Source organism: Lissotriton helveticus, chromosome 8 (genome assembly GCF_964261635.1).
Source record: "Lissotriton helveticus chromosome 8, aLisHel1.1, whole genome shotgun sequence".
Lineage (NCBI taxonomy): Eukaryota > Metazoa > Chordata > Amphibia > Caudata > Salamandridae > Lissotriton > Lissotriton helveticus.
The window spans coordinates 1,645,256,357-1,645,328,445 of NC_136069.1; the positions used below are offsets into that span (position 1 = coordinate 1,645,256,357).

Consider the following 72,089-nt stretch of genomic DNA (forward strand, 5'->3'; position numbering starts at 1 on the left):
CCTCCGATATCTACCTCCTTCGGGTATGGAAGACTGTAGATGTCCCGTCTCACTATGCCATTTTGAAATTAGCCTCGGGGCTCTGGTGAGCCGACTCCGCAGGTAAATACTCGTCGCTGCTTTGCCGCCTCGCGTCCCCCAGGGTCCTGTCTATTCCTGGGGTATTGTGGGCGATAAGCATGGAAAATAATGCTCTCTATGTGCTGGCAATCATCATGTGGCAATCGTCGGGGTCCGCAACTGAAGTGGCTCACGTCCGCTCAGCCATCTTACTTGACCACGCCCCTCCTTTCTCTGCCTTTTACACAATAAGCGCTAGCTTTCGCTCCTTTGTCTCCTACAAGTAGCTTTCCGCCACTTGCCCCTCTCCATTCTTTTTCTCATTCCCTACCACAGCTTTCTTTGACAAGGTTTGTTTCTTTATTTATTAGCTATACTGATTTCCCATGCTTTATGTGCAAACATAAACATGGCCTTGTGCCTATGACAGCATTGGTATTGTGCAAGTATGTGCGTTTCTAAGTTGCTATATTTGGAAAATATACTTTTTGTTCTTGTGCCAGAATACCCCTCACTGCTCTTTTGTTACTTAATTCGCATCCCCTCACACCACCTGTGTGTTACAGTCGACAGCCCCCGCCCACCAGCTTCCTCATTACTGTGTCTGATCCTTGGATGCTTTTCTGCATGGTTTTAATAACATGAAGATTTTGGTGCACACCACACCAAAATCTGTACCTACGGGTAGCACTGTACTCGTTCCCGTTAAATTCGGGAAAGTAAATTTTGGCAAGATAAAGGAGCCAGTAATTACCAGGTGCGGTAAAAACTTAACTCATAAGTACGACCACTATGCAAACGGGTTTACGCAGGGGTCGGACAGCACCGCTCGCGTCCGTTCTGCTCGTAATCAGAGCTATATTGTCTAGTCCCGAGCTTTATTTTATTAATGACTTTTTTATATTTCTGTCAGTCCAATTGCCTCCCCTGAAGCAGCCCTAGACTACAACAACCAGAATGTATTGGCATCATAAATAAAGACAGGAAGAGTATTTATCCTACATGGAGTCCTTCAGTAAACTGTTAGGTGTGAGAGGTGATGTCTCTTACATTTATATGGAACGTTGGTTGACCAAAACTCTTTAATGTACTCTCTCATTCCTGGACCAGTGTATTCACTTTGGCCATACGCAGTACATTAATCCTCCCTCAAATCTCTCCAAACAACCAATCACCTTCCAGATGAGGTCAGACTGGGCGTTTCTTTTTGCTAAAAAGTGAGCATAAGATTATGTAGCGGGCTTGGCGAGGCTTCTTACGCACTATTGGCCTGAAGTTTGCAAAGACAAATCATATGTGGATATACACAGAATAGGGCCATCTTTATTTACAAGGTAAATTTGAAATTATTTGCTGAAAGTTGGTGGAGTTGTTGAGGATTTTGTTGTGGTAGTCCGTCATGGTGTTCTTGTAGGTGGTGTGGATTTCGGGTGTCTTGGTGTTTCTCCAGTTCTTCTCCAGGCATCTGCAGGTGTGTCTTGCTTCTTGGAGATCAGTGGTGAACCAGGGGGCTTTCCTGGGGCAGTTTGTTGGACTTGCATAGCGGGGCAAGCTTGTATGCGCAGTTGGAAATCCAAGTGTGGAGTTCTCTGGCTGCGACGCTGGCATCAGTTGTGTTGGAGGCCGGGGTGATGGTTAAGGTCTGGTGGCAGTGGAGGCAGGAGTACTGGCCATGGGTCATGTTTGGCGAGGCCTGTTGTCAGTCCCTGAGTTTTCCGTGGTTGAGTGCGTGGAGGGTGGCTGAGCTGTAGTAGTGGCTTGCTCAAGATCCAGGGTTTCTGGCGCTGGTCGCGGTCGGATCACGGACGGACCAAGACGGGCTTGGCTTAGGTGCACCTTCTGCTCAGTGCCTGCCATTTAGTAGGGGAGGGTGGAGGAACGATCAGCTGGGAGGAGGCAATGGGCAAGGACATGGGTGCGGGGCCACAGGGGCAGTAACAGCGGGAAGTGCAGGCTCCAAAAGCAAGAAAAAAAAATCAAAAGTTGAAAACAAGGGATAACTAACTGATGTAATCATGCTATGTATCCTCGGGGTGGTAGGGTGGGTAGGACTTCTACAAACACAGAGCAGGGCATAGGCGGATTTGCATGCCCACTTAGTTTGCAGGATAAATGTCTGAATGTCCCCCTTGCCCGTGCATATATATATTTGTTAGCATGATGTATCTATATATTCAGTTTACTTATATTATAAGTATATCGATTATTTAGCTGTATTTTGGTGAAATACACTTATTTGCGTGTTTCCGTGTTAGTTAGCAATTAGAACCGAGCCAATGCCATTTTGTGGCCTTAGCTCGACTTCAGGCCAGGAACACGTGACTCTTTGTCCAGTAAGCAAAATACCTGTCTCTGAGAGTAGAGAGGCAGCTGAGGATGGGTTGCTTCTTCTCTGCGTTAGAACCTTCAAGGTTGCAAGTGGGTGCGAGCCCGATAAGCACATTCCTGGAGGTGCCTTGCGAGCCCTCCCGAGCGTTAGGCAGAAGGGAGTCAACTTCTCTGACCTTGCTATAATGAACAGAGCTATTCTGAAACTGCTTTGTGTGCCATATATGGTCTTTCCTATGAGCCACCTGTACCAACTTGTATTTTTCCTTTCTAGGGTAATGACTTGAGAAATGTAACAGTATATATGTCAGCTCTTGATTATGTGCTGCAGTCTTTTCTGCGAGCCTCGAGGGGTGAGGTCGGGAGAGGCTCCACTCCTGGAGTGATTTGTTTAATAAACGATTGAACTTTCTTCACTGCCAACTGACTGATTATTGGTAATTGGTATTGGGGGGCTATTGGTAAGCATAGCTCCATAGGTTATTTAGTTTTTCGGTACATCAGTTGGCGACTCTGGTGGGACTTCGTGTTGGGGTCGTCCCCCGTAAACGGGAAAGGAAAGGCACAATAAGAGGGAGATCTATGGTTGAGGGTGTGGACTGACCGGAGTTTCGGAGTTACTCCGCTCTCGCGATCAGAGAGCCTCAGCTGCTAGTGGCCCCACGCCGGAGTCCTGCGGGCGTAACCGAGGAGCTGACCTTGTTGGTCGTCAGGAGATGGCAGTGGAGAATTCGCAATCAAACCTGAGTGCACCAGGTGAGTGGTCTGTCTTGTTCTGTGTTGGATACACCTCACTGGGGGGGTGTTCTTGGTCTTCTTTGATTTTTGGCTGTTTGCATTTGGTGGTTGGAAGGCCATGGAGAACTTGTTTGGAGGTCCGACGGGGCAGTATTGAGACTGAACGGGTGGACGCTCCTCTTTGGACTTGTTTGGTGAATAATAGAGATATAGACCAGACGCCTTGGTGTGACTTGTGATAGTGCACATCCGGCCGGACTGCTCTCGGAAATGCCGGCAGTTGCGACTGGGTAGCCCTCGGACAAATCTGGAGCGACGCTAAGATAGCGGGCTGAGCCAGAATAGGTCGGTCTGTGGCTGAAAACCTGTGTGGCTATCTCTAAGTAGTAGATGGATGCGACTATCTGATTTTGATTTGTTTTGTCAAAAGGGATTGGAAATAATCAAGTTCTCCACGAGCAGGAGTTGACGGGCTCTGCTCTTTCTTTGGAAAGACATGTCATTTTTTAAATAATTGTGTTGTTTCTTGTTGTTCGTGAATTATGTTTTGTTCATGAATTATTTTTTTTTATGTGTTTTATGTGAAGAAATGAAGAAGTCTGTATGAACATGGCCAGGTTTAAGAGAATGTTGTAGCGGATGTTTTCTTTTCCAAAGTAGCGAGAAGAAAGTGAAGATATAAGAACAATGCCGTGCTTTAGTAAATTATGTTTTGGATGCATTTGTCGGAAAGGCACACGATTAGATGAAAGTCAGCCGGCTCCTCCTGAGGGAAGCCCTAGACATGATATGTATTGTAAGCATGGAATTACCCCGCTTCTGTTCAACACATTGTGGCACAGGTATACTAAAGACAATGTGGAATTACAATGGCCATTAACCGGGTCATTTGATGAGAAAAATATTCAGTATTTACAAGACCGTCTGTTTTCTAAACGTAGCAGATAGGCAATGTTTGATACTTTAAACATGTGGCAGAAAGAGGCGAAGCGCAGACGCATTAGAGCAGAAAAATTGTGCAAAATTAAAGCAGGACAAACTATCACCCAGAAAGCTATCTCCTATGATAAAAATCAGACCGAACAAAATATCGATTGTATGAATCGACAATTTAGGTTGCAGACAGATAAGAGCTATGTCACTCGAAACTAAGCTGAAGATGAAATAGAAGAGTTATTGGACGTTCGACCCCCTCCTCCGAATGCCCCTCAGCGAGTGTATCCTGCTGTTCCTCTAGATTTGGCTTCTGCTCCCCCAGCCCAAGTCCCTGCTATAGCCGCTTCCCCTGCTCTTTTAGGGACTCCTAATGTCCCTTCTACCTCCGTAAAGGAAATGGCTACATTGATTCCTGATACACAGCCATCCATAGTGGGTTCTCGTGTGACCCTTTCAGCCCCGAGCCCTGTATGGACTTCTCAATCTGCTGGCGCAACGCCTGTATCAGCGGAACTGACTCCTTCCAGGGGTCTTGGGGATTTAATCGTTCGAAGGTTATTTACTAGGTCCTCAGCAGGACATGATGAGAAAGAATTAATAGCAGAACAGGCGGTCAAATGGATGCGAAATAATCTGTGCACGGTGACTGATACTAGAGTACCATGAGGGATTTTGAGCCTGTTATGCAGCAACATGCATTGTACCAAATGTCTTGTTACCTCATTAGCGTGTGGGAACAGTGTTTTCGAGATGGGTTCCTCAAATATTATATGATATTTCAGATCGAGTTCATAAATTTGAGCTGAGCCACGAAGAAGTATACAGGAATGTAGAAATTTTAGTAAAATATCGAGGTAGGGTATTTTTAAAATGCCCCAATTGGGACTCCCAGCATCCGATGAGAGAGGTACATCCTATCTATCACCCTGAAATACCAGAGATACGAGACGATCAGAATGTAGTAACTAGGGATAGAGTGGAGGCTCGATTTCAGGAACAGTGGGTATACACTCTTTGGAAAAGGAGTGAAGTCCTCTCCCTGAAGTCGCAACTTCCTGATCCCCGAAAGAATCCTACGGCTTACTATAAAGAATTAACTGAAGCGGCTGCTTCAGCGGTAATGACTCTAGCTGATATAGAGTTGTTTTTCGGGCTTTTAGTTCCAGTAGATGTATGGCGTCAAGTACATGACACTGATCATGTCGCAGAACTGGGGGGAACTTGGGACCAATTCAAAGACTCGGATAAACCAGGGGACAAGCCAAAGAATGAGATCACAACACTTCCAGCTAAAATCATTACTTATATGCATTCGTTGATTCCGCCTCGAAAGGTTGATTGGGATAAGTTAACGGCGTGTAAACAGAAGAAGGATGAAAGCGTTTCAGATTTCTTTACTAGGTTTGAAGGTACATTTATAGATTTTAGTGGACAGGACCTCTCTACAGAGGGTGGGATTCGATTATTTGTAAATCGCTTTGTAAACAATTTGTTACCAGAAGTCTCTGCACGGTTACAAGCTGCTGAAAGTACTTGGACAACTTCTACCCCTTCCGTGATTCTGAGTAAGGCTCAGTATTATGAACATAGGGAAAATGAGAGTAAGGATAAAATAGAAAAGAAAGCAAAAGACCTTAAAACTTGAGTATTGCTACCACAAGTAATTAGAGGACGAGGTGGAGGAAGAGGCACCCGAGGGCCCACCCCGAGGAGGGTGGGGACTGGAAGAGGCGGAGGTCGGGTTCCTACTTTAGGAATAAATCAGTCCGCATATTGTAAACAGGAAGGGCATTGGCGAGCTCTGTGTCCATTATTGTTGGTGCAAAACAGGGCCGTGAGAGGAAGGGGACATGGTCGTGGTCGTGGTCATGGTGGTACTGATCGGAGTGACATGTACAGGAAAGAGGTGCCACATGGAAACCCAGAAAGAAATTGTTTTGATAATTCTCAAGGTAGGCAGTACTATAATGAGGATTGTGAATTTCGAGAACCAGACGGGTATTCATACACATAGGACAGCCAAGGACAGAGAGGGGGGCAAGTGTCTGTACCCATCGATCAGCAAGGACCCTATGTAAAGGGGCAATTGATGGGGACTTCTGAACATTTTCTAATTGACCAGGGCGCAATGAATAGTTCTATTGCTCGCTCATTGGTCACAGGGGCTGATCTGTCCGGGCAAAATAACGTTTCAGTGGGATTTTCAGGAGTTCCGGTGGTAAGCCCCATTTCCAAACCGATTCCGTTTACTTTAGGGCCAATCACAATTGATTCCCCGTTTCTATTGACTTCGCATTGTGGAGAAAACTTATTGGGATTGGATATGTTGAAAAGGTTAAATGCAAAAATCTATTGTTCTCTTGATGGTGTTTATTTGACTATACATTCACCCAGTAAAAATGTTAAGCAGTACTTCCCTAAAAATGAACCCCTTCCGCCCGAATTGGCAGCTGTCCCTTCCTCATGATGGGCTACTGGAGATGCGGATGTCGGTTTGTTAGACATCCCTCCCATTCACATAACTTTAAAACCAGGTGTGAAATTACCACGGATACCGCCTCTGGCGAACGTGCATTGCTTTCCATTATACAGGATCTGATTGACAAAGGTATAGTAGAAGAAACTGCAGCTAATATTTGTAATAGCCCTATTCTTCCGATTCTAAAAAAGGCCTCTATTAATGGAGAATCAGATAATATCGATAAATATCGTTTTGTAATTGATTTGCAAGAAGTTAATAAAATTGTAATACCTCAATATCCAGTGGTGTCAGACATTACTACTATTCTCACTATGATTCCCCTGACGGCAAAGTATTTTTCAGTTATTGATTTAAAGAATGCTTTCTTCAGCATTCCGATCCATCCTGACAGCTGTCAGATTTTTGGCTTCTCGTTATCTGGCCGTAGTTTTAGATTCTCCTCAAGGCTATACTGAAAGTCCAAGTATATATAGCCAGGCTCTTAAAGCTATCTTAGATGATTTGACTTTGCCCTCTGGAAATGTCCTCCTTCGATATGTGGATGATTTGCTGGTAGCCTCGGATACTGAAGAGGGTTGTAGGGACGCCACTGTGAAATTGTTGCATCATTTGGCGCCCAAAGGTAATAGGGTGTCCCTCTCGAAATTTCAATATTGTCGACAGGATGTGACCTATCTTGGTCATCTACTGTCGAATGAGGGGAGGCGCTTAACTCCTCAGCGTGTTACTACTATTTCTAACATGTCTGTACCTCGTACTCAGTGTGATGTTCGTGCTTTTCTTGGCATTACTTCCTACTGTCGCCAGTGGATTCCTAACTTTTCTCTTCTTGCTAAACCTTTGTTGTATTTAACCACTAAAGATGTGCATGAACCTCTTCCGTGGACTGATGAATGTCAACAATCCTTTGATTCCTTAAAATCTGCGCTTTGTTCTGCACCCGTCTTGGGTACTCCTGTTTACCGAAAACCTTTTGTGCTCTATGTACACGAGGTGGACGGTTGCTCGCTTTCAGTGTTGACACAAGGATTTGGTGGTAAGCAGAGACCTTGTGCTTATTTTTCTGCAGTATTGGATAATGTCGCTAGAGCGCTTCCTAGCTGCCTGAGGGCCACTGCCGCTGTGGCGGTGGCCATCCGACAGTCGGAAGGGCTAGTTCTAAATTCTGACCCTACAGTAATGCTGTGGATGCATTATTAAATAAAACAAAAGACACAGCACCTCACAAGTGCGCGCCTAACTGGATATGAATTGACCTTGTTTGCTCCACATATTACGATTAAACGATGTGCCACTCTGAACACTGCCACGTTACTACCCCTCCCTTCGGACGAAGATAAAAATGATGTACATGATTGTATATTTCGGACCGAAGAAGAGACGATGGGAAGGGTTGACCTCAGAGACATTCCTCTATCTGACCCCCAAGGGGAATTGTATGTGGATGGCTCCTGTTTTAAGCTAGCAGATGGTACAACCACAGCTGCGTATGCGATCACAACTTTAAAAACAGTAGTTGAGACTTCCCGAGTGCCCTATCAATCAGCCCAGGCTGCCGAACTAGTGGCATTATTACGAGCTTGTGAACTGAGTGAAGGACTGAGAGTCAATATTTATACAGACAGCCTTTGGCGTAGCCTATAGCTTTAGGCGGCTGTGGAAATAAAGGGGTCGCCTCACCTCACATGGTCAGAAAATACAACATGGCCCCCTAATTTTGCGATTGCTGACAGCTTTGACATTACCAAAAATGGTGGCAATAATAGAATGCAGTGCACACAAAGCAGTAGTAGATGAAGTGGGTGAAGGACATGCTTTTTCTGATCAGGTTGCTAAGGAAACAGCTCAGTCCAAATTGACTTCTATATTTGTATCTACTTCTGCCAGATAGGTGGAAGAATCCAAATTGTTCAATAACACCATATAAAGTGTTCAAGAAATACAAAAAGAAGCCACCCCTGTTGAATTGGCCCACTGGGAAAAGGAGGTGGGAATGTTGGATGAGAATGACTGCTGGGTTGATTTGACAGATAAACAAGGATGGTTATTACCATATGCATTAGTCCAGGCTGTTGTAACCATGGCCCTGCCCATATTGGAGCAAAAGGCATTTGTGCACTTTTAGATCCTGTCTGGAATAATCCGAACATTCAGAAAATAGCTGTTCATTTGGTTCGATATTGCATGGTCTGTTTGCAACACAATCCTGGAGGGAGGGAAACTGTTCTTAGTGGAAACTTTGCACCTCCGACTCTGCCCTTTGAAGTGATCCAAATGGATTATATCCATATGGAGTGTGTCAATAACCAGAAGTATGTCTTGGTGGTGGTATGTGCTTTCAGTAAATGGGTTGAGGCCTACCTGACCAAAGAGAATACTGCTTTAGCAACAGCAAAAGCCCTTCTTAAAGAGTTTTTCCCCCGTTTTGGTTTGCCTCGATTGATCTGGACAGATAACGGTGGACACTTTAATACAGATCTTGTCAAATATGTTTGTAATGAACTACAGGTCAGACAGAAGTTTCATGCGGCTCGACATCCTCAATCTGAAGGGTTAGTGGAAAAATATAATGGAATACTGAAATTGAAAATGGCAAAAATCCAGGAGAGCACCAGACTAAAGTGGCCCGATACGCTGCCTTTAGCTATAATGTCATTAAGAGTTACCCCTCATTCACGTTCTGGTCTGTCACCTTATGAGGTTGTATTTGGGCGACCTGCAAATGTTTGGGGAGTGCCAAGGCCTAGATCTTTCAGAGATGTTGAATATCTTATGTTGATAGATTATCTATATGCTTTGACTAAAGATCTTCGTTCCATTCATCAGCAGGTAGCAGCAGTGTTGCAGCCCCTGCCAGAGGGTCCCGGACATCGTTTAGAACCTGTTCAATGGGTACTTGTCAAGAATTACCAGCGAGACACCAGCTTGGCTCCGAGGTGGTCTAAACCTCACCAAGTCCTCCTGGCCACACGGACGGCGGTGAAAGTGGATGGGAAGCGACACTGGATCCACGCCTCCCATATTAAACGCCTGCCTCTCCCGCTTCCTTATGATCGACAGCATCCAGATGGAATTTTGACACAGGAAGGTGAAAGAGGTACACATTTTGTTCCTTTTTCGGACGCCCTGGAGGTTGTGCAAGGGCTAGAAAGAGGAGTGATGGGATCGAATGTTTGCTGATCAGGAAACACCTGGCCATGTTCGTTACAACCTGCGGCCGAGAAAACAGCACGGTACCCCAGATGGTGATGGTAGGAGATAAGGAAAGACTTGAGTATTAGGGTTTGCTAGAATACTTTTCTGTGGTACTAAGCGAGACACTGGACTGAACGCGTTGAGAGCTGGAACTTTGGTATTGATCTGTTCAGAAAGAAAGACTAGTGAACAAAAAGGGCCCAGGTTGTATGTTTGCTTTCTGAGGATTTCAACGTGATCAGATTGATTTCTTTGAGATGAACGATAGGAGCCTGCCTGTGAGGCTCTATTCGGACACAGGGAAGAAGAACCCTCTGGCAGGTCGGACTGCATTGCCCCAGTTTAGTTTGGACTTTTAGTTAGAAATGTATCCCTTTGGTCGTATGATACCAGAAGAAGAAAGCCCCTTGGCGCCTCGATATTTGCCTTTTTATGTACCCATATTTTCAACTTGGACCATGCGTGTGAAATTAGCTTTTGTAATAGTTATTGCAGTTATATTAGTAATATTGATGAGTGTATTCATATATTTGGAGTATCAACATCCGATGCATACAATGTTGAAAACCACTGTGGTACCTCCAGAGCACATGTTTTTCACTTTAGCTCCCCATAAAGAATGACATCGCCAGACCTACACTAAAAACGTATTTGTTGAAATGATTCACCAGACACATAGCACCACTAATGTTACAGATTGCTGGGTTTGTGGCCTTTTGCCGTCCGTTATGCACAAGCATGACTTATTCCTCTCTTTGCCCCTATCGTATTTAGGTAGTTGCGAAGCATGGTTTCAGATTCTATCGGCCATGTATATGCACTACACTGAAAACCCTAAGCAGTACACAGAGAAAGACTACAATATGATTTAGCCTATATTGGGACACTCCAAGGATTTGATCCTGAAGGAAACACTGGTGAAGGATCATTAGACCCAAATGCCTGCATGGATCTATATACTACACGTGAAAATATCACATGGTTGAAAATAGAACTTTTAGACTTTGTAGTATTTAATCATACGCAATATTTTCAGCAGTTTATTGCAAGTGACCGAATTATGCCAATATCTATCTTGAACAGTCCATCTGCTTTTTGTGTTCAGGGGATGGGGCATGTTCAGGTTGGAGAAAGTACATGCAATTATATTTACAGAAGGAACATTTTTAGTAACCCCCGTTACTGACCCCTCCAAATGTATATTTTGTATGCGGGGAGAATGCCTATACTTGGTTATCACGTGGATGGGCAGGCCGATGTTATTTGTCTTTCTTGCATCCTCCAGTATACATAGCCCCTTCCAATTATCATAAGAATCACCAATTATATAATCCCAGCTTGCCTCTCATTAGGACTAGAAGACAGATTGAGATGTCTGAGGTTGATCAAACCGATACCTCTCTGCAGCAGTTTTATGACATTGCTAAAGGTATGTTTCCAATATGGGGCCCAATTTTTACAAGCAGAGAGGTAAGGCTATTGTCACGGGTAGTTGAGCGAGTTATCAATATCACGACAGATATTTTGACAAACTTAACAGTAGAGCTTCAGGCCACGAGACTTGTCTCACTTCAAAATCATATGGTTCTAGATGTTATCTTGGCTGATCGAGGAGGAGCATGCCGCGTGATCGGCAGCTCCTGTTGTGTGTATATTCCAGATTCTGCCCCTACTGTTCATTTGGTGATTCAGAAGTTACACCGGTTAGCCTCTGAAATCCATGCTGAAAATGGGTCCTGGTCCTTTTCTAACTGGTTCTGGGGATTACTGTCCACATGGGGATGGAAATTATTAATGATCTTGGCTGGAGCAGCGGGTGTTATATTTATCTGCTGTTTCTGCATGCATTGTGGCCCAGCATGTTGTTTCTACTGCGCCACTAAACTTTCTTACGCACTAGTCCCCTCTCCCACGGTTACTAAAAATCAGATGATTCAACAGGAGATTCATGAGCTAATGGCGATTGATGAGAACATTTTTAAACATTAGTTTTCAGTTGGTTAGCTACATCACGCTAAAAGGGTGGATTTGAAGGATAAATGTCCTAATGTCCCCCTTGCTATGGGCCCGTGCATATATATATTTGTTAGCATGATGTATCTTTATATTCAGTTTACTCATATTATAAGTATATCGATTAGTTAGCTGTATTTTGGTGAAATACACTTATTTGCGTGTTTCGTGTTAGTTAGCAATTAGAACCGAGTCGACACCATTTTGTGGCCTTAGCTCGACTTCAGGCCAAGAACACGTGACTCTTTGTCCAGTAAGCAAAATCCCTGTCTCTGAGAGTAGAGAGGCAGCTGAGGATGGGTTGATTCTTCTCTGCATTAGAACCCTCAAGGTTGCAAGTGGGTGCGACCCCGATAAGCACATTCCTGGAGGCGACATGCAAGCCCTCCCGAGCGTTAGGCAGAAGGGAGTCAACTTCTCTGACCTTGCTATAATGAACATAGCTATTCTGAAACTGCTTTCTGTGCCATATATGGTCTTTCCTATGAGCCACCAGTACCAACTTCTATTTTCCATAGGTTATTTAGTTTTTCGGTACATCAAGTTTGGTCGGCCCACTCAGGACACCTAGAGCAGTAATGCGCGCTTTCCTGTTCGCAGTGCATGCTGCATTACAGCCTGCATGAAGAACATGGCCACCCCTCCGGCCCCTGGCAGCATGACTTGTCCCGTTGCCGATTACCAATCCCACCGCTTCATCGCAGCGTTGTGATTTACTCAGGGGAGGGAACCTGCTTGCCTACTTCCTTTTCCTGGAAGCAGACACAGGAGAGCAGGAGCTACAAAGAGATGGGACACAGCTTCAAGGTAAGACTTCCTTCAAGAAATTCCTAACAACACATGCTCACACACACATCCTTCTTAGGCACACCATCTCCCCACGCGCAGCAGACACGCCTGATGTAATAGGCGCTGTAACGGCGAGTGTGTGTCTTGTTTACCGCAATTTTTAAACTGTGTTTCTGCTGACTAAGATTTGTGTATTTTAAACTGTGTTGCCCTGAGAAGTACACTGTACCTTTAAAGCGGTCTTCGCCTCAGTCCACCACGGCTGGTGCCGGTTGTGTGGAGGGCGTTTTCGACCTTCCTGCCCGACCCCTGTGGGCGTAGCACTCCCTTCAGAGGCGGGACTGGTGCCTTTTTAGGCACACCATCTCCCCACGCGCAGCGGACACGCGCGGCGGACCGCCGGCTGGTCGCCGAAGGCGAGCCCGTCTGCGCCCGTCCGCGCTGGTCCGTCGCCAGTGGCGAGAATCCCTGGTCTGATAGTCATCGTGAATGGCCCCATATGCCAGTGAGTAGCTGCTTGCGCTTCAACATCAGACGACATGTGCAGCTCATCACTGACACCCAGGCTCACAATATCTGCGGTGTGATCACTGTGGCTTTGAGGCCTCGGAAGCTGTTTTTACCCTTCCGGCTACGGCCTCAGTAGGGGGAAAACAGTTACTTTACAGATATTGAGCCTCAACTGCAGGTCCTTAGCGACCCATCACAAGGATGTTTTTGAGCTCCTCACTGACCGCTCTCCTGATTTGCTAGCTCTAACGGAAACGTAGTTAACTAGTGACTCATTGGCTATTCCGGCTCTGGCTCTCCCCTCTGGGTAGTCTATTCTAACTAAAAACAGACCCAAAGGGAGGGGTGGGGGATTGGCGGTGATTTTTAAAACCATTTATTCCTGCACTCTCTCCCCCTCAAATATAACCAACTGTGAAAGCACTCTGTTTAAGCTAAGGGTCTCTGACATCTATACACTGACCGGGCTTTTGATATACCGCCCTCCTGGCTCTGTGAGTGCTTTCCAGGAGTCACTGGTTTCAACTGCTTCTGCACTCATCCTGCAGTCAGCTAACTTCACTGTACTCGGAGACCTCAACCTCCATCTTGAGTCCCGTGAGTCCCCGGCTACACTGAAGTTTCTTGGCCATCTGGAAGCCTGCCAGCTATGTCAGCTGGTTGAAGGGCCTTCACATCTGGCAGGTCATCTGCTAGACCCGGTGTTCTCGAATATCCAGGGAATTACTGTTACTCCCCCCTGTCCCCTCAGTTGGACAGATCATTTTTTGGTACAAATTGACATTAAGATTCCAGGTAGCCCTAGGATGAAGCCATCTCCTCCTCTCTGGAGGCGCCCTTGGCATAAACTTGACTGTGCCTTATTTGAGGCCAGGCAAAAAAATTCCCGCCCAAATTGATCTGGTAATATGGAGGAGGCGGATCTAGCCTATAGAGAATGGATTAATGAGTCTCTAGATCATTTCATACCTAAGAAAATAAAAAGGCCGAACGCAAGCAATCCCATCCCTGGTACTGTGAGGCACTCACAGCCCAAAAAAACAATGTAAAGTACTTGAGCGCCTTCTAGGCCAGAAAGTTTCCGACCTATCTCCTTGCTTCCGTACTTGGCTAAAGTGGCGGAGAGACATGTGAATTCCATCTTGCTAGGTGTTTTGGAGACTAATGGGATTTTGGAGGAATCTCAGAATGGATTCCGTGCTAAACATAGCACCGAATCGGCCTTACTGGACGTTACGGAACAGCTAAGGGAGACACAGGACATGGGTAACACCGCGGCCGTGGTTCTGCTGGACTTGAGTGCGGCGTTTGACACGGTCTCCCATGGGATCCTTCTTAGGAGACTGTGGGAGATCGGTGTCGGGGACAGAGCCTTGGATTGGTTTGTGTCATTTCTATCAGACCGCTCCTTCCAGGTTCATGCCCCACCGTACTCATCCAGCAGTTTCCCCTTAGGTTGCGGTGTCCCCCAGGGCGCTGCTCTCAGCCCCAAATTCCAGGAAGACATCTTGGCCATTTCCAGTTGGCTTACAGAGAATTGCCTCCAGTTGAACTCATCTAAAACTGAGGTTCTCCTTATTGGAAATGACACTCAGAAGTGGGATGAGCAGTGGTGGCCCCCCTACACTGGGCCCGCCGCCTACTCCTAAGAAAGAAGTTAAAAATCTAGGTGTGATTGTAGATGATTCACTTACCCTTGAATCCCATGCCAAAAGAGTGGCTGGCACTTGCTATGGCCGCCTCCGGTCTCTTAAACCCATCCTGGGTTTTTTTTTAACCTCCCATGCGTCAGACAATTGTCCAAGCTATGGTTTTGTCCCATTTGGACTATTGCAATGCTCTCATGCTTGGTTCCAATCTGACAGTCACCAATAGACTGCAAAGGGCTCAGAATACCGCTGCCCACACTCTATTCGGACTGCGAAAACGTTGCCATACTGTAGTGTAGTTCCTATTATCCCAATAGGCTCTGCGCATTGGAATAATACCTTCAATAGTATAGGCCTAGACCAGACGTTAACTAGGTCTTCTATTGTCGATATTAGACTTAAAGTTTTGGGTTTGCCAGCTAGCTCAGAGTTTACTAGAAACTTTCTCGAATAGGCAAGGAGGAGTTGAACCTCCCTGGATAGACAAGAAGGGATTTAGTTTCTGACAACCATAGAACATGACAACTTTGCTCTCCCCTAATCAAGAGTGTATCTCTAGAGTCGTGTGAAAACAAAAGACGACTTATTTTATTCAGTCAGTACGTGCATTCTTAGTCTCACCAGATTGTAGAGAAAAGGAAGAGACGGGCGTGTTCAATAAAAGATGTTATTTATTGATCAGTCTCTTTTCTCATACAAGAGAAATGAATCGATATTATTGCAATACTTATGGTTAAGTAAAGTGCATACAATAAAAGCAGAAGTATAAAATAATACTGTAAAAACATTGATATGGTTTCTAAGCCATATGATGGTTTAAAATGGATAAAATAGATACATACACATATACATTTGACTAATCGTACTCAACTGGTGTTTCTAACTACGCCTACCCCAGTGTACCTGACCTAAGCCTAATACGTGGGCGGGGATAGAAAGTAGCAGTTTAAGTTAAGTTTGTTTTGCCAAGTGACTGACTCAAGAATTCTCTGCGAGGGGTTATTCAGTTCTGTACCTGGAATTTAGGATGAATGAGGGATGGTATCTCTCGTCTCTGGTCTCGATATTCCAAGCTGCCTGCGAGGGCTGCTCGGAAGCGCCGGAGCTGGATTTCTCGGCAGGAGAAAGCAGCGTCTCGTTTTCAGCGCGTCAGGAAGGCGGGCCAGCGGGGTCTGCTCTGCTCTGGGCTTCGGCAAGTCTGGCTGCTCCGATCTCGTCACCACCGCGTGTGTTTGCATAGGGCAATATCGGTAATATTTATACCTTTAAGGTGCCGAGATTGACGTAAGGATGGACATAAATACGTCAATAAGGATGTCATACGACCTGGTCGTTAGCACATTCTTTTGCTGAAGTTCTCTGTGAAATCAAAACAATGGCCGCAGGGTTTTTCCCAGGTTGTCATAGGTTTGATTTGTTTTGAGAACTCCGTATGCCTTATCAGGGGCTGGAGGAATATCGCTTGTCTAATTAGATGGCAAGCGTTATGACCTAATCAGATAACACGTTCCTGTGCCGTAGTGTGGCTTAATCAGATAACGGTTTCTGCATCATGGGGGTTTTCTGCCTCATGGGATGGCTGCTAGTTAACTTGTTTACCAGAATAGGGTCAGGAATAGGGGGATCGATACAGAACCTATAGGAATACATCACACCCACTCCACGCTAACTATGGACATATTTACGAATCTAGGCATAGTAAAACATACTGTAGAGTATTATGTATACCTTACCACCCCAAAATACATAAAGTGCATTTTAAAATTATCAAATATACGGAAAAAACAGTCACATGTATTATATGCACTCAAGCTGTAGAATAATGCTGAAGTAATCACGCATATCTATACATTTATCACTAATTTGTATATGAGAATTTACACATGAAATGGCTCTTAATACAGAAGAAAGGTTCGAGACCATTCCATCACATAATAAAATAAGTATGAACATACCAGCAGGCAGCTAATGTCTATAAGGGATCTAAGGGATCTAAAAATAGAAATTTTTAGTTCTCTAAGAATAGTTCTTACTTTAAGCAGAAGAAGTGTCCCGAAAAATATGCAAAAAATATTTTGGGGCTGCTGAAAAAAACATTTCTGTCCGTGAACTGGAGGGAAAATTGTTCATGGTATTTTGTTATTCTAGTTGAAGGCCAAATTCAGGGAACGCCGTGTGCGAGCTTGCTCAAAAGTCTCTATTTCTGCTCTGGTGAGAACATCATATCATTTAGACTGTCGAAAAAGCTGTCAACAGCTTCCTGGGAGAGTTCCACTAACTCGGAAAAAGGTGTAACCATGCATTCGTGCGCATGATTGTCTCCATTGACGATTTGATTAATATCGCTGACAGAAGGTCGTACCTGATCGATGCTGCTTTCATCTTGAACTTCACTACCCCTCAATCGTAGCGGTGAAGTTTCCACGAATGCCGTCATCAGGATTGGTAGCCGTTGAGGGCAGCACAAAGCATGAGCCTTTATTGGACCCAACAATGTTTCTGCATCCATTGGCGCATCCGATTGTAGCGTCAGACAGGTGTCTAACACGCATTCTTCTCCGCATAGCAAGCACCTTAATACAGGTAAAACACATTGATGCCACATTGGTCGAAATGAAAGAAACCAAGTCATGTTCAGGTCACTAAGCCGGGAAAGTCCCAGGATTTTTGATATCCGGTCCCGGTATCCAATGGCTCGGATTGTTTCTTCCCTTGTCGCAGGCGTTTTGTCTGTGACACGGTTTGCCATAACGAAATATAAGGACTAGGAATAGGATTCCTGCAATTAGTCCTAAAATGAGGGGAAATCCGCCAAAAATCGAATGGACGAAATCTGGAAAAATACCCAGTATGGCTTTGAATGGTGTTAATGCCATCGAAAATACTGTCTTAAATACTTTTGAGACTCCACTGGTATCAGAAATATTTAAGATTTCATTCAGGATTTCTGCGAAATGTATGGGGGAATTAGTTGATAATAAGGAGTGAATCTCTGCAGTCGTCCTTGCGACTAGGAGATCATACGTTTCTTTTGATGACGTGAGCCTTGTCGGCGTCTGAAGAAGCACTGTTTTCATTCTGCTTAAAGTATCTATTCGAATAGAAGTAATTTTCAAGTTGGGCCATGCCCTTGCCTCCCTGTCTGGAAAGGAGCTGGGGAACAATGAGTGTCCACAGGACATGACCTTCGCAGTCGTAGTTACGAGATAAGGAGTCCCGGGCATAAGACTACAGCATCTGCGGTCCACAATTAGAATGTAACTCCCATTATAGAGTCTTTGAAAGAATGGTTCTATCTCTGTTGCAGGTGTGCCTAGCTGGTGACATGAAAGGTTATTTGAGTTCCCTTCACAGGCTCCATGCAAACTAATTCCATTACACAGAAGTGTACCGCTTAGTGACATCGCACAATTATTGCCACTAAGAAACACTTTCTGTCCTTTATTACTGACACATGCATGTGAATAGGGCAAGTTCCATGTTGTCTTAATGTACCCTTTTCCCAATTTTTCGTACATGCCAGCCTGTATATATTTTTGGCAGTATTGAAACCTGAAGGTTGATATTGGAATATTAATTATCCCATGTATTATCCATTCACTGACAGGTCGTTCTGACATTGTCACTGGTAATCTCTCAAGTTTCTCAATGCTCAGGATTGTATAATCAGCACCCTTCTGCGCCATACTGATTTGTTTATCAGTAAGGTTAAAGATATTGAATAGTGACGTTGTGTTGATTAAACGCCAAGGCACATAGCCCGAACGCAGATTTTGTAACGTCCAGCCAAGCTGTACAATAGAACGCAATTGAGACTGACCGTGTTGTAACAACAGTAAGTCTTGCGATATTATGTCGATTGCTGAAGACACAATGCTGTCCAAAGAAAAAATTCTGGAGGACAGAGTCATTAACCCATTGTCCACTACAGAAAGTGATTTTTCCAAATTAATACGGTCAATTTCCCGTATTCTTTCTGCTGTCTCAATTTGAGTCACCTTCCAGGCCTCGTTGTATGCTGCATATACAGAGGCTGCTATGAAGCGTTTTTGACGCTGTTTGCGTGGTCCCATAATGAAATCACGCAAGTCAGCACCATCAGTAAGTAAAGTTAGGTGTTGCTTAATTTCTGCCAGTGTGGAAGTTTGTAGCCATTGAAGGCATAATTTGCCCACACTGTAGGTGGTTATTATCCCTGGGTGTTGTCTTTGGGAATATCTAGGGTCTGGCCTGGTCAATTTGAACCCCTGTGTTTTGTTCAGGAATCTGTCTTGACAGTTATTAGTATCTGTAGGCCAGATCAACCACTGTTTCCAATCAGGATGTGTTCTGTTTTGGTTTAATACATAATTTACGTCTATCTCTTCATCTGTAGAGCTATTGCTGTTCATTGTTGGTTTTGGAATAGACGGTTTATTTAAGTCTTTGATTTTGGCTAGGCCAAGACAGGTAGTTTGTTGAACAGTGTCATTTAAAAATATAATTTGTTCTGGGATCATGCAGGCTCTAAACAAAGATTCTATACCTTGTACTTGCCATTCTTTTGTACCCCAAACACTTTTTACTTCAACATTTTTGTCCCAATAATCAAAACCAAAAGTATTCATTTGTTCAAAAAATGAGTCTGAATATATCAATTTCGTGTTTGTAAGCATGGTCTTTGTCCCTGTCTTATTTGACAATTTGAAATAAAATGTTTCAGCATTACTTGTGTTAAAACCTGAGAAATATGAATATTTGTCATAAAAGGTTCTTGAGCTTTCTTTTGGAGGGGTTGCACAATGTTCCCATTGATTATAATTTAAAACATTTCTAGGTTGTGCAGATTTATGTAGAAAATGGTTACCATAGTGGTTGTAACAGTACATACTATCATAATTTGTCGAACCCTGCAAATAATCATGTTTGGTAAATTTAGCAGACATCACTAGGTCAGACATCATATTATTTATACTTTCAAAGTCCCAATCATCAGCAAATGAGCTTGGTTTTACAAAGTCACTCAATGAGATCTTGATTTGGTGAGGATACTTCAGGATTTCGACCGGACCATAAATTTCGTAGTCAGTGTCGTCCCATGCTACCCCACCCGGTATAGGATTGGCTGTGAAGTTGACTGAAGAAAGTTCTCTTTTCTCGACGTGTGAAGATGTGTGTGGTTTGAGGATCAAGTTGATTTTCTGACTTGCTGTGTCCATTTTTGCATATTTTCCCTCAATGAAGCGTCCCAAAGTTAGGACCATGATGAGCCAAAGTATGAGGATAAATGCACCAAAGCCCACCCAAAATTCAATCCATGGAGAAATTAGATATGTTTCTTTCAGTTGTTTCAAAAGTTTTTTAGCTTTATCTTTAAAGGTTTGTGTTGATGGCTGTGTCTTTGATTCACTGAGGTCTTCAGAGGAATCATCAAAGTTTATGAAGTAGCCGGATGCAGTTCTGTCAATTGTTCCAATTGCTTCAGGATTATTGTTTCTTGCATATTCGTTTGTTACTTCATTGTAGGTTGGTGTGTCTCTACTAAATGTTTTTATTTGGGTTGTTAGAGGTCTGAGTTCCAATGCATTGTTGCATAGTCCTTGTTGTTGTTCTGTAGGCGTTTCGAATGTGATTAGCCTCTTAGTTTGGACCTCTGTATTTGTAGCAAACCTTGGTGTTCTGCTACTTATCGGGAGTCCACTTGGCCTACTATTTGTTATCGGCCAGATGATTGTGGTTTTACCAGGTCGATGGATACAACTCGGTTCTCCTTTTTACCAGCAAGCGGCGGTAGTACGACTGATCTTGTCCCGTTGATAGACAAGACAGGAACTGCTTTTCTGTAAGAAGGCCCAAATTCCTTCTTTACCGCGATCTTTTCCCTGACTAGATCCCCGACTTTTGGAATCCAGACAGGTCTTGCTGGGACAGGTGGTGGTTCTTCAGTGGTCGTTGGCTACTGTTTCAACTTTATGTTGCTCAGGTCTTTTCTTGTTTCGTTTAAGTCCTGCAAAATAGCCAAACGATCTTTGATATCAAAGCTTTTTTCCTTCACCACTGAAGTCTGCCTGTCGAGATCTAAGACTAACATCCTAGTTCCAAACAATAATTTGTACGGACTGAATCCCTTCAGAGAATTTCTTGGCAGGTTATTTAGACTACGTTGGACACTTATTAGATGTTTGACCCACCCCCTTCCCGAACCTAATATCCTTTCCGTTATAGATAGCTTTATGCCTTGGCTTTTTCTTTACACCATCCCGTATCCCTCAGGAAGGAAGTGAGAAGAATCCCGCTATGCTATGCTCATTTGGCCGAGCTTTCCCACAAGCTTGAGGGCTAAAGTGAGAACATTGGTCAAACGTAGCATGCTCCTAGCGTATATGCCATTTAGACTCGCAAATCTTTGTATAACAGTCCAGACGTCAGCCGAGTGCTGGGGATCTACATTATAAGTGGAAACTAGCCTGTATATGTTAATCGGACGCTTTGCGTTTTACTGTCGATTCTTTCTGGAGTGAAACGCCAAGGTAGTATACCGTTTCTCTCGCCACTGCGATCTCTGTTGCAGTCCGGGCATTTTTTTACAAAAATGTCATGCTGCAGGCTCATGCCTGGCCACCAGTACACTGATTGTAGTTCTTCCAGAGAATCTTTTAGTTTGAGGTGTCTGAGACCCTCACCTATGTGTGCGTCTACAATTAACAAAGTTCTCCTGTCCATGTTTGGAATTACTCTATCCCCCACTCCAGGGATTCGAGGAAAAGGAACGGAGTTTGCATCGATTATGTATGTATAATTGAGTGGATAGTTGATCGGTAGCGCTGAGCAGTCGCCTTTTGATGACGTTTTCACCGCCAGCACTGTTTCACCGTCAATGTATTTCATTGTACGCTTTTTCCTAGCTACGGAAGCCGATTCAGTTGCTACCGCTGTGGCTGTCTCAGCCAATGAATTCCCTGCAACGTGAACGCCATCACGTTGATGACTCAGTGTATGTATCACGTGAGTCTTTGGTAGTTCTTTTTGTAAAAGAACTATTTGTTCCCAAAGCAGTTTTTGCTTTATTGTTGCACCTGTGTCATCTTTGTAATCGTTTAGAATCCATTTCTGCAAATCGTTGTTATATGATTTGACGCAGTAATATGAATCGGACACTATAAGTGTCGGGAATTCTCGATCCGCATTATCTAGCGCCATTTTCAATGCTATTATTTCAGTCTGTTGTTCTGAATTAGTTTCTACTGAGTGTGTTTTTGTTAATAGAGGTCTTAGTTTACCTCCGCGCCACACTTCTTTTGTAATCTCACATGTGGGGTTGTATGCTTGTTCTCCCCAAACGGAGGGTTGAGCATGTCCGTCTGTATAGATTACACAAGCGTACTGTCGTAATGGCAGAATGTCGGCTGGCAGAGGGAATATTCTTTCATATTCTAGATTTTTTAATTCCTTTAGTTCTGGATCAAAGTAGTAGTATACTTTGTCCGTTGTAATTTAATTCACCCATTGTATCCACTTTGGATTCAATGCTGTGGTTGGTAAATTACACGGGGTTGTTAATGCCTCAAAGGCTGATTCTGCTGTTCTGACTGTGATTAACCCTGGGCGAAGAACTACGCTCCGTTCGCGGAGCTTGCGGAGTTTCGGCAGCTCCGCGTTCCGCGGAGAACGCGTAGCTGTCGATAACTCCGCGATCCGGTGCGTAGCGTAGTTCTCGCGCGCTGAATAACATTATCGCGTGCGCGGCAATGGCTTACCTTCGTTCTGCGTTCGTTTTTTCCTGGTCGCTTGTGCCACCATGTTTGGAAACACTCTCGCACAGTCCCGTGCGACTGTGCGAACGCGATAACGTCATTTTGATGCGAGATAGCGTCATAAGGACGCGCGAGGATGCTTTTTGGTAAGATCGAGTTGCCGAACACGCAGAAACTGCATTCTTGCACAGAATAACTCGCGAGCATGTTAAAACCATAATAAATTACCATTTTGGTTAGGAAAAAAAAGGCAAAAAACCTTAAAGTTGTACCTTTGGCTTTATTTTTAGGGGGGAAGGACCCCTCTTTTTGTTTCTACTCTTGTTTTGCAGAGTAAGGAGGAAGGGCTCTTGAGTTTACAACTTCCTGTTCCTGTCCACCAGGCTCCTCCCAGTGCTTTGTCCATGTGGTGCTCACTTTCCTTTGGATTTTGAGCTGGAAGGATCACTTTCTGTCTGTGTTGGCTGCATTACTGATTTACCTTGGATTTAATGAGGACTTTTTGAATTGGAATTCTCTTTTTCAAGTAAGTTTGTGTAATGTATGAGTGATGTAGACTTGTGCTTGTTTGATTTGATTTTTTTTTAACAACAGTATTCAATCCTGGAATTAAATTATTGATGGAGGCCTGTACTTTCATGAGGTCCCAAATTGTAAATTTTTTCTAACATTGTATTTTGTGGAATTTAAAATGTTTCTAATTTTTAAGCCAATATGTGACCCTAGTAGCTAGTACCCCATGTAGTTAGTGTGTAGGCATGCATGAGTTCATTTTATTAACTTTCTGTGGTTGGCCTGGCCATGTGTTGGCGGCCATTTAATGTTTCCAGCCACTTTGCTCTTGCCATAGGCCTCCAACCTTGTGGCCTACTCTGGCAGTAGGCCATAGGTACTACTCATAGGGTCATGAAAGTTAATCAACTGTTTTTGTGGTGTACCCTTAATGTGAAAAACATGGATGGCTTGGATTGATATAGAAAATCTTATTTTTATGTGTGGGGTATTTCTGGTTTTGGGTGTGTTTAAACTTTAAATACTCTGTCAATTTCTGCCATTAGGTAACCCTAGGAATACAGCTTGGGTAGTTTTGGTAACTTCGCACCATGTGAGCACGTGAACTTATATTTTTTGTCGTGTTCGCGCACTCAATGTACTTGCTCGGGAACGCGAACACGACTTTTTATTCCGTTCGCGCTGCCGAACATGCCGATTTAGCATTCTCGCGGACAATATGTCCCGAGTTGCATAAAAGTTTCTCAAAAATGTTGCAGGTCTTTCTTGTGCACCTAAAAATTCCTCATTTATGTTATGTTCTCATTTTGGTAGTACTTTTCTCTTTTTGGAGCATGGACCACTTCCATTTTCTCTCCTCTGTTATTTTTTTTTTTTTTTTGGGGTGGGGTGACCAATTTGGGCGGTGGTGTGGTGTGTCCATTTTCTGAAGCAAAGCATTGTCCCTTTGCCATAGGCATTATTGTCTGTCTTCTCTTTCTTGTCATGTTGTTGTTGGTGGCCAGGCCATGTGGTGGCGGCCATTTTGTGTATGCTTCCTTTGTGATTTATTTTGCCATGTTGTTGTTGGTGGCCAGGCCATGTGGTGGAGGCCATTTTGTAAAGTTGTCCATGTTGTTGTTGGTGGCCAGGCCCTATGGTGGTGATCTTTTTGTGTATGCTTCCTTTGTGATTTATTTTGCCATGTTGTTGTTGGTGGCCAGGCCATGTGGTGGAGGCCATTTTGTATATACATCCTTTGTGATTTTGCCATGTTGTTGTTGGTGGCCAGGCCATGTGGTGGCGGCCATTTTGTGTATGCTTCCTTTGTGATATATTTTGCCATGTTGTTGTTGGTGGCCAGGCCATGTGGTGGAGGCCATTTTGTATCTACATCCTTTGTGATTTTGCCATGTTGTTGTTGGTGGCCAGGCCATGTGGTGGCGGCCATTTTGTGTATGCTTCCTTTGTGATATATTTTGCCATGTTGTTGTTGGTGGCCAGGCCCTATGTCGGCGGCCATTTTGTGTGTCCTTCCTTTGTGCTTTTGCCATAGGCATAGGCCTCCAACCTTGTGGCCTACTCTGGCAGTAGGCCATAGGTACTACTCATAGGGTCATGAAAGTTAATCAACTGTTTTTGTGGTGTACCCTTAAATGTGAAAATCATGGATGGCTTGGATTGATATAGAAAATCTTATTTTTATGTGTGGGGTATTTCTGGTTTTGGGTGTGTTTAAACTTTAAATACTCTGTCAATTTCTGCCATTAGGTAACCCTAGGAATACAGCTTGGGTAGTTTTGGTAACTTCGCACCATGTGAGCACGTGAACTTACATTTTTTGTCGTGTTCGCGCACTCAATGTACTTGCTCGGGAACGCGAACACGACTTTTTATTCCGTTCGCGCTGCCGAACATGCCGATTTAGCATTCTCGCGGACAATATGTCCCGAGTTGCATAAAAGTTTCTCAAAAATGTTGCAGGTCTTTCTTGTGCACCCAAAAAAACAGAATTTGTCATTTGGTTGTTGTTTTGGGAGCCTGGGCAGGGGTTTCTTTGTATGTGTTTTTGCGGTGTTATGTTTACAACCTCTGTCTTAGCCATGGGCTATTTATTCCTTGCACATTAACCTGTCATGTGCAGCAGGCATCCTCGTTTTTCTGTCCATATTGGTATCTATAGGCCTGCTTCACTTTATTGGTTCTTTCTGGACTTCATGTGGCCTTTGAGCTGTGGTGCTGCTGGACTGGTATTATTAGTCTTCTGTTTTGTCTTTTATACATTGACCTGTGTGTCTTTCAATTGTTCATGTTGCCTTACTGCTTGTTTGACTGATGTTGTTCTGCCTTCTTTACTTGTAGGTGCACAAAAAAGACTGAGGAGGTGCTGGTTGTTTTTTCATCCATCGCTCGTTCTACCGCCAGACGGACGTCCTTCAGTTGGACGCCACGTGTGGTGTGTGACTCATCTGACCAGACATCTCTGCAATTTGTGCTGCTGTGAGCTGACTGACATCAGAAGAAGATGGGCCCTAAGAAAGCTACCAGGTCCTCCACCACAAAGAAAGTTGCTGCGAAGAAGGAACAGCAGAAGGAAGTGTCACTTAAGTCTGGTATGGACCCCAAAACCTTTTTTGGCACCCCAAAAGGTACGCCTGCAGCAGCGGGGTCTGGGGTGCAAGCTGGGACCAGCACATCTGCATTAGTGGGGGCAAGCCAGCATCCCAGGGCCAAGCACATGATGAGGGTCGAAGAGGTAGCCAGCCTTCTGCTTGCGAGCAGTGATACTGAGCCAGAACTAAACTTATCGCTGTCTCAAAGTAGTACACAATCCACGCAAGATGGAAGTGCTCAACAACCACCGCCAGCAGTAGATGTTCAACAACCACAACCACCGCCCGCAATAGGAGTTGTTCACCCACAACCACAACCACTTCCCGCAACAGTTGTTGAACAACCACAACCACCGCCCGCAACAGTTGTTGTTGAAAAACCCCAGCCCGCAATAGTACTTCCTCAAGAACAACAACCACCATCTCCGCACCAAATAGTAGTAGTTGTTCCTCCCGAAGTCGGGGCAGTTCAGGAAGTAGAGCCTCCTTCCGAGCAAGAAGAAGAGGAAGCCACTTCTGTAGGTGATCTATTTCCTTCGAATTCACCAAGGGAAAGGAGGGTTAGTGCATCGAGTTCTTCGCAAAGCATCCCTTCCGATGACCTTGATACGGATTGGCAGCCACAACTATCTGCGCATTCAAAGGAGAGACATCCCAAGAAGACCATGCTAGGAAAAAGGAAGTTTCCAGGCAGGCTTGAACTTATGGAGGTCGATGTAGGTGAGCAGGATACTGCTGGTGATAAAGACGGGTCTGACACTGTCATCATCACAAGCGTTATTCCTGGTGCAGAGGATGTAGAGACAAACATTTTCACCCTATCCAGAAATGCTGCAATGACTGATGAGCAGGTACCACGCATAACTCCTACACACTCAACACCCACAGTAACACCAGCTCCAATTTTTTCAACAGCGAAGGCCCGGCAGCATCCGACATCCAGCAGAAGCGCCACTTCAACAGAAGGAGGTAGTGGCAGTACTAGGACTGAGCTGTCCCATAGTCAAATTCCACAATCCTCCAGTCCATCCGGCATTGGCAGTGGGTCCTCCTCTTCCTATGGCAGGAGACAAAAGTTTACCTCCCCAGTGTGGGACTTCTTTACGGTTCACCCAGTTCAGGAGAACATTGCTGTATGCACCATTTGTCATGCCAATGTTAGTCGTGGTAAGCTTGGTACAAACTATGGGACTGGAGGCCAAACGACCCATTTGAAAAAAACACACGTGATCAGGTGGGAGAACCACCTTGCAAGCTTAAAAAATGTTAGCACTCGTGTTGGTGGGGATACAGTGGTACAAGGTCCACTCATGGTTGATCAGGAGGTAGAAGAAGAGGGAGACGATGACCTTCTATCTAGGAGTGGTACACAATCGACCCCTGTCGCCAGCACTGGAGTGGTAAAGACCACATCCTCCGCATCTGCAACTTCTCAGTGGCACCAGAGTCAGCTGGAAACACCAAGGAGTGCAAAGTCTGCGATGCAAGGTGGTCCGTCTAGCACAACTCAAAGACATGCAAAGCAGCTTACCATTCCTAGCATGTTAAGGCAGGAGGGAAAGTACGAGCGGAACCACCCAGTAGCACGTTTATACAATGCCAAACTTGCGAAAATGTTAGCACTGGACCTTCTCCCATTTTCATTTGTTGAGGCTGTTGGATTTCTGGAATTAGTGGCAACCCTCTGCCCAAAATGGAACGTTCCCAGTCGCTACTATTTTGCCCGAGTGGCTGTTCCAGCACTACACCACGATGTGCTGGAATTGATTGGGAAAGCCTTACAACAGAGTGTTGTCCATTGTATCCACCTGACAACAGACATGTGGAGCAGTTGCGATGCTACAGATTTCATGTGCATCACCGCACACTGGATCTCTTTTGCAGGTGTTAAAGACAAGTTAACTTCAGGCCTCCGTGACGTTGCTGGAATTTTTAATGATACGCGCAGACATGCAACTATAGCCATGTTTGGTATGGACAAAAGTCATACTGCTGAAAACATTTTGTCTGACTTTAATGACAAGGTCTTTGAATGGCTGAAACCAAGAGGCCTTAAGATTGGTTTTGTTTCCACCGACAATGGCAGTAATGTAGTGAAGGCAATGAGAGAAGGACATTATTTCAGGGTACCCTGTTTGGCACACTGCATAAACTTAGTCGTGCAAGACTTTCTGAAAAATGAAGCCAAAGTCAGCAACATAATGGCCATCTGCAGAAGAATATGCACGCACTTTAACCATTCTTTCAAAGGACGGAAGCTGCTACGGGTCATTCAGCAAGAGCATAGGTTGCCAGTCAAAGCACTGATACAGGAGGTCCCAACACGTTGGAACTCAACTTATTTCATGCTTGAGCGTCTCTTTGAGCAGTACATCCCACTGAATGCTTATGTCATGTCAAGAAGATTAGGGGATCCTACTGTTAATCTTAAAGCCCTGACCATTGAGATGTGGCAGTGGGACCTCATTAAATGCATCACAGAGATGCTACAACCCTTTGAGGTCTTCACACGTGCAGTTAGCAGGGAGGACTGTACTATGGGCCAAGCCATCCCATTGTTGTACATGCTTGAGCAACAGGTGAAGGAGGTCTGTGAAACATACGAAGGTGACGAACAAAAAGTTGATGCATATACCTTAGCCAAGGGCTTAGTCAACCGCTTGTGTGAAAATGTAAGGCTCAACAATATTGTGTCAGGTGAACATTACATAACTGCAACAATCTTGGATCCACGGTACAAATTATTTGTCAGCAGTAACAAAGTAATTCCATTTTCAGATGAGGATGTTGACAAGTACAAAACTTCCATAGCTGCGGAAGCTAATGAGTTAGAAACTGAACGGCTGTTACTTAAAGGCCTGCCACTGCCAGCCCAGGCCAGTCCAAGTACTCCTGACGCAAGTTCTTCACAGCGTGAGAGCAGTGCGTCTGCTTTCCAGCAGGCACCAACAGTACCAAAAGCAGCACCTACACGATCTGATTCAGCAGACCCAACCAAAAGCATAACTGCTTTTTTTATACAGAAAGGGATGGGTAAGTCCGTTGCTGTTGCAAAGGGAAAAGAGGACCAGCAAAGCCGAGCACCAATGAACATTGAGCGGATGGTTCAGGCCTATCTGGATGACACAACAGAGGTGTTCATGGAGCAAAGCCCATTGGTCTATTGGTATGAAAGAAGGAGACAGTGGCCAGTGCTGAGCAGGCTGGCGATAAAGTATCTGGCTTGTCCTGTAGCCAGTGTCTCCTCTGAGCGGGTTTTCAGTGCTGCTGGTGCCATTGTCACATCGAAAAGGACTAGTCTCTCCCCCAAAAGCGTGGAGCGGCTGACAATGATAAAAATGAATCAACGCTTCATACCACCAGACTATCAAGTACGTGAATCACCGCTGGATGAAGAAAGCGAGTGTGAAGAAGACGTCCTCACTACTGGGTTACATGACCTACTTCTGTCTGAACGCACAGAGTTTGAGGACGAGCTCCTCTTCCCTGACAACTAGGACAGGTATGTTAAAGGAATGATGCAATGCATTGCATAGGATTGTTTAGCCGACTCTGAGCAAATGTGCATGGAATTAAAGTATGCTAGTAGTAACTTCAGACTCACGTGATGGGCAATTTTCCCATGTTATTTAATAATATAAATTATTTATGCACTTGTGACCCTACTACTACAGGTGCAGTCAGTACTTAATTTATCGTTCGTAGTGCATGTTCATGTTGCACAACGTACATTATTTGGTGAAACAGTCCCCCCTCCACCCCCCCAACAAACACAAATGAACTTCAAATGTTTTCTTGTGAAAATAATATCTTTGTTTTATTTTTATATTTTAATAATGATAATAGAAAAATAAAATATATAACAAATGTAACCCCCTGACCCAGAGCTGTCCCTCCCTACCCTCCCCTAACCCCAACCAAATTTCAACCCAAATGTACACCCCAACTCCCACATCCCACCCACCAACAAAAGGATTAAAAAAGGGGCAAAAAACAGGGTCCATTTCAAAGCCGGCGGGCTTTCAGGTGTTTGTCCACCAGTATTTTGACACGCTCCTCTAGACCGTCCTCCTGCTTCTTCCGCCCCTCCTCCAACTTCGCTACCCGGCGGAGAATCTTTGCTTTGAAAGCACGGCACCTACACTTGCATGCATGTGGTTGTTGTTGTTGTTGTGGGGGGGCCGCCGAAGATGTAACAATGCGGCGGCGGGCGGCTGCCTGACCACGGCGACGTAGTCCTGCAGGCTTGGGGCCCGGGGCATTGGAAGAGGCAGCAGCTGCTGCCGCCGCCTCCTCCTCCTCCTCCTCGGCCTGATCCACCAGCCGGCGGTAGGCCTCTACAATTGCCTGCAGTTTCCGCTGCCGGGCCCGGACTGCCAACTCCTTCCTGGTTGGTTTTTGGGAAGGAGTAACTATAAAGAAAGAAACAGAATTGTTAATCCAAACTCCCCGCAAATCAAGAACACAACATTGATTCAACACATAGTGGGCGGCACAGTAGCACTAGCAAGCAAGCTGAGTACCAGAAATAGTGTTGCGTCTATCTTGAACATTCTACAGCCTCTATTAATTTTTCGGACTTTTTGTCACGGCTTTATGTCTGCCCTATTAGCATGGGTGTACTTCAACGGTCACACACATTAGAACGAACACCTGTCTTTTACATATCTCCTTTTGTTCCGGGAAGGCGGGAACACTCTCAAAGTAACATTAATTAACAGGGGGCAGCTAGTAGCACATGTCTAGTAAAGACTATAATACTTTATACCGCGCAACAAACCTTATTTGGTTTGTGTTTCACCAGCAACGACCCATGCACCCAGTCGTCCCCTCCTTCCCTTGCCTTTGGGTTTGCCCAAAACACCGCAGCTGCTGAGACTATCCACTAACCACCGGTATTGGGTGTGTCTCCCAACCACGCTGGCAGCTGTGTTTTCCCCTTTACATGCTTTAACAACAACCCATGCATCCGACTGCTATCAGGCACTTGCATTACTGTAGTGGTAATGCTTAGCATGCTAATGACAAGTAAAGGTAACATATATTTTCCAGTAGAGTACAGTGAGAAAGTTTTCCCCTCCCACCAAGTAATGCAGATCACTATTGAATGTAACTTACCATCGCCCGCCGCTGTTGGCTCCCCCCCCACTGCTGCTGGTGTAGGTGCCTCTGTTCCTCCTGTCCCCGCCGGGAGCGCTGAAGCAGCGCCGCTGTCCCCGTCGGCACTGGTCGATGGTAAGGGTTCTGCACCTATAAAAATAAGTACGCCTTTTTAGATGGATGCACAGCCCCCTTTGTACTTGTTCACCAAGAATGGAGTTCTTCAAAACAGTTAAGTCCAACGTACGTAATCAGTATGAGTCCACATTGCATAGTACAGCAGAGTCACTACACATATTATTAGCATTCATTGTTATGGTATGGTACCCAAGCTCATCTCATCTGTCCTGCTACTCTAGTCCTTGGAAATTGGAAGTGAACTATGTAACCTTTGTACATCAATGTATCCAGTTTTGCGCATGTGTTAACTCGCAGCTTGTTGCGCAGTACGAGAAGACGCTCTGGGGCAACACATCATTGTTCAATGCATACACCTGAAGAGGTGGGAAAGTAAAAGGGCCCGTATTTAAGTTTTCTATGTGGATTGTGGGATACAGTTTGCTTACAGGTTACACAACTTCTTTTTAGCATGGCTGCATAAAACTGGCATAAATGTATTTAATACTGTCTAACGTGCACCACTTTTGTCATTATTTTTCGGCAGGTGAGAAGATTGCCTTCTACGAAGCGGACATTTCCATAGCTTACAAAAAAAGAGGAATATCTGACCAGTATACGTTGGTGAGAGGTCTCCGATAGTTGCCACATTTCCCTATTGTGCACTAGTAGCTGTACAAATGTTGATTACTTTATTATGCCTGTTTTAACTCTGGATTTTTTCTGGTGGGCCCTTCAACGTATTGGACGGAAGCACTTAAAAACATTGATGTTACTTACTTACTTCTAACAAAATAAAGCTTTTGAATGACCACTTTGACTCTGAAGTTTATTTTCAGTGTCTGTTGTCTTAGAGACTCACACGAGTGAGTGAGCAAAAGGGGGTTTCTTAGGTAACGGTTTGTGTCCTAAAAGCATTCGGCATCTTGGTATTGGGGTTCAGGAGTGTGATTTGAACAATAGACCAATGACTCAGGCCATATAGGCTGACGTTCAGTGAATTGTGCGTTCCTCAGAGTTCTGTGACTGAGGTGTAAGTAAGGTCCAACCTGCCTATCAGTACCAACAACATCCAATTTTCGTGTGCATAGTTACATAGTTGTGTAATATGTATATAACTCCATAGGAGATAGAAGAATACCCACAAGACTAGTAGTGGTATACTAACGTTTACAAAAATACTAGACAAACATCATTCTGGATGCCTACTTGGTTGCTGTCAATTGACAAAGCACTGCAGACACATTACAGAGGAAAAAACAAGCACTGTTGGACTTACTGGGGACAGCAGCAGGATCCTCAGTAGAGGAGCTCTGTGTAACTGGTGGTTCACCCGCCGACTCGGTCCCTGTATTCTGCTTGCCCCTGGATTCTGTGGTTCATGTAAAAATTAAAATAATAAACATAGATAAATACATTGAGTGATGTGAAACATAGACATAATTGCAAATCACACTGCTACAGTGGAACAGAGCCGGAGGCAACAAATCCATGCCAGGGGCCACAACGCAAATATGTATCCATCCTTAGAGTATTATTACATTAAGGATATCTATTGGTGCGGTGGCCCCTGAAGTTTGGTGCCCCTGTGCAGTTGCACAGCTTGCACATGCCCCCTAGAGCCGGCCCTGGCTGAGGTAAGAAGAACAAAGTAACGTTGGCATTCTTTGCAAGAAAAGGATTCCATTCATGCAGAAGAGAAGGCCGTGAAAAAAATGCTACAATATGCAAACAACGTACAATTAATAATTATCCATCCACCGCTATTTCACTGACGGACAAAGGAAGGACAAGACTCTATTAATAGCATTAACTAACTCCAGTTCTCAGCAATAAAGAAAATCTCACATCAATAAACAGCAACAGCTAGCGCCAAGTTGAAACAACACGCAAGAGCCAGTGAAGAAGAAGAACACTGTCATACAATGACAGTAGATATACCGGAATACATCGCAAATGTAACTAGGGGCAACAGTCATCGCGTTACTTATTCAGCCAATATTTACAAAGATACAATAACAATATTTAGACAACTATATATCTATATATGTATATATATATATATATATATATAATCTATATGTATATAAATATATATATATATATATATATATATATATATATATATACACACTTTATTTTTGGGGTAGCCACTCACCAAGACCCACAACCTCCACACCAAGCAGGTCCAACAGGTCCTGCTCCCGGTCCAAAATGTCGGCCCAGCGGTGGGACAGCTGATGGTGGGTACGCCGGATACCGGAGCAGCGGAAGACTGCACGGCGCACCTTCGCCCACCGCCGGAGACGCTCTTCAATGTGCTGGTATCCGGAGCCGGGCCTGCCGCCTGCTGCCAAAGTCAAGGGGAGGTGACGTTGGATAAAAAAGACCAGGGCGGCCAACTCCTCCTCCCCAAAAAGTTGGCGGGGCGTCACTCCTGCCGGGCGCATTCTGCCGCAAGGCAGCCTGGTTTTTTTAGGCACAGCCGCCTTGCCCTTTGAGCCGCCGATTCTGCTGGCACCCTTCACCATGGTTCTGGGTGGAGGGGAGAAGGAAAGTTGAAGACAAAAAGGTTAGGGGAAGAAAGAAGAAAGATAAAAGAAGGAAGTAATATAAAACAAGAGAAAAGTTGCAAAAAAAGTGGTAAAAGTAAAAATAAAATGAGAAATATAAACCTAGGCACAGACAGAAATAGGTAAGAAGTAAAGAAAGTTAGAAAAACTGAGGGAAAAGACCAGGATGGAAGAGATAGGAGTGAGATGCTGAAGTAGGCCCAAAACCATAGCCAGAGTGTGAAATCGAAGATGGCTCTGCCCGTCGCGACCGCCGCGGTAAGTTCGCGCGATATTTGACGCGATCACGCACTTTGGCAGTGCGAACGAGAAGATGAGTTCCCGAACATGTCTAACACAACGCGAACACGTTACTTGTGACCCGGAACCGGAAATAAGGGAACGCAAGCGGGCGGGACAAACCTCATTGAGTAACTTAGCGCGCTAGCTATCGCGAGCATGCAGGCAGCGCCCCGAACACGCGCACCGCGCTCCCGAAGACGAAAAACGGCGCGCGAACGGGTCTAGCAACCTACTACGCATGTCCGCGGAGCTACACGTAGCTCGCGGAGTGCAAGTGCGTCTTCGCGTAGCTTCGCGGAGTGCGGCTACGCGAACTACGCCCAGGGTTAACTGTGATACGTCTACCGTCAGCTTTATCTTTTTCTCTAGCTATTGCGGTTTGAACTGCATGAACAATGTTTTCTTTAATGCTGAACTTCTTTTCAGCTTCTGTGTACAAGTGTGATTTGAATGCAATTGGTACCTTTTCTCCCTCATTAGAGGTCAGGTATGTGAATCCGCATCTTCCTGGGATGACTCGAATCACAAGATTGCGTGTGTTATCACGTGTTTCTAATTTTGTTTTAATTAACATGTCTGTTTGTAAGGATCTCAAAATTTCTGTGTGTATTTGAGTCCAATTGGTTCTTTTAAAATCTGGTTTTATTAGATCATAAAGGGGCTTGACCCTTTCTGCGTAATTTGCAATGTATGTTCTTCCGAAATTTAGGAAGCCTAGAATTGACTGTAAGTTTTTTAGTGTTCTAGGTGCTTGGAGTACGGCACATTTCTCTAGGAAATTGTCAGCCAGGCTTTTGCCTTCACTTGATAATTCATATCCTAAGAACAGGACTGTTAGATGGGCAATTCTAGATTTTTTAAAGTTGAATTTGTAACCCTCTGCTGCGAACCCAAGTATTATGGTGTTCACTCTCTTCAAGTGAGTATCCAAGTCATCATCTGTTAGGTATATGTCGTCGACATAAGATAATGCTTCGTCATCATATGTTTGTAGTAATTCTGTTACTCTCGCTGAGAATACTCCTGGGCTGTTCTTGTACCCCTGGGCTAACCGACAGAATTGTTTTTGAGTGCCATTTATTGAGAACGAAGACAAATATCTGCTCTCTGGTGCTATGTTTTGACAAAAGAATCCATTAGAGATGTCTAATGTTGTTTTGTATTTTTTGCGCACTATGTTATTCATTAGTGCAGTACTATGTGAGTTTTGCACTGCAAAAGTTTTGCAACATGAGTTAAGGTGTCGGTAATCCAAAACTAGACGATATGAATTGTCTGGTTTGGAGACCGGAAACAAAGGGTTGTTCATTTGTGAGGTGCAAGTTTCAATCACCCCCTGGTATTCTAATTGATCTAGGATTTCTTTTACCTGTTTTTTAGCTTCTTGCTTAATTGGGTACTGTCTTTGTGCAGTAGGTTGCGTTTTTAACTGGATTTTGTGAGGAGGAGAGTCCTCATCCCATCCTACATGATTTTTATATAAAGCAGGAGCTTGAGCTACTGCCCACTTTCTAGCAAGTGTGTATTTTTTATGAATTGGGATATGATTTGAGAAGGCAGGCATAATTATTTCTTCGCCATGAGGGCAGTCCCTGACAAACTCTGGTGGCCAGTCTTTTTCAGCTAGAAGGATGTCATAGCCCTTGGAGAGATTATCCCAAAATAGTCCCCTTATTTTTCTAGTCTTATCCCCCTCTATACGTAATGTTATTTCATATATTTTGTGAGGTTTGCTAACTCTGGTGTCTGCAGTTTCCACTTGAAGGTATTCATTCGTGTCCACTGTCTCCAGATGATTCATAAGGACTTTGCGAGCTATGCTCACTTCTGCTGCGCTGTCTAGCATTGTCTGAGCCCATTCTCCGTTTTTCAGTTGTGTCCTCAGTATTCTCGTCATTATTAACTACTTTAATACTGGCTACCTTCTTTTTTGGAAATTGTAATTTCTTTTTTAGATGAGCAGGTTCCTTGTCTTTGGACTTGGCGTGCTCTTCTCTTTGTTCTGATCGTCCTCTTCTTTCCGATTTCTGCGAGGAAGTCTGAAAAGATTGAGAGGGACGTGTATCAATGTCTTGATATCTATCAGGCTTCTTTATATTATCCCTATTTCTAAGGTTATATCTTTTCCCAGAGGGGTCACTTTGGGGTGACCTGTGTCTTAGGTTCGGAGATTTTTCTCTCCGCCGAGGAGACCTTCCTCTGGACTGGAATCTCTTTTCTTTAGGATTGGATTGTTTGTTTCCATCCCAGCTCTTTTTTTGTGATGTTGAATTATTATTAAAAAATATTTTTGCGGGATTTTCAATCAGTTGTGGTTTTACTGGTATTCCACCTAAACTATCTTTACCTAGTTCCTCATAGGACTTTTCTATAATTCCGGCAATTTCAGCTGGTTGGTCTGCTATATCTGTCTCTTTTAACCTCTGGCGGATCGCCACGTTTGCTGCTTCTCCCTTGATGTTAGCTAATAATATAGCCGAGACCTGCTTGAAGTCTTTTAGTAATTTCATACCAAGAGTTAAAGCTGGTTCTGGACCGTATTCATCTTGAATTTGTTTTAGCACATCTGGTATTACCGAGATGGATGGAACACCGTGCGTTTTTGTGTAGATGGAAGCAAAGACTGTACCCCAAGTGTCACAGTCCTCCACGTGTGGTGCGATTCCCATTGGAAGACAGATAGTCAGAATCCTGTGTTTTTCTAACGGGGTGGTGTCTGGAAACACCGCCTCTATTTGGGTGATTTTTTGTGCTAACCAGAATGGTATTTGTTCCCGTTTAGCTGGTACTTTACCCAGGCAGGATTGTATGTTCTGTGGTGTGATTTTATTTGTGTTCCCCTGCTGAGGGGTCAGCTGTGGAATTTTAATTGCTGGTTGGATTGTTGAAGTCCGCATTACATACTGGACTAATTGTCTATGTAACTTTATTAATTGTTTCAGCTGTGTTAACAGCTCTGGTGCAGGCATTCTTTCAATGTCTGGATGTGGTGTGTATCCGGCTAGGACCGGCCACGTTGCTCCTGGTCTACCTAAGGGACCGAGCCTGGTAATGTGATTATTGTGTTTTAGGGCGCCATTAAACAAGAGCAGGTGCTCTTGAAATTTAAGTGGTACTTCCACCTCCTCGAAAGGAGTGTACTCATTAGGAGGTTCCTCTGTTTTGTAATAGTGGAAGTGCTTTGTTACAGCGTTTGCTGCTGGAAAGTGTATCCATGAATAGAACACCTCTGTCTGCCGATATTCGTGTGCCTCAATTACGAATATGACTGTGCCACCTCTAGGTGTCAGTCCATTTTCTATAAGTTTTAAAGTTATAGATTTTCTTGTGTTGACCGGGATGATTATTATATCCGGGTCTGCGTCTTGCATAGCAGTATCAGCTGCTGCGAGTTCAGTTGCTATTCTAACTGCCTCTCTTTCATCATCACTGTCTACCATTTTACCGACAGGAAGGTTTTACCGTTTGTTTGCAGATCAGGTTCTTATGGAAACAAAGATTAGATGCACAATATTTTGGAACAGTGTATCCTTCAACGTTGACTAAACCAAGAACCATACATAGGAGTTTCCTCCTGCGAGGTCTGGCGGATATTACCTTTCACCCACTCCAGACGTCTTTGGAGTATTATGGGAAAAAAGGGGTCTGAGTGAAAAAGCACGACTGAGTTACTCTAATTGTCTTACGTTAGTTTTATCGCCTTATCCAAACGCGTTGGGCGCCATGTAGTGTAGTTCCTATTATCCCAATAGGCTCTGCGCATTGGAATAATACCTTCAATAGTATAGGCCTAGACCAGACGTTAACTAGGTCTTCTATTGTCGATATTAGACTTAAAGTTTTGGGTTTGTCAGCTAGCTCAGAGTTCACTAGAAACTTTCTCGAATAGGCAAGGAGGAGTTGAACCTCCCTGGATAGACAAGAAGGGATTTAGTTTCTGACAACCATAGAACATGACAACTTTGTTCTCCCCTAATCAAGAGTGTATCTCTAGAGTCGTGTGAAAACAAAAGACGACTTATTTTACTCAGTCAGTACGTGCATTCTTAGTCTCACCAGATTGTAGAGAAAACGAAGAGACGGGCGTGTTCAATAAAAGATGTTATTTATTGATCAGTCTCTTTTCTCATACAAGAGAAATGAATCGATATTATTGCAATACTTATGGTTAAGTAAAGTGCATACAATAAAAGCAGAAGTATAAAATAATACTGTAAAAACATTGATATGGTTTCTAAGCCATATGATGGTTTAAAATGGATAAAATAGATACATACACATATACATTTGACTAATCGTACTCAACTGGTGTTTCTAACTACGCCTACCCCAGTGTACCTGACCTAAGCCTAATACGTGGGCAGGGATAGAAAGTAGCAGTTTAAGTTAAGTTTGTTTTGCCAAGTGACTGACTCAAGAATTCTCTGCGAGGGGTTATTCAGTTCTGTACCTGGAATTTAGGATGAATGAGGGATGGTATCTCTCGTCTCTGGTCTCGATATTCCAAGCTGCCTGCGAGGGCTGCTCGGAAGCGCCGGAGCTGGATTTCTCGGCAGGAGAAAGCAGCGTCTCGTTTTCAGCGCGTCAGGAAGGCGGGGCTGCGCCAGCGGGGTCTGCTCTGCTCTGGGCTTCGGCAAGTCTGGCTGCTCCGATCTCGTCACCACCGCGTGTGTTTGCATAGGGCAATATCGGTAATATTTATACCTTTAAGGTGCCGAGATTGACGTAAGGATGGACATAGATACGTCAATAAGGATGTCATACGACCTGGTCGTTAGCACATTCTTTTGCTGAAGTTCTCTGTGAAATCAAAACAATGGCCTCAGGGTTTTTCCCAGGTTGTCATAGGTTTGATTTGTTTTGAGAACTCCGTATGCCTTATCAGGGGCTGGAGGAATATCGCTTATCTAATTAGATGGCAAGCGTTATGACCTAATCAGATAACACGTTCCTGTGCCGTAGTGTGGCTTAATCAGATAACGGTTTCTGCATCATGGGGGTTTTCTGCCTCATGGGATGGCTGCTAGTTAACTTGTTAACCAGAATAGGGTCAGGAATAGGGGGATCGATACAGAACCTATAGGAATACATCACAATACTTCCCAGGTTCTGCGTAGGTTGCATTGGCTGCCCGTTAAACAACGCATACAATTCAAAACCCTCTGTCTAACTCATAAAATGCTCTACCGCCTTGCCCCCCAAATCCTACAGGGCCTCTGTTCCTTCTATGTTCCATCGCGGGCTCTCCGCTCTGCAGACCTCTCTCTGGCATGTACTATCAAGATTCGGAGGTGCAGAGCAGTTGGCCGGTCATTCAGGTATCTCGCTCCAAAACTCTGGAATTCCATTCCCTTAAGCATACGCACTATCTCTAACCATCTTCTCTTCCGAAAACACATCAAAACCTGGTTGTTTTCTTCTGCTTAGGATTTCCTGGTGATTTGGCACTTACACCTCCATTTGGCCGCACTATAATTAGGTATGTCCGCAAGCGCTGGGACGCCCTGTTGCTGGGGTAGCCATGTGCAATATAAATAAATAAATATAACATAACATAACATCCTCGCGTCCACGCACCATCCAGTGTTATTTCTCGCATTTACCACCTCACAGCTGTCCAGCCCCCCCTGCACTTCTCAATGGTGGCTGCTGTGCACCCATGCACAGCGGGTGTACCACTTGTGTGCCAAAGGCACATACGTAGTTACGACGCATGCCATAACATTGTATTCCATTCCAATGCATACTAATACTAGGCACATTGCAACAGTAGCGAGGGTGTTGCATAGCGCAGACATAAAGATAACTGTTCCCACTTAAGTGAGTGCAACCCAAAACTAAGCTTTGCATCACAAACCCATCCGTGAACCCAGGAATTCCTTTTTTGAGCCCCCAAAACAAACACAAAAATCACATTTGAGACAGATACACACCCCATTTTTCGTATTTTATCCTAACGAACACCCCATTTTCCATATTTAACCCCAAAATACACCCTGTTAGACCTGACATCATTGGCGTGAGTCTCCCTTCCATTTTTTGACGGATTGCCTCCTCTGTTTTGATATGTTTTTGCTGGTTATATGTTTTGGGCACTGGCCACTGCTAATCAGTGCCAAAGTGCAAGTGCTCCCTATGTTAAATTGAGTTACTAATTGGTTACTCCATGATTTGGTTATTTTCATTTACCATCATCCCCTAGTACAGTGCACCATGTGTGCCCCGGCCTTGTAGATCAAATGCTGCTGGTGGACTTGCAGCACTGGTTGTGCCACCCAGAGAAGCAGCTTGTAAAGTGTGTCTCAGGCCTGCCATTGCAAGGCCTGTATGCAGTCTAGCACTGCCATGTCAACTTGGTCAAGTACACCCACTTGCCAGTCCCTAAACCTTCCCTTTGCTTCATATTAGACACCCCTATGGTAGGCCCAAGGGCAGGGTGCATTGTAAATATAAGGTAGGACATTTCCTGATGCGTGTAGCATGTCCTAATAGTGAATTACAGCCATTTTTGTTTTTCACTACTGAAGGCTACCTGTTCTCCATAGGTTCGAATGGGCAGTTAGATTATTACATTCTTATAATCCTAACTGACTCAGGGAACAAGGTAGAAATTCAAGTTTAGTATGCCTGAGCTCAGAATAATAAAATACATCTTTTAGTAAAGTTGGTTTTAATATTCTGTGTTTGGAAATACCACTTTTAGAAAGCAGGTATTTCCTTGCCTTACTATCCAGACCTGCCTCAGCTAGGTTGTGTATTCCTTTGTCTGGTTTTGTGAGTGACAGGGCTGGGGGATTCCAGGAGACAGGCTGAGTCACCCAGTGGTGAATAGAGAGATCTGCATCCAGATGGGAGGGAGGAGTGCACCTGAACTCTGAATAGGGCTGTGCCTGCCTTCCACAATGCTGGCTCCACCCCCTGGGGAGCGGCTGATGTCTCTGCCCTGCACATTGAAAATAGAGAAGGATTCCTGTCAACAAAGTGCTCCAGGACTGTACTTGCCTTCCACAATGCTGGCTCCACCTCCTGTGGGGCGCTGATGTTTCTGCCCTGCACTGTGAAAGGAAAGGAGAAGTCTGGTAAACAGAGTGCTCAGGAACTGGGCTGGACTAGGCAAAGGCCCTCCTGGCCTCAGAGAACAAAGGATTTGGGGTATAAATATTGGGACCCAGTCCCAAGGAATTTAGATCACTTCTGGAACAAGAAACCTTTCTGCCATGTAGAAGAACCAAAGAAGCTGCAGGAGTTTGGACTGACCCTCCGCCAGTGTGCTGTTTGCTGGGTTGGCCTGCAGTGGTTGCTTCATTGCCAAGGGAAAGGAGACGGAACTTTTAAGGACTTTCATCTACAGAATATTCTCCAAGGGCTTGAACTGTGCTTGCCTCCTGTTGAAGTCTCAGGGCCAAAAGACTTCACCTCCAGCTCCCTCCTGAATTTCCTTGCTGGGAATTCTGACTCCAGTCACTTGCGTGCTGCTGGAAGCGCGAAGCATCGAGAAGAAGCGTGTCACCGCCGCAGCTGAAATCATCGCAACGCTGGAGAAACGAGCCATCGCCGCATCTCCCTCGAAGCGTGTGTTCATCGAAGCTGCCTGCTTTCGCATCACCGGAGAAGCGTGACGCCATCGAGAGAGTCGCCATCGCATCACCGGGGAGGCGTGTCGCAGGGCCTGTCACGGCTCCAAAGTCGTCGCCTGGCTGCCAGGGCGTCATCGCATCGTCATCGTATCGCCGCATCAAGGGCGCCATCTTCTCACATCGCAACCGGATCATCGCATCGCATCAAGGCGCCATCTTGCGCACCGCAACAGGCCCGCAGGCTGAGAATCTACGCATCACCTCCGCACCGGTAAGGCTCACGACGAGTCCATACTCTGCGCAAGCATTTAGGAAGGACCCAACCGTTCCCCCGGGTCACGGAACCGACGCATCTCCCCTTCTGCGAGCCTTTTTGTTTACTTTGCGTTACGCACCCAGGTACTTTGTTGAGAACTTTGTCGCATTTACCATCAACTTGAACTAAGAGACTTTAATCATCTTTTAAGTAATCTTAAGTGTAGTATTGTGGATTTTTGTTGTTTGTGGTCTTGTGTTAAGTCTATATAAAGAATACTTACTTTTATAAAACCTGTGTTGTGTCCATTTGTAGTATTTTCACTGTATTTCTGTGTATATTCACAAATGCTTAACACACTGCCTCTGTGATAAGCCTGTCTGCTCGTGCCAAGCTACCAAGGGGGTTAGCAGGGGTTATTAAGGAGTGTAATCCCCTTATCCTGACTTAGAAGTAAGGGTCCCTATTTGGACAAAGGTGAATACCATTGCCAACTAGAGACCCCCAGATCTAACATTGGTGGTCAGCGGTGAGGATTTGGACCTTGCATTTGTGTTTCATATACAGTGATTGGTGCACACTACTAGTGAGTGCAGACCAAATGCGACCACGTAATTTTTTTTAGAATCCTTTTTCCTTGGAACTGTTATTTTTCCTGAAGACTCCCAAGTTTTTACTCCCATGAGTAAACCAAAATCTGTTGCATCTATGGATCTTGATTTTGAGGAAGAGAGGTTGGAAACCTACACTGTGAAACAGCTCAAGTATCTCTGCAGGAAATTGAAAGTTGCTACACCAGGCATTTCTAAAAAGGAAGACTACCAAAAGGCGCTGAGGGCCTGGGTAGAAGCAAGAAATGTCCCTGATCTTGTGGTGGAGCCAGTTGGGGATGCAGATGGGCAAATTGATGGGCCGGAGTTTCCTGCTAGGGGAGGGGTGCCGTCCCCACCTTGCAGCAGCATCTCTTTCAAAGACCTGCCCCCAGACAGCTGGAAGACAGGGAGAGAAATAGGGCACTGAAGCTGGAGTTGGCTAACCTTAAGATGGAGGCTCAGAGGGAAACAGAGAATAACAGTTTGTCTTTGGAAAGAGAGAGAATGAGAATGGAGCATGAGAGAATGTTGAGGGAGTTAGAGATCAAGACCAAGGGCTTAGAGATCAATTCCTCTGGTGGCAGCGCACCATCTGTGCCTTCTTAAGGCAGAGTACATATTCTCAAGGATGTCATCAAAGATTTTCACAAGAATGAAGATATTGGGCAGTGGTGTGCAGCCTATGAGATAGCAATGTTGGCCCACTGGGTCCCTGAGAAGGATTGGGGAGTGGGGTTGTTGGGCCGCTTTTTAACTGAAGGTAGGGATACTTTGTTAGACTTGCCCAGTACTCATACGATGTCCTATGCCCACATGAAGGAAGCACTGGTGACAAAGTATGGGTTAACTCCAGAGCTCTATAGACAGAGGTTCAGGATTGTAAGAAACTGGAGGGAACCACTTGGGTAGAATATGTGTCTTTCTTTTGCAGAGCTATGAATGGTTGGGTGAGGGGTAGCACTGTTGATAATTTACAAGCTCTCTACGATTTGATTGCTAGGGAGCACTTATCTGCTAATTGTTTTCCAGAGCTACGCCAGCACCTTATTGGTAGCAAGTTGACTAACCCTAGAAAACTTCCTGAGGAGGCGGACCGCTGGGTCAGTACCGGGGACCACAAGGGTATTGTGGGAGACTCCGCTAAAGGAGGGCAGGGTCCCCAGCAGAAGAGTGGGGGGGACAAGGGTGGAGAGGGAGTTCCAAAAAGGTCCCTAAAGTAATTCCCAAGGGAATCAAGGTAAGGGTTCCCAGCCCCCCCCCGAGAAGAAGTCAGGACCCCCAACAGGTAAACCTGTTCATAGGGGGCCTGTTACCTGCTTTCAGTGTAAGCAGGTGGGACACTGTTGGTATGATCCCCAGTGTCCCCAAAAAGGACAGTATGTGCCACCCCGTGCACCACCCCGTCAGATGGCCAGTGAAGCCCTGGGTGGGGATGAGAGGGGTGCCCAAGGTGGGTGGGGTCCCCGCAGAAATGTCCCTTGTCTCATTAGGAGACTTTGAGATGGTCCCTAGAACTCAGCTGCTGATAACACTAAGAAATACAGGCAGTGGGTGACCATCAATGGCCATAGAGTGGAGGCTCTGAGAGACACAGAAGCAAGTGTGACAACTGTCAAGTGTCACTTGGTCTCTGAAGAGCAGGTTCCCAGTTGTTGCCGCTGACAACAAAGAGAGCCATTGCAAGGTGGCTCAAGTTCCCTTTGAGTGGGGGAGGGTCTCTGGTACTCTTCAAGTTCTTCAAGACCCATGATCATGCCCTTGAGGGTCCGGTTGAATCTTTCAACCAGCCCATTACCTTGTGGGAGGTAAGGAGAGGTGAACTTGTAGGTAACACCACACTCCTTCCACAAAGACTTCATATAATTAGAAATGAAGTTTGTACCTCGGTCAGACACAACCTCTATGGGGAACCCCACACGGGAGAAGATCCCCACCAGTGCACGTCCCACCCCGGGGGCCGTCACTGTCCAATGAGGAATGGCTTCCGGCTATTGGGTAGCATGGTTCACCAAGACCAGGATAAACCTGTTGCCCATGGCTGTCTTGGGGTCCAGTGGCTCCACAATGTCAATTCCTACCCGTTCAAAGGGGGTACTGAATACAGGGAACGTTTGGAGAGGGGCCTTGTGCCTCCTTCCATTTTTCCCACTTGAATGGCAAGTTTAACAAGTACTAAAATGAGTATCTGAACTCTCCCGCATCTGGGGCCAATAAAAGTGGGAGACAAGCCTTTCAAAAGTCTTGTTCTGCCCCAGATGACCAGCTAAAGGAACATCATGAGCCAAACCCAGTAAGAAGGCTCTGAAACGCTGGGGTACCACCAGCACACGGGCTGACCCAGGCTCAGCAACCTTAGGCTCGCTATACAGGAGACCATTCTCCCAGTAGATCCAATGTGATCCAGACTGATCACCTGCTGCCTGGTTTGTGGCCTGTTGCCTCAAACCCACAAGAGAAGGGCACTTCTTCTGCTCTTCACAAAATTCCTCCCTGGAGGGACCCACCTCTTGCTGCCAATGTGTCAGCTAAGGTAGGTTCTCTAGTTCAGAAACTTGCTCACCGGTGGGTTCCAGGGCATCCCCACTCAAGGTCTGCCTCCTCCAGGACCGTGGGAACAATGAGGGCTGGTTTCCTGCACCCCCTACCTCTTCTCTTTAAGGCAGGTCGCTGGGCCATACTTTCATGCTCCAGGGTCTCTTGAACACCCTTAGCTCCTTAGCTGCCATAGACCGAGTGGTCACACATGCCCACTCAGGCAGACCCAACATCTCTAAATGTGCCTTCCTCTCCACCTTAGCCCAAGGGGAGCTTTCTAAATCATTGCCTAACAGACAATCAACAGGCATGGATGGTCTATGTTTTTGCTGGTTATATGTTTTGGGCACTGGGCCACTGCTAATCAGTGCCACAGTGCAAGTGCTCCCTATAATAAACTGAGATACTAATTGTTTACTCCTTGATTTGGTTATTTGGTTTACTGTCAGCCCTTAGTACAGTGCACCATGTGTGCCCAGGGCTTGGAGATCAAATGCTGCTGGTGGGCTTGCAGCACTGGTTGTGCCACCCACAGAAGCAACTTGTAAAGTGTGGCTCAGGCCTGCCATTGCAATCTAGCACTGTGTGCATTCTAGCACTGCCATGTTGACTTGGTCAAGGGCACCCACTTGCCAATCTCTAAACCTTCCCTTTGCTTCATATTAGACACCCCTATGGTAGGCCCAAGGGCAGGGTGCATTGCTCAGCACCAAGGATCATTCCTCTTGGACACTCTACTGATACGACACCAGCAACCTCCTCGCCATCAACCCTGGACGCCACCTCGCCTGCCAGGACCAAATCTGCTCCGGACATCGCCATCGCCATCACTGACGGCTACAGTGTCACCTGCAAGGAGTGCCCCACCGTCAGAGAGGAGGCATTGCCATCACCTACAGAGGCACACTCCGACTGACCATGCAATTTAATGACTGGGTGACCATGGACTACGGGGACTCTAAGATCTGGATCAGGCCCATGGACATCCTCTATGGCACCCTATTGTGCAGGCCCCTCGGGCTATGTCCCCCATTCCCCAATTCCATTGATTAACTCATTGCACCCCAGGGTCTTCCATCCACAGACGACATCCAACTCGGTGACCTCAAGCTCCACCTGGGCAAGCCAATTGACCAGAGCACCACCCCCTCCTGGGGAAGGTCACCGACTTCGGACGCAAGCAGCAAGGCACCTCAACAGACCACATAGCAAGACACTTGGTTGAGCATGTCACCTACGCCAGCGGGTACTTCCACTACAGCCACGACTCCGGGCTCTCCTGGCACTACCACCATTGGACGAATCACTTCTTCACCTTGCCCACTGGATGCCTGGATCATTGCACCCCCTCGCAGCTTGATCAAGGCCACCGCAGAACGTCTTGTCAACTCCCTCCGCACCGACACTCCACCAATGCTTCCAAACGATGACACCGCAGCACGCAACCACCACAGATGGATCTCCAACTACGGTCGATATTTGGGCACCCCTCATGAGTGGCACTGCGTCAGTACCTTCCACCTACCTCATGGCAGGCATGAGGGTGAGGCAGTGCCATAGGGATAGGCTGGCCCCATGCATTGCTGGAGTTGCGTCATGGTTGTGACACGACTGCAGCAATACATGCCTTCAGTGCAGACAGATACGTCCGGATTCCTAACGTATTTGTCATTGAGTCATGGAGCACTGTACAGTGAGTACAGCGCATCCATGCTGGTTCAAGGGGGGGCGTAAAGAGAAGTGTTGCAACGCTGTATTGTCGCAGCGCAGCAACACTTTTCATGACTGGGGGCAGGAATGCTCACTATCTTATTGATGGTGCTCATTTCTACACTGCATTTTTGTCACAGGGCAGCGCTGCAACATTGCTTGCAGTGCTGTCCAGCACCAAAAACATGCATAGATGTGGGCCCAAGACTTATCCCCCTTTTTAAGACCAGCTATTTTTCTGGTCCTAAGTTCCTGCAGTTAACGGGCCTTAGCACAACTTTTTTTATGGCTTCGCAGGTCCGTGCAATTCTTGCTAATAGGGCAAAGTGCAGTTAGCAGGAGTTTTTGAGATATTTAGAGATGGAGGGCCCGATTCACAAAATGAACTTAAGACTAAATCCTAAACTTACTACTATTTGGTATTCACAGAATGCACTTACTACTTTCGGGATTCACAGAGTGAACTTACTACTTTCGGGATTCACAGAATAAACTTACTACTTTCGGTATTCACAGAATAGATTTAAGACTACTAACTAAGTCCGAACTCGGGCCGTAAATTCCGGCCCGGAGGCGGAGCTTCCGGCTTGGGGCGGAGCTTGCGGCCCGGAGGCGGAGCTTCCGGCCCGGAGTCGGAGCTTGCAGCCCAGAGTTGGAGATTTCAGCATGGCAAAAATCCCCACCTCTGAGCCGGAAGCTCCGCCTCCAAGCCGCAAGCCACGCCTCCGGGCCGGAAGGTCCGCCTCCAGGCCACAAGCTCCGCCCCCAAGTCGGAAGCTCCGCCTCCGGGCCGGAGTTTACGGCCCGAGTTTGGACTTAGAGTTAGTAGTCTTAAATCTATTCTGTGAATACCAAAAGTAGTAAGTTTATTCTGTGAATCCCGAAAGTAGTAAGTTCACTCTGTGAATCCCGAAAGTAGTAAGTGCATTCTGTGAATACCAAATAGTAGTAAGTTTAGGATTTAGTCTTAAGTTCATTCTGTGAATCGGGCCCGGAATGCCTACCTTGCATGTCATTACCGATAATTATTACTGGCATGCAAGGCGATAGAAAAACCGTCTGCTATCGCCGGAAAGCTGTCGCTAACGCCTGTTAGCGACAGCTTGCCATTAGGGAGATAAAAATATTGCCACTTTAGCAGCAAAAAATGCCACCAAAATGGTGATAAGCCCTTGTTAATATGTTCCAATGTCTTTTGTTTGACACTTCGAGTGACACTTCATCACAAATGGACTTATTGGCATGAAGCAGAGAATCAGTCGTGCAGTGTAAAATGTGGCCCTAAGCAGCACATAAAATTACATTCAGGCAGTGTAATTGCTTCAAGAAGGCCCAGCAACGGGGGGCGTGGCTTGGCGCGCGGCAAGATGGCAGCGCTGTAGTGCTGCTCTGCTGGCCACCGTGATTAATCCTTCATTATCCTGCCCTACCTGGGCCAGCTACCTGAATTCTTGGTGAGGAATGAGCTAGACACCTTTCTCCTTCACCCGCGATGCCTGGGTGAGCTGTACGGGGCCAAAGTACTGCGAAAACGGCGGCCGGAGTGCTGAGGATACGGGAGCGTGGAGTTTGTGTGGGCCCCCCGGCACCTGAGACTGTTGCTGCAGGCGGACATCCTGGCGAGGAGCGGGTGAGAGGACTTGCGCCCGGTGGAACTGGTGGTGCTCGGACGAGAGCGGGCCTCGAGTTTCGCGCAGCGGGGAGGAGGCAGCAGGAGTGGGGCCGCTAGAGCACGCAAGCGGCCGGCTCCAGTGACCGCAACAGGCCACAAGTAGGTCGTGAACGCCGGTCCTGGGCGGCCGAAATTGATGAGGAGATGGCGGCTGCAGGGAGCGATCTCTAGTGTGTGGCACATCCCCTCCTGAGACCACAGGCCGGCGGAGTCCGTTACGGAGAGACCTGACTTCCGGTCGACTGCGAGTGTGGGGCACTGTGCACTACGTAGAGGCCGCAATCCCCCCCTTTGAACTGCTCGGGTGCTAGTGTTGCAGACAACTGCGGAGGAACTGGGCGACATGAACTGCAGCTGGGAACTGCGTGGACCGTGAGTTGTTGGTGAGGTGTTTGTGAGTTGAATTCCCCTTCTGGTGCACTGAGACATAACTGGCACTGTATTATACTGTCCCGAACATTGGGGACCACCGGTGGACGCAGGCTCAGACGCAGTGGGCAAGCGTGACCGCGTGACAACCGGAAACCTATGCTGGGACACTTGAACACTGGTTTGGAGTAAAAGGGTATGTCACTGGTTCAGTCCGCTACTGTACAGAGGGGGAATCCAGTGACAGTGAGCTGTGAAGGGGCGTGGAGTTAGAGAACAGTGTGCATTAACTACTGGGCCCCGCCGGGAGGTCAAGAGATTGGTACCCGAGACTACGCAGGAGGCAGAGGCTGTGACTGGACTGGCTGGTCATCTGAGCCACCATTTGTGGGGACAAAATGGGCAAACCAGATAAATGAATTTGAAGTTGAAGTTGAAATGATTTGTAAAGCGCTCGATCACCAAGCGGTTTCATGGCGCTGTAAGTCGGCAGGGGGGGCAGAGGGGGCACCAAGGAGAGGGTTAAATCCCAGCCGAAACTGACGTTTGAGCTCCGTAAGAGTGGCAGGCCGGCCCAGACGGAGGCCTCTGACATGAAACAGGACGCTGCCTAGCAAGGCCCCTCCACCTTGGAAAAAGCACTGACTGCGATACAATCTAGCCTGCAGGCGATAGATGGGAAGATCAAGGCCCTTAATGGTCGCATGGACCAGTTCTCCGACAAGCTGGACAAACAGGCAGCATGGATAGGGGAAGCGGAGCAAAGGATTACAGACGCGGAGGATGGACTCCAACAGGTAGCAGAAAAGACGTCGCACATCACTAGACTTCTGGCGGTCATTAAAGCAATGAATGTGGACATTGAAGCGAGGTCGAGACGCAATAATATTCGCGTACTAGGCTTGCCGGAGTCGACAAACATGGGACGTTTGGAGGATTACGTTGAAACCATGCTTCGCGAGATATGTGGTGCAGACGAACTGTCCTCCATGTTTGCGGTCGAGCGAGCTCATCGGTCGCTGGCGGCTCGTCCACCTCCTGGTACTCCACCGCGACCTATCATTGTACGTTTGTTGAACTACAGAGACAGAGACACTGTGCTACGTATCACCAGGCAAAAGGGTAAGGTCACGTATCAAAATAACCCACTCTCGTTCTACCCGGATTTCACCGCGCAAGTGCAAGCGGCGCGTAAATAATTTCAAAATGTGAAGCGGCTGCTCCAACAAGAGAAGATCCCATATGCCATGCTATATCCAGCGAGACTGCGCATCGGAGAGTTCGAGGGAGGAAAAATCTTTGCGACACCGAAACAGGCGATGGCATATGCTAAATGTTTACAGAAACGACGTAGATCTCCTGGTCCCACCTCAGATGTTGATACTGAGTATTAAACTATTACTGCTGCATGTATATATGAGGTTGTTGACTGCATAGTATAACGTACTGCTTGCTGCCGGGGATTCCGGGGGTGGTGAAGATGTTGGAGGGCTGCCTGGGAAGGTGTTTTGATTATGGTTACTGTGCCTGGGACTGCCTTGACCCTGTTGACAGATTTGCACTCTTGTTGAGGACTGCGAGGAACCTCGAGAGTATTTGCCCTAGGCTATGTTACTTGAAGGTTGGCCGATCTCTGCCTGACATTTATATTGTTATCTATAGGCTGGCCATAGGGGGGGGGTTACATTATAATAGGTGCGTTGGCCCACTTCCGCCTAGTGCCGGGAGTGTAAGTTGCCATCACAGCCCTCATTGGGTATGACCCAAAAAGCACAATGGTTGCTGTTGTTGGGGCAGGGGGGATGGGTGAACTATGTCTTTGGCGGATTGGGGTTGCCAAAGGGGGAGAGGGGTTGGGGTCCTGGGCATACTTTCTGCTCGAGGGATTGGATTTGGAAAGTTGCTCGCTTTTTGAAATGCAGAGCGAGGGTGCTGATGTGCTTGCTGTTGTGGAGCGGCGCTGGCTTGCGACTGCCCATGGGTCTGTTTGATGGCGGGTGAGAAGTACAAATGTATTACCAGGAACGTGCGAGGCCTGAACACGCCCAAGAAAACTAGGCAGGTGCTCGCACAACTAGATAGACACGGTGTACACATTGCATTACTGCAAGAGACCCACTTAACCAAACAGACTGAGGGCCCAATAGCATGACGATGGGCTACCTATCGACTGGCCTCCTCTTCTTCTAATTATGCCCGAGGGGTCTTGATTCTCATTAAAAAGGGGACGCCATTTCAACCACTTGACTCCTGTTTACACAGAGAAGGTCGCTGGGCAGTTGTGCGTGGCAAATTAGGGAGGGTGATGGTGACTAATGCCAATGTCTATGGTCCGGTAGTTGACGAGCCAGCGCCATTCTTGTCTTTGTTTCAGTTGTTGCGCACATGGCCGGAGACGTCATTATTGCTTGGGGGGGACTTGAACACACATTTAGATCCACAGCTGGATAAATCCGCCCTGGCTGGCAGCCGTATGGTCAAAGCTGCCCAATGTGTCAGGGACTTTATGGAGGAGTTGGGTCTGATCAACGCTTGGCGTTTGAGACATGCTGCGGTCATGGAGGGCACGCATATCACGCCGGCTCATAATACATGGTCCCGTCTGGACTACTGGTTGTTAGATGGGGTGGCTAACGGATGGACGACAGAGGTCAATGTACTGCCGAGGACCTTGTCGGACCACAATCCGTCATGCTACAGTTAATGGTGCCACACAATATGCGCCGCCCATTCACCTGGCGGTTCCGTGCAGATTCCCTCCTAGACCCTATATACGAGGACACTATTCAGAAAGCTATGGTACAATATTTTGATCTGAATGTGGGTACGGTCGACAGTGCAGCTATTTTATGGGAAGCATTCAAAGTTACGATAAGGGGGGTGTGTATAGGCACATTAGCAGGTATCCTACGAGACCTGAGGTGACAACTATGTTGCACTGAGGATAAATTGCGTGAATTGGAGGCTTCTTATGATGCACGGCCCACACCCGAAATGCTGGCACACATTAGAGAATACATTGAAGAATACAATTCCTTAGCGAATTCGGAGATAAACTATATGTCAAAGAGATTCGTGGCGAGGGCCTATGGGGAAGGTGGTAGGCCCGATAGAGTGCTGGCCAACCGGCTCCGGGGACGAGCAGATGTCCCCTTGATAGAGCATATAGTTGATGTCACGGGGGTGGACCATTTTACCCCTGACGATATGTTAGGCCAATTTTGCACGTTTTATGTGCAGCTCTATGCCTACTGTGGAGATATGTCTGAATCTGCCTTGAGTGAATACCTGTCTGACACAGCATGCGCCTGGCTGTCAGATGTAAATAGGAAATTTCTTAGCCTTCCCATTGACGAGGCAGATGTCAAGGAGGCCATCCACTCACTGCCTAATAAAAAAGCTCCGGGGCCTGATGGGCTGTCGGCAGAATTCTACAAACAGTATGCGGATCTGTCAGTGCTCACGCCCCACATTCTAGCAATGTGTGCAGAGGCGCATGAGGTGGGCCATCTCCCTCCGTCTTTGAGACAGGCGCTCATTATTACTTTGCTGAAGAAAGATAAGACCCCCACTCTGTGCGAATCCTATCACCCCTTATCCTTGATTAACATTGACACCAAGATTCTGGCTAAGGTTCTGGCCACTAAACTACATCCCCTGATGCCTATGCTAGTTTTACCAGACCAATCTGGTTTTATCCCAGACTGTTCCACATCCTGGAACCTCCGAACGATATTTGCCATGTTCCATTTCCTGAACCCGGACTTGCCTGCCGTGTCTGTGCTACTGGACGCGGCCAAGGCGTTCGATTCGATCGAATGGAAATACATGACATCCATCTTGTATAGGATGGGATTTCCCCCTGTTTTTGTCTGCCTGATACAAATCCTGTACACGGATGCCTTGGCGAGGGTGAGGGTGGGTGGCCTTACCTCAGAACCGTTGACCATCCAACGAGGTACTAGACAGGGGTGCCCCCTGTCTCCTTTCCTCTTTGCTATTGTATTAGAGCCCCTAGCATGCAGGATTTGGCAGGCTCACAGGGCAGCTGCTCTGAATTTTAATAATAGACCAGTGGACATATTTGCTTACGCGGATGACATGGATCTATATGTCCGGGAGCCGCAAATATATCTGTCACAGGTCATTCATGAATATATCCGATTTGGTCTATTTTCTGGCTTGAACATCAACTGGGAGAAATCTGTCATTGTTCCCCTCACACCGGCCACCAGGTCGCCGCAGGTGGAATATCCTCTGATGTGGACAGAAGACCCTGTAAAGTATCTAGGCATCTGGATCCATCGTGACCCTACGACTGTGATACAGGAAAATTATGGGCGGGCCTATACTGAACTGGTACGGCAAGTTGATAGATGGGTGGGTCTGCCCCTATCGCTGGCGGATCGCATTGCGGTGATCAAAATGGTGGTGCTCCCTAAGTTTTTGTATTTATTTTGCAATATCGCCATTCGCCTAAACAAACATTTCTTTGCGACTGTGCAGACACAACTGCTTCAATTGGTGTGGGGTGCGAAGCCTCCGAGAATTAGCTGGGCCACGCTTACGTTGCCGTTTGAAAAAGGTGGGTTGTGCGCTCCAGATTTCTTCGTGTACTACTTATGTGGGCTGGCCCAATATGCGTTTTTTTTTACTCGTCCGCATGGCTTTATTCCTCATCTGGTGGTTGAGGAGGAGGACACGGGCGATGTACCCCTACAAGGCATTCTTACACATATTCGTAGACTGACGCCTAGGACAGATATCAACACCATCGATGCCACAATCTCCGCATGGCAGGACATTGGTAGACGGACAGATAGGCTCCCTTTGTATACTCCAAATATGGCTATAGAGGGACACAGTGCTATTTCGGTAACGCATGAACGGGGCTCGATCCGTACACTCAGGGAGGCAGGCATTTCTGTTATGGGTGACCTATATGGACGAGGGACATATATTACCGGGAAGGATCTGAGTTATATTTCTAGCCCTACGCCATTGTTTACTTAAACCTGTTATCGGCTGCGTAGAGCTATCAGGGACCACTATCCCATTTTCCAGAGGAATCAGCAGTCTCCAAGTCGCTGCAACTGGTGGTAACAGCGGCCACCAGGAAATACCTGCTCACTAGACTATATGGGACGGTACAGGAGGAGTCGGTGCTCCCGGAAGACAAGAGCCTAGGGCGCTGGAATAGGGTTTTGGATTCACAAATTACGGTGGCCATGTGGGAACAGATCTGTACGGTAACAGGGAGGCTATCGTCTAATAGTAATCTGCGCATTATACACCTGAAGTTTGTACACCAGGCCTATCACACCCTCACAAAACTCCACAAAATGGGAGTTAGGGACACGGATTACTGCCGGCGGTGTGGGCAAGAAGAAGCAGACTTTGTGCACTTAGCATGGCGATGCCAGGGGGTGCATACATATTAGGTGGAGGTGTTGGAAGTGCTATACACTATGACTGGACAACTGCTGGACTGCGCCTCGCTAATATGCTTGTTGGGATACGTGCCTGAGTTAAAGGGTGTGCTGGGTCGCTTTGTAAAAGTGGCTCTGTTGCTGGCTAAAAGGCGAGTGCTCTTCACGTGGGTTGGGAAGCGGTGTCCAAAGTCTGCTAAGTGGCTTACTGACATGGTGTATTGTCAAGAGCAATTGAACCTATACTCAGAAGAGCTCCCGAAAAGATCCAGGCCTAAAGACATATGGGCCCCACTGAGGGAGTACCTGTTGGCCCGTAGCGAACAGGCTGGGGATGATGCGGACACTCTGACTTGTTGACCGGGACATTGTCATGTACTGGGTCCGCTGCTAATCATTTACATGTTTACTGTAAGAGTGCGCCTACCTGTGCAGGCAACGGCACCAACAAACATGACAGGAATGTTGATGGTAATGTATGTTATTGACTGCAGAAAGAAGGACTTGTGCGGGGGGTGGGCATTTTGTTGGAAGCTCTTGTTTTACAAAATGTTACTGTGATATGTCATTGCTATGCCTATTTGCAACTAATATTTTTTTTTTTTTTAAAGAAGGCCCAGCAACATGCACAGCAGTGAAATGGCAGCTGGACGGGGGCATGAAGCTAGCTGACTGCTCCAAAGTATTCTGCTCAATTTCTTGCATGAGAATCTCATTCATGCCCCGCCCGGTGACTCTTTCCACTGTCTCATCTGGTGCACTGGATGAATAAGGAAACAAAAAGGACTACAGGGACCAAAATGCAAATAAAAAACCTGGAATGTATACAGCACCTATACATGGAAGAGGGAAACTTGAAAGCTCTTTGTTGCAGATCTGTCTCAAAAGTAAATAACTTAGATGCAACAATTCTGGCCCCATGAGTCCTATGCCAGCATGCCACCACTCCATACCAGCAGGCAACGCAGCCCAGTCTTCCATCAAACTGATGCAACAATCTATACCCCAGAAGGTCCTCCTTCCAAGGCTCCCTGCTTTTCTACCTCCAGCTGCTTCAGCACTGTCTCCTGAACTTTCACTTCCTTCATACTATCACACCCTTCTTTCAATCTACTCTTACAGTTCGCTCCCTTTGGGATGCCGCAGCACTCACTCCCTTAGGGTGCTTGCAGAATTCTTTACACCCATAGTCATACAGAATGCCCCTCTCTCTGGGCTCATTAGAGAGCTCAACTGTCATTTTCTTTAATTTTCTTTAATGAGTTTTTCCTACTGCAGGCATGACATGCTTTCCTGCAACATTCAGTGATCTATGTGCACTTTCACTTTCCGAGCAGACCAGGACAATGGAGGCTGCTTCTTTGAAATTATATTGGTCTCACATTTACAAGAGTTTGAGCTTTTGGCATTGTAAATGAGAAAGCCTTTTATTTATGTGCTAATTTTCAAACCAGATAAATAAAAGGCCTTTTCATTTACAATGTCAATAGCTTAAACACTTGCAAATGAGAGACCTATTGCATTGCAAATGCTAGTTATACTTACCCAATTGGTCTGGATTCTGTCTCTCAGTGTGTGCCATCAGTCTTGATTGAGTGAATACAATAAATGATTAACACACCTTCTGTATACGCCTAACTGCTCACCCACACTACCACAAACTGAGCTGTTACCTAATTTAGCCTGTGCTATACCTCTGGGAACTCCTTGGACTCTGTGCACACTATACCTTACTTTGGTATAGTATATACACAGCCAGCTTCCTACAGCATGGGACAGTGGATCAGCCCACTTCAGCTGGTGGCTAACTTCTCTGTGAATTCAGCGCTTTCATAAAGTGCACATCCACCCTCAAAATACTTGGCTCTAGTGTCAGTGCCTACTATGTGTCTTTTAAATCTAAAAAATATCTTTGCTTCAGTGATTTTGTTTTATATTAGCAAGGGTCCTGAATCTTCACCAACATTAAAGAGTTGCACCCTTGTCCCCCTTTATCTCTACCCAGAAGTAGTTGTTATGAATGGCACTTTCAGAGCAATTTTGTAGTTCTAAGGGGAAAAGAATAAAATCACCCTTTTCTCCTTTACTTTTACCCAATCCAAACCTTAAAATTCCCCTTAACTTCCTTTGCCTCTACTTACTTAAAACCATAAAATCCCTGTACCTCCATTTACGTCTACCCATTGTAGAACCCTAAATTAACAATTGCCTCCCTTTACCTCTAGCCAGTACTGTAACATAGAATCATCCTTACCCCCCTTTACCTACCCATGAACAATAAATTCACCATTACCTTTTTTACTCTTGACCCCCCTGAACCCTAGAGCCACCCTTACCTCTTTTTACCTCTACCCACCGGAACCCTAAATGTAGCCTTACCTCTCTTTATTCCTTCACTCCCTACTCCCAGCCCCCGAATCCAAAAATCACCCTTACCCCCCCTGTAGCTCTACCCAGAATTAGTTGTTATGAGTGGCACCTTCGGTACACCTATTTATTAGCTAATGGCACTCTGTCTATTGGCACTTTAAGAGCTATTCTGTATTTCTAGTGTGAAAAGAAAAAAAGTCTCAGCATGGAAAGTGAATGGCCAATGTTTGGCAGCAATCCTGATATCCTGGAGACATTTGACATCTAGTCTGTCAATGTGCTATGCAAATGGCTATTCATTCTCTGCAGATCGCAGGCCACTGCCCGATAGCATGGACTGTGCCAGGCGGTGGCAAACTCCCCTTCGTGAAAGTCACATTAGTTCTATTATAGGTGCAAGACCCCACCCACACCACAGGAGAATAGGCATGCATGAATAAATACACAACACAACTTTTTGTTTGGAGAAAATATTGGTGCAGGTTTATTCCATACAAAAGTATGCAAATACGGTGGGCTATCTTACGGGCGATACAAGGGCAGGCAGCTGTACCATCCTATGCTGCCCTGCCTGCCTGATGAGTTAAGCACTGTGGAAAACCCAATCAGTGCTACCCTTATAGGGGTGATCCCTTTACTGGATCACGTGACACATTGGTCTCTTATTACTCACGCCCCTTTCAGGGCGGAGCGTAGCAAGGCAAGGCAAGCCCCCAGTTGTTTAGGCCCACCACCGCCCGAAGTACTAACTGGGCGCCATTGTCATTGTTCCAGGACCCTCCCATGAGGCTCCTGGGATTTAGCTCTGGCACCCACATTGTGCTCTTGCAGAGGTATCCTTCTGTACCCAAACTGCTTCCAGATCGCCCTGTAACTCGGCCACAGCTCTGGAGGCGGCCCCCATCACCTAAAGAGCCCCCCACCAACACAGCTGTATTCTCACTTGGCACCTGCAATTTCCTGGGCCACATTTATGTCCAGTAAGAACAGATTCAAGCCCACCTGTGCCAGGTGCACCCCAACTTTGTCAAATGAACCTTTGGTGGTCGCCCAGGATAGCCCATGCCTGCTGAAGCCAAAGCCCCTTGCTCTGCGAACTTGAGCATGGAGCGGGTTATCCTTCTCTGGGAATGTATTAGTGCCTCACCTGACCTGCAAGAAGGTGATGGCTTCCCAGGAGGGAGCTCTCTAAAACATCACTATATTACCCTGCAAGCAGATTTGGCTCCCACCTCATGCAACCTGTAGTTGCAGCCCTTCTAACATTTTGTGCTCCCTAACGCCTGTTTCCCCAATTTATGGAACAGCAGCACGCTTGCTAAGAAGACCGCTTCCACAACCAGTCTATCTACTCTGGCTATGCGGACAGAGCATTTTATGCATCACTGAGCAACCGGTAACCTGCCCTGGGAGCAGAGTGCACCTACTTTGTGGAGGTTGACCAGACACGGGCACAGAACTTTTCGATTAATAAACTATGGCGAACAAGGCTGCTCGCATAGCGCACACTGTTGCAGTCACAGCCACCATATGGAGTGACAACTTACACCAATTACCAGGCTTGCTTAACTAAACTTGATCACAGATACACACATACCTGCTAACCAGCTGTGATCCTTGATGCTCTATAGGTCTTGCCCCCACTCTATTTATGCAGATTCCTGCAATGTACCCTTCTGCCCCTGTATGGGCGGGACAAATACCTGTAATATTGCACATCCCACTGCACTCACATTCTCAGGCAGTCCAGTGGGGGTGAGGGCTCCTTAGCATTGGTTTTGCTACATTGCCTGGACTCCTAGCCTGCAAGCACCCCCGTCTGACCGCAGACTATCTGCTGTGTCGCCCGTGCAATGACCGCACCCTGGCTAAAGACCCGTTCTACACCTCTACTAACAGACTACCTTCGGTGAGGCTGGAGTGAATGGTTGTATGTTGTGCATCAGACCTTAAGAAATTTGGTTTGATTTGGCAGGGATCAAATTGTTGCATTTGTCACACTCAAAATAGTGGCAATGCAGTTCTTTTGCATTCTACACTTCAGAGTGGGACTACATACCCCACGAGACCACGGAGTTGTATGTATATCACCAATGATACTTTTAGAATCAAAGGCTCCCAGTGTCAATTGTTGACTATCCTGCCATGGAATATGTGACATTGAGCAATGGAGTCTTCGTGTACTTGCCATTATCCCTCCTGTCATACAGTGATTTGACTTTACAGTTTAATCTGTGGTATTCGCCCCCTGACTTCCCAGGCTGAGTACTGCTGGCCATGTGTGCTGCTGCTGGCGTAATAAGGGAATCTCCTGTTGCAACTTGCAATAAAACCACGCCCGCTTGTATGTGCTATGTTGTAAGTGCCTAACGTATCTCTTGCCCTTGAAAAGATACCACAACTGCACTGGTCATTAGAACCTTAAGTAGCACACAATTTTTACCTGGGCATACCTCTAACTGAGAATGGATCTACACCGCCACAAGGCCAGAAATACCCATATCTTTAACACTTTTCTGCGTTTACCACTTGGCACCCTTCTGGTTGGTGATATGGAAACTCCTACCCAGCATAAGCTGACATCCTCCTGTGCAGTAGTCATACTGCTAAGTGGGTAATCGATCCAACATTCCTCCTTTCCTGCTAAGCTGTTGCCTGTTCAGTTTAATCTGTGGTGACTGCACCCAGACCCCCCAGGCAGCTTGTTGCTGACAATGTGACCATTTGCTAAAAATAGGGAATCTCACACTTGCCACTTGCAACTAAAGCCATTATTTCAATTAATAAGGGATGTATGACATTACAATGCATGCTTTTACCACGCATGCTTTTACATCGCAAGTATTACAACGCAAACCTTTACAACGTATAGCGCTTTGGGGTGCTGGATAGTGAATAGTTTAATTTACAATTCCAACTCCAGTCCCCGTGGACACTAGGGAAGGTGTTGGATAGCAAATTAACGTATTCCCTATCCTAGAGCGCCCCCCAGCGCAATGCGTTGTAATGGTTTGCGTTGTAAAAGTTGCGATGTAAAAGCACTGCGTGGTAAAAGTTGCGTTGTAAAGGATGTTTCCCATTAATAAGATATGGTGTATCTGTGAGAACTATGCACAGGTAACTGACACTCTCTCACGTTAAGTTGCTGTGAGACCTTCTGGACTAGTCCATCAAAATCAGCCAGCCTCCCCCCTAGGTGGATTTTTGCACTCGACAAACTTCTGCCAGTGTACACCACGTTCACGCCTCTTGTTCAGTTGAATTTAGTAATTCACAATGGTGACAAACCCAGAGGCCTTATACTGGGCTGTGTATCATGAGGCACAAGCTGACCTTAAATAATCGTCCTGGAGTGGCTAGGTGTTAACATTGCCTGGCAGAAATACCATGCCTTTGGCTCCTTACAAGATGTGCCAATGCAGGGAGGAGTATAAATCATCCAGCCCGCCTTACTTCCTTCCCCAGCTAACTGTGTATGGTGCTTGTTGGAGCATGGCGCGTGTGTATTCTTGAAGTGGACGTGTCCCCGTAGGCATGGTGCCTCTGGATCAGAGATCTTTATTACCCCGCTACTGATATTCATTTAACAACCGCAGAAGGAAGGCAGGTTGATTGAAACCCGAAAGTGGCCAAATGGCTGACACCCCAGCGGGAGCAGCTGACACCCTGGAAGTCGTATTTAAACTTTATATCCTTAGAGCATGGCAACACTCACCGCTGCAAGATGCCTTGGTGCGTAAATGCCTGGTAGTCGCACTACTCCATACAGCGATTTATTTAATTAATACTGTGCATATGAATAAAACTATGCACCAGCAGCTACACACTTTCACACGTTAGTAAATGTGAAACATATTGGATTTGTCTATCGCATTAAGCCAGTCACCCCCTAGTGAAGTCCTGCCCTCCAAAACTTCTGCTAGTATCCCAGGGAGCAGACAAGTCAATGGGAACAGGAGGGGAACAATGTCTTTCTTGAATACTGTGAATGCCACATGTTCTTCAGTAAATTGTGGCCTACTTGTGCCTTAACTTATTACCCCCACACCGTTTGACCACAAAACTTTGGGATAACTTTAGTGGCAACATGCCCTTAATGGTATACGGCATCCTACAAGCACTGCGCAGAAATCCCCCTTTAACCTGCTCGAGCCTGGCGGCATTTGAACTGGTAGCTCATCCTGTTGCTTACGCCTGCAAATGAGCTGCTTAGAGCAGCCCACTAGACAATGGTACCCATAGAAAGGCGGTGCCAACAGACCTCCACAGACTTAAGGCGGTCCCTCTGAGTAGGGCTCTAATCTAACAGATGCCCCTTGCATAGGCTACCTCATCTGGCTGTAAGCCGCTCAGTGCTCCTGATGCCTTGGCACTTCTAGACCCACAGCCAGCTCACCCTGATACAATCTGCTTGTGACTGGGACTCAACAATGCGGCGAAAGCACGAGACATCTAGCCTGACCATAGCTCTTCGCCAGACTCCCAACCAGAGCCCTCCACAAACCTTGTGGCCTAAACATTCACCATGTGGGGTGGTTGCGACTAGACTGCAAAAAACTCAGAGGCATACTCTACCAATGTTGCAAATTGAGTTTCTGGTTGGCTAGGGCATGCAACTAAGCCTCTCTAGCCAAGAGAAGGGAGTAAACACTAACATGGTTAGTGTTACCACTCACTGGTACTTGTTGACTTCTGAAGGATGACATGCTAAGTGGACCTACCAGGCTCTGAACCTGTGCCCAGGAGGTTGAACACAGGCCCCTTTCTGTTCTGCCGCTCCACAGACCTGTGAAATTGAATCCAAGTGCCGACTTCTGGCACTTGAAACCTTACTTGTACAGGCCCGAGCTAGCAACCTTCCTCTAGACGACCTGCCAGCCGGCTGACCACTTCCCACACCAGAGTGTCACTTAGCCACCCCTTAACCTGGATATTCAACCATGGTATAGATGTATAGAAAGACCAATCTCTTGTCGGCTGTCCACCACAAATTCCGCTGCATGTCCTAGTCTTAAAACCATCTGAACCCTTGACTTGGACCAGGGCCCATGGCACCAGATGCGGATGACTTCTCCTCTGCTCTGCAGGTGTAAGACGCACCGACTGCACCCGTCCGGGCACCAGCTACTAAATTATGAAAGCATAAAGGAGCATTACCTTGGGATTTGCAGCTAATGGCTTACTAGGTTGACCCATAAGGCACAATGTTAATCTGGATTTCCATTATCGTAATAATAGGGCTGCTGCTTGATACCAGTGCCAGTGTGCGACTGGGGAATTGCTGTGACCTGCCCTGCCAATGTCCTGGACAACGGCTCCCCTAGGCAGACCTTCGATCTCTTCTAGGCAGAACCTAACCCACTTATGCTCCTTTTCAACACCGCATTTGACAAACTTGCACCAGTGGTCATCTGGCTGAAGCCCAGTAGGACCTAGCAGTGACTGCGTTGGGAGCTACCTCACTGTGAGAGCACTGCTTCAGAGAGGTTAGAACACGCGGCCTCCCACCAGGAGGGTTTCTTGACTGTTTAATCTGACCTTTCAGGAGCCTTTAAAGCTGGTGTTATGGAGCGATAGTTTGATTTATATTACCGGATATTTGAATGATACCCATGAACATTTCTAAATGTTCCACAACACTCGAGCTGCAGGATAAACTATCTTGCTTGCCGCAACTTGACACAGCAGCAGCTCACTAATATTACAGCCAATAGTCTGATAAGTGTTTATATTTAAAATTCATCAGAGATATTGATGTGCTTTAAAGATTGCAGCAAAACAGCAGCTCATTAGTATTACTGCAAATAATCTGACACTCCCCCATTTCTCATCGGTGAGGTCCTGTTTTGATCTAAAAGCAACTTGTTTTTATGGCTGTTGCATGAAACACACACACAACCTTTGACTGCCACAGACTCTTTACACACCACTGACACCCCCAGTCATTTTGGCAAAGGTCAGCTGACAGTACTACAGCATGTGCTGTTGAATGCAAGTAAATGTACCCCTGACCTCAAACCTTCTGGATGCGTTTGCACTGTTATGCTAGGGAAAACTGTCACCTTACCGGGGCCTTGATGAACTTATCTGATTGACAACCCAAAGTCCCAAAGGCTATATAGTACCCCCGGATCAGGGGGGTTGAAATTCGGAACTTCAGTACGCAAAAGCCCGCAGTCGCTTACTCTATCAGCCACGCTTCATTCACTTGCAAGTAAAGGACGATGCACCACTTAACCTGCCAAGAAAACACTGGCTCAACTTGGTATGATTCTTGCGCGCATGTTGAGCAGAGAGAAATAAAACATTGAACCTGCTTGACCTTGTCACAATATCATATTGCAGCTGGTGCTTACAGCCTCACCAACCTGTGGGTTGGTGGATTCCACAACCTACCGAAAATCCAAGAGAGGGCGATGACGTCCCGTCGCACAGGTGAGGCCACCAGACTGGGGGGATGCGGGGGGGCGCAAGCACCGGCCCCAAAGACAAGGAGCGACTAGGATGGGATGCGCTACATCACCACAAGTGACCATAGCGTCGCTGAACCAACAAGCAGAGGAAACAGGGCATGATCCCCGTGCATTCCCCAATCGCCAGCTGTGGCACCACCCATCCAGGCATTCCCCCAACTTATTAAAGCCGTTGATGAGAACAGACACCGAAAATAGCATCACCATCTGGATCAGAGGCCCTATGTGCCCCTAAATCCCGATCCCAGCTATTGGCATCACTAATAGCCATATCCACCACGAAGGAGCCTAGCCTGTATAACACTCCATGGTTGGACCCCAAAGGATCAGATCATTAGCGCTAAGAACTCATGGATGCCAACTGGAGATGGGAACATCGATCGGAACACTTTTGCTGCCAAAACCCTGATATGCTCCGGATGGTGCAGAGGTCTGAAAAAGTACCGCCAATGCAAAAAACTCACCACAGCGCAGCAGACGAATTGCTGTATTTCGCCCTGCGTATGCTCTAACCAAGGGGTCCCGCCGGAGCCCCAAAAGAACCAACACACCCACGCTAGGGAGGTGATAAATAATTCCAGAAACATAATATGCTGCATGGTACACGCCCCACCCCCGGGCTCTCTAATGTGATTGCTTTGACCGGCGGTAGGAAACATGCACGAGCAGAGTAAGCTACTTGCGAGGACACTGAAGGTAAGCCAGGTGCACGTAAACAAGCCACGTTCGCGTGCACTCGATGCGGTTGCCTACAATGCCATATCCGGAGGAGAGCTCAGTGTCCGCATCTTGGCCTCTGAGCGCGGCGCTGTCCGGGGTATGTATTCTTCTCTATTCCCTAAATCAATGTTGCCACAGCTGCCTATGCAAGAGGCCTACGACAAACCCCACTCGAACACCGCTACGATGTAAGGGCATGGCCCTGAAGGGGACGAGTCCGCTCCAGGCCCCACCACATTTCCATCGATGTCCCACAGCTTGCACCAAAACGCGCAATTCCGGCCCCAGCCTGCAAGCGGCACGCATGGCTCTTGCACTGCACCCTTATGTCCAAGGTAGTCCATCACCCCATGGCACGTCCCAACAAGTTGGAGCTCAGTAAACCGCAAGGCTGCGGACCAAAAGAAAAGTTGCATGCTGCACAATATAAGTCACCAGCGCCCTTTGCAGCATTGTTGTATTTATACATTGGTCCCACAACCCTAGTTGAGGCCTAGGCTCACTATGCCGTGGTGCTCCCACATGCGTTGCCCTTTTTGAACCCGCCACCAGACAAAGCTGACCATTTAAGCGGCGACCCTAACCGGCCACTCGGCCTGAAAATAAACACCGTTGCATCATAGTCGGGACCCGCACCCATCATCTGATTCCCTACGAATGGCCATACTGTAGGCCGTAATAGCAGAACTCCAGAGGGGGGCGGGTTATAAGCAGACAAATTACCACGGCTGGACATCGCGTGATTTCTTTGCGCAGCCACCCGTGAGCACGCCATACCGAGCTGCAAAAATACTCGCTGCTACAAATCCGGACAATGGTAGGAGCGGGAGAATCATCCTCTACTTCAATCCATGCGCCTGTGGTTCCGTGGATTCTGGACCCATGTAATAAACATGTTTGTATCATGACGATTTTGGTATCAGCAGACCGAGAATGACGAGTATACTATATACGAGTATTGTCGTCGTGTTCGAGTGATGAGATCACCATCAAATCAGAGATTCCGTTCTGAACCCTCGGGTTCCATTTTGTGTACGGCAGCCATTTTGTAGTTGCCCTCACATAGGCCGATGACTAAGGCCAAAACGAGTCTTAGAGACACGTACACCTTTGCTGACTTCTATGTGACCTGGGCAAGCTGACTCCACTGCCCGGAGCCAAACCTGTTCGGCCAGTTCCTTTCCAAGTGGCCGATCGAGATTGAGATCAAGGCACAGCCTACCATAAACCCTTTATTGCACTCAACTATGTCTAATCTTACACACACCTGTCTCTGCTCATTGCTTTATGACCTGCTTTACGATGAGGAGGTTCCCATTTTCATTAGGGGTCCGACCATCTATCTGATGAAGAGTGTTGGGTTTTGCCAAGTCATTGATGGTGGGCTGGACAAAGAAATGTGGGCTTGTCATGCAATGCTTTTTGTCGTATACACATGGGATTGGTTTATTGTAAATAAGGAATGTTTGCCTGAAGCACAATATTTGGTATAAAAGGGAAGACTTGCTTTGTAAGTTTGAGCAGTCTCCTGAGAATATACACCGTGTTGTACTTCTAGGATATCTGTTACTGGCTGCAGCCAATAAATTTGATCTTTGAAGTCACCAAGAAGACTCTGCGTTTCTGTAGTCTGAGACAGGAGAACTCGAAGTCTTTGGGTGTGTCCCCTGGCACCGCTGGGTTCTTAAAAACCCAGTACTTCACTTGGTGCCCAACGTGGGGCGATTTCAGTGGTACCGGTCCAAGCCAGAGGTTCGTGAGGAGCTTCGTGTGAAATTCTGGAGGAAAGCCAACCACTTCATCGACCCCTGTATGTCGTCGTGGTCCAAAAGTCTTTGCTGTGAGGTTCCCCGCTTCCCGGCGGCTACGAAGGACTGCTGCCCTGACTATCGCCCTGTCTTGAAGCCTTAGACGATTTGTAGAGCGAGACGATAGACGAGTCTTCTGGTGACGTCATCGATACCTCAGTTAAGTATGAGTGGAGAGTCTCCCAGTCCTTAGTTTGGTTCTTAGTTTGGGTATCCCCTTGGGATCTTTGATTTGGAACTTGCAAGTACCAAAGCCGAGGGACTCGTGTATTCACGAGACTATCGTATTCGATAATCCATTGAAGTTTGAAGCTAGACTAGTGAGCGAAGATGCCTGGTCTTAGCAGACTTGGAAATTTGTTTTGTCTTGGTTGTAATAGGGATTCCCGATTGGAGGACTCGTGTCCGGTTCCTCCGATTGGAACTCCAACCTATGAGCTTTATGTGCAGCATGGCGTAGGCCCCATCACATATAATGAAGTATGGATCCGATACAACAGGAAAGATGGTGTTGTAAAATGGCCCCAATATGGTAGTTTTGACACGGAGATTTTAGATAATCTAGAGGTTAGACTTTTTAAGAAGAAAGCCCGGCCGCCGATGTTTGACTCTTTCCGCCTATGGCGAAAGGAAGCCAAACAGAGAGAAATTAAATTAGCAAAGAGAAATAAAAGAGAAAAGGGTACCTCGATAATGCAAGCTGCTATGCAGTTTAAAGATAACGAAGAAGAACAGGCAAGCGAGCAGTTGCACAGGCAACGTAAAATGGCGATTGATAAATGTTATCCAGTTTTGCCGCCTCTCCAGCAAGATGCAGCAAAAGAACTTGAAAAAGATCCTTTAATGTCACACTTATTGAGTTCGCCACCCCCTTATGCGCAGAGTGCTACAGCACCTCCGCAACCTTTAGTTGTGCAATCCCCGGTTGTTTTGCCTCAGGTTCTTCCACAGCCGCCAGCTCCTCTTCAGTTGGCTCCTACTCTTCTGGTGCAGCCTCCTCAAGGGCCACCGACCATACCTGCTCCACCTGTGCTTCCTACGACTTTGCCTACTGTATTGACTACTTCTTCCAATATTCCCTCTGATACTGCCTCAGCGTCTGCCTTGCCTCACTCTGCTTTTTCTCCTGTCCTTTCATCGACTTCTCCCTCTGTTCGCCAGAGAATGACTAATACTGTTACTAGTCTTCTATATCCTCTCTTCGGGGCGGCAAGTATGACCACTGTTTCAACGCGCAAACAGTTGCGTAGTCAACTGCCCGACTCTAGGGAGCGGGAAACATTAGATTATTTGGCACATAAATGGGTTACTGACCCCACAAGATATGAGCTAGAGTCTGTTATGGATGTCTTCCATAAATGGGAAGCATCGAAGCAGAGATATGTTTTTGAGAAAATGTGTGCTTTTCTTTGTGAAGAATTGGAGGACAATGATTTGGAATGCAATCTGCCTGATTTGTGCCGTGTACGGTTCGAGTTTGCAAAAGGCACGATTGTGGGTTCCGATGTTAAGAAAGCAGTTGCGATATTATTATCGTTTAGGAGTGAGGAGGGTATTTCTTGATCGTTGTTTGAGCCTGATTCCTCTGTTAAGAAGAAGGTGAGACAATATCCCATGAGAGAAGTTCCTCCGGTATGGAAGGAAGCAGTTCAGGCCGATGCCGCTCTTCATATTGATGCTGTACCGGCTCATTTTCAGCGTGTTTGTTCCATGGAAGCACGCTGAAGTATTGGATCTTGAACAGACATTACCTGATCCCCGTAAAAACCCTGCAGGGTACTATAAGGAATTATCTCAGACTGCAGACTCCTGTATTATGAATCTAGCTGATATAGACATGTTGTTGGGGAATGTTGTTCCGCAGCCTTTGCGGGGATTGATTCGTCATACGGATCATACACAGGAATTAGGTGACACATGGGCTAATATTGGCGCTGCGAATGACAGACAAGTTGGTGGTGCTAAACCTGAGCCTTTAGTAGCAGAACTCCCTGGTAAGATCGTTACGTACATGAAGACCTTAATGCCTGCTATGCGAGTGAATTGGGACAAATTGTCTGCGTGTAAGCAGAAGAAAGATGAAACCGTGTCCGATTTCTTCACCAGGTTTGAAGAGACGTTTATCGACCACAGCGGTCAAGATATGAGTACAGAAGGTGGTCAACGGTTGTTCGTTGACAAGTTTGTGCACAATTTGCTTCCCGAGCTGTGTAAGAAATTGAAAGATTCAGAGAGTTCTTGGGCCGTTTCCTCCTCAGCACAGATATTGGCTACTGCACAGTACTACGAAAATAGGGATAAAGATGAGAAGGATAGAGCAGACAAGAAAACTAAAGAATTGAAGACGAAGGTTCTTTTACAGCAGGCGTATCCGCCTCGTGGTGGTCAGCGTGACTATCAGCAACCTCAGCAATTTCAGAGGAACTCGCAAAGGTTCGAGTATCCTCAACAACGTGCTCTGGTAGGCCCCAATCAATGTTCATATTGTAAGGAAGAGGGTCATTTCAAGTATAGTTGCCCTATTTTGTTACAGCGTATGAATGGTGCTTCTGGTGCAAGAGGTCGAGGTGTTCAACAAGCTCCTAGAGGTAGAGGACGTGGACATTTCCCCCAGAACGCGCGTCCCTTTCCGCCTCAAAATTCAATGAATAGTTTTGATCAGCAGAATAACGCGTCCGGTAGGATGACTCAGTACTATGCTGATGACTACTATGCAGAGGTTGAGAACATGGAAGGTGATGATTGCTAGGACAGCCATAGACAAAGAGAGGGAGTTGTTTCAGTTCCAGTAGATCAGAGTGGACCTTATGTTGAGGTGATTACATCAGGCGTGTCAGAGCCTTTTCTGTTGGATACTGGTGCTACAAAGAGTTCTATTATGCACTCTAAACTCCCTGGCGCACCTTTGTCTGGCGAGACGAATGTTTCAGTAGGTTTTTCTGGTGCCCCGGTTCGAAACCCGATCTCTAGTCCTATGTCCCTTTCTGTTGGACCTTGTGAATTTGAAGCACCCCTTATTCTGACGACAGGTTGTGGTGAGAACTTGTTAGGATTGGATCTGTTGAAAAGATTGTATGCAACGTTGTATTGTTCTCCTTCAGGAGTACAACTTAGACTGGGTAAGAAAGTGGTCTCCCCGATATATTTGTCAAAGGATAAACTTCCGACAGAATTGTCTTTTCTTCCGGATATTCTTTGGGCTACTGGTCCTAATGATGTGGGTCTTTTGGAAATACCGCCATATGTGGTGACATTGAAAGCCAATGTTAAAATGCCACGCATTCCCCAATACAAGATCTCTAGTGAAGGTGAAAAGGCTTTGCTAGCGATCATTTATGATCTGATTGAAAAAGATGTAATTGAAGAAACTAGAGGTAACGTTTGCAATAGTCCTGTTCTGCCTGTTTTGAAGCATACTGACCCTTCTCAGCCACCGGTTTACAGGTTTGTGATTGATCTTAGAGAGGTGAATAAAATCGTTGTGCCACAATTTCCAGTTGTTCCTGATATCACTGCCCTATTGACTATGATTCCAGCTTCCGCAACTTGGTTCTCGGTGATTGACTTAAAGAATGCTTTCTTCAGCATCCCGATTGCCGAGGAGAGCAGGGATATTTTTGGCTTCTGTTTAGGAGGTCAAAGCTTCCGGTTCAAACGCGCTCCCCAACGCTACTGTGAAAGTCCATCGATATATAGTCAGGCTTTAAAAACACAGCTTGATACGATTGTTTAACCTGATGGCGCTACACTTATTCAGTACGTCGACGATTTATTAGTCGCTGCAGATACTGAGGACATTTGTAAAGAAGCCACCTTGTCGTTGTTGCGTCATTTGTCTGATTTGCATCACAAAGTGTCTCTTTCGAAATTGCAATATTGTCGACAAGAAATGACCTACTTAGGTCATCTCTTATCGGTAGTGAGACAAAATATCGAAATTAAAATATCGATATACAATAATATCGATGTTTTAATTTCGATGGTATAGAATATTGATGTCCAGAATATCGACAGACAGAATATCGTTTTTTTAAAGGTATGTATGTTACTAATATCGAAAATATCGAAATTTACTAATATCGAAATTTTGTTTAGTGTTATGTATTTTATTATTTTGTTTATATGTTTGTTAAATATGTTTTGTAATGTATGTTTGAAAATTAGTAAAATTGTTTACATTTTGCGTTTTAGTATCAGAGCGGGTTGTGGGTTTATAGGGGAATAGGGTGGGAAGTAATTTAATAATAATTAATTAATTATTATATTTTTGTAAATATTTTTAATAAATAATTAATTGGTAATTAATTTATATTAATTAGTTAATTACATTAATTAGAGTTAATGTTTTAATATATATACATTTTTGTTATTGTCAATTAATTAATTGGTAATTACATAATAATAATTAGTACAATAAATTAATTAGAGTTAATGTGCTAATATATTTAATTTATTGTTATTGTTATTTAATAATTAATTGGTAATTAAATAATATTAATTATTCAATTAAATTAAATAGAGTTAATGTGCTAATATATTTAATGTAGTTGTTATTGTTAATTAATAATTAATTGGTAATTAATAATTATTAAGTGATTAAATGATGTGATGTATTTATGTGTAGTGGGTTGTGTGTTTATAGGGGGATAGGGTGTGATATAATTAAATTTAATTAATTAAAGAAATTGTATTTATTTGTTGGTATTTATTGTTAATTAATTAGTAATTAATGTGTGTTAATTAGTTGATTTATAATTACATCAATTTAGTAATATTAATTGTTATTAATTGATTAATAGAAATTTCTATTAATTTTGTTTTTTTTGTATGTGTAGTGTGTTGTGTGTTAAAGGGGGAGTAGTGTGGAAAGTAAGTTTTACCCCCATGCTATCCAACGCTTTCCCGCCTGTTGCACCCTCTGGAGTGGGAATAGTAATTTTTACCCCTACGCTATCCAACGCTTTCCCTACTGTTGCACCCTCTGGAGTGGAAATAGTAATTTTTACCCCTACGCTATCCAACGCTTTCCCTACTGTTGCAACCTCTGGAGTGGGAATAGTAATTTAAACCCCTACGCTATCCAACGCTTTCCCTACTGTTGCACCCTCTGGAGTGGGAATAGTAATTTTAACCCCTACGCTATCCAACGCTTTCCCTCCTGTTGCACTCTCTGGAGTGGGAATAGTAAATTTTACCCCTAGACTATCCAACGCTTTCCCTAATGTTGCACCCTTTGGAGTGGGAATAGTAATTTTTACCCCTACGCTATCCAACGCTTTCCCTACAGTTGCACCCTTTGGAGTGGGAATAGTAATTTTTACCCCTACGCTATCCAACGCTTTCCCTACAGTTGCACCCTCTGGAGTGGGAATAGTAATTTTTACCCCTACGCTATCCAACGCTTTCCCTACTGCTGCACCCTCTGGAGTGGGAATAGTAATTTAAACCCCTACGCTATCCAACGCTTTCCCTACTGTTGCACTCTCTGGAGTGGGAATAGTAAATTTTACCCCTACGCTATCCAACGCTTTCCCTAATGTTGCACCCTTTGGAGTGGGAATAGTAATTTTTACCCCTACGCTATCCAACGCTTTTCCTACTGTTGCAATATGTGGAGTATGTATATATATTAATTTATATGTAGTTTTTAATTTATTTTAAATGTATATGTATTAGTTATAATTTTCTAAATATGTTTTAATGTTTTTATTTAATATTTGTAAAATTATATGTATTTTTAAACTATTTTTACAGTATAATTAATACATTTAAAAAACGATATTTTTACTATCAATATTTCTGTACTACGATATTAAATTTTCGATATTTTTGTCCTTACCTTTATGAAGATATAACTCCGATATTTTTGACTTCGATATTTTTGTATCGATATTTTTGTAGGTCGATATTCTGTCTGTCGATATTATGTCATAGATTCCTCTTATCGAAGGAGGGAAGAAGATTGACCCCAGAAAGAATTCAGGCAATCGCAAAATTGAGTGTGCCAATGACACAGAGAGAAGTGCGGGCTTTCTTGGGTATTACATCATATTGCAGACAATGGATACCGAATTTTTCTTTACTGGCCAAACCTTTGGTAGCATTGACCTGTAAAGATACACCGAATCCCCTTCCGTGGTCTGAAGATTGTCAGAAAAGTTTTTCCAAATTGCGTGATGCATTGGTTTCGGCTCCTGTGTTGGGTACCCCTGACTACAGTAAGCCCGTTACACTGTATGTCCATGAGAAAGAAGGATGCGCATTGTCAGTGCTGACACAGTCTTTTGGGGACAAGCAACGTCCATGTGCATATTTCTCGTCGACTTTGGATCCAGTAGCTAGAGCGTTGCCGAGTTGCTTGAGAGCCATGGCGGCAGCAGCTGTTTCTATTCGACAGTCTGCTGGTTTGTTAATGAATAATACATTGATTGTAATGTTTCCACATGCAGTGGACACTTTGCTAAACAGGACCAAGACACAGCACTTAACTAGTGCTCGATTGTCAGGTTATGAGTTGACACTGTTAGCAAGTCATGTGCACATAAAGAGATGCAACACGTTGAATCCAGCTACGTTGTTGCCGATTGTAGCAGAGACAGATGTTGCTGAACAACATGATTGTTTTCACAGGACAGAAGAAGAAACGAAAGGGAGAGTAGATCTTAAGGAGACTCCTCTTGTGAAGTGTGATGGTACCTTATGGGTGATGGTTCGTGCTTCAAGCTTCCGAATGGTGATACGACTGCGGCATATGCTGTTACGACTTTGCATACGATTGTTGAAACTGCACGTATCCCACATAATTCAGCTCAAGCAGCAGAGTTGATTGCACTTACGAGAGCGTGTGTGTTATCAAAAGGAATGAAAGTGACCATATATACTGACAGCCAGTATGCATTTGGTGTGGCTCATAGTTTTGGACTATTGTGGAAAGAGCGTGGGTTTCTGACTTCTCATGGAGCCAAGAT

General features: G+C 45.8%; 2 long non-coding RNA genes across 2 annotated transcripts; one reads left to right on the forward strand and one right to left on the reverse strand.

Moving 5' to 3' along the window:
• The first annotated feature begins 28,941 nt into the window (after window positions 1–28,941).
• Window positions 28,942–31,566, forward strand: LOC144773587 (uncharacterized). The gene is made up of 2 exons (XR_013600015.1): window positions 28,942–29,039; window positions 31,302–31,566. It is a non-coding gene; the product is annotated as an uncharacterized LOC144773587 (long non-coding RNA).
• On the reverse strand, window positions 29,050–32,100 carry LOC144773586 (uncharacterized). The gene is made up of 3 exons (XR_013600013.1): window positions 32,034–32,100; window positions 30,656–30,787; window positions 29,050–29,949 (listed from the first exon to the last, which is right to left on the reverse strand). It is a non-coding gene; the product is annotated as an uncharacterized LOC144773586 (long non-coding RNA).
• Between the last annotated feature and the right edge of the window lie 39,989 nt (window positions 32,101–72,089).